The sequence below is a fragment of the Haliotis rufescens genome, unplaced genomic scaffold (genome assembly GCF_023055435.1).
Source record: "Haliotis rufescens isolate VD_foot unplaced genomic scaffold, xgHalRufe1.0.p SCAF_8, whole genome shotgun sequence".
Taxonomy (NCBI): domain Eukaryota; kingdom Metazoa; phylum Mollusca; class Gastropoda; order Lepetellida; family Haliotidae; genus Haliotis; species Haliotis rufescens.
The window spans coordinates 31,018,410-31,090,498 of record NW_025964372.1 but is presented as its reverse complement, the minus strand read 5'-3'; the positions used below and the strand labels follow the sequence as shown (position 1 = coordinate 31,090,498).

The window sequence follows — 72,089 nt, the reverse complement described above, 5'->3', positions numbered from 1 at the left end:
ACATCATGTTTTGATGTTTTTGACCATTCGAGCCATATCACTGTGGGGGACACCAATAATGGTCTTAAAGAACTGTACGATGTCAATGTCTTGAATCCTCGGCTAGTTCGAGCTACTGGGAATTCGTCTGCCCCGGAATGCCAACGGAAGTCATTTGTGACATGACCAGCAACTGCCCAGAGCACCAGATAACCTAATTCCTATGGAACCTATTTCAAGGGTTTACTCTGTACTTACGGGTAGTAGTTGTTGGTGTAGTCGTTGTTGGTACAGCTGTTGTGGTAGTCGGTGCTGGTGTCGTCGTTGGTGTAGGTGTTGTAGTCGGAGCTGGTGTTGTAGTTGGGACGGATGTTGTAGTTGGTGCAGGTGTTGTAGTTGTTGGTGCTGCTGTTGTAGTTGGTACAGATGTCGTGGTAGTCGGTGCTGGTGTGGTCTCTGGTGTAGGTGTTGTAGTCGGAGCCGGAGTTGTAGTTGGGACGGGTGTTGTAGTAGTGGGTGATGCTGTTGTAGTTGGTGCAGGTGTTGTAGTAGATGGTGCTGCCGTTGTAGTTGGTAAGGGTGTTGTTGTCGGTGCAAGTGTCGAAGTCGGTGTGGATGTTGTTTGTGTAGGTGTCGTCGTTGGTGTCAGTGTTGTTGTCAACGCCGGTGTTGTATCCTGTACAGAAGTTGTTGCAGCAGTAGGTGCAGTACCGGTCGTTATTCCAGTCGCAGGTGCTTGGTTTGTGTGTGTGTCGACGTGTACACATACATAGTTGGTAGATTTGGTGACAGGGACACACACGTGGTCATCTCCACAGGGTTCATCTGCGCATGGGTGAGTCTAGGAAGATTTTCAACAACAAAAATAAGATTAAAATGTTTCGTTTCTATCGTGAACTAAAACAACTGACATTACCATACTAAATAAACCTTGTCTGGAATAAAAGAATAAAGTTCATAGAGCAACTGAAATAAATAATTAGATGTTAGCAAAAACTTAGAAAAGCTCGAGTAATCTGTTTAAATAAATTTATGAACAGAAATCCTGAAACGAGCACGAGGACCATTTAGACAATATTTGTGAGACGTCTAGGTCTCCAAACACTTCGTGATATTTCAAACAAAAGGGAGAGAGGGCCGGAGTAACGAGAGCAGTCAAATTCTTGAAAACACAACATGACTTTTTGACAAACTGCAAGGCCGCATGTTGGGGTTTTAGATAAGTGATTTTTTCGTATTATTTCAGGTCACCCTAAGAATACAAGCCAACCATATAGGATAATACAAGGCAAATACAGACAAAGCAAATACAAACGGTTTGGTCCCGTGAAGATTCCGTGTTAGAATTGGTCTTTAGCAACCCATGCTAGTCGTAAGAGGCGACTAACGTGATCGGGTGGTCCGCGGTCATATGGATGGAATATTGTGCGGCGTCAAACAACAAACAAACAAAACAAAACACAAACGTCTTAATAATGTCGGCCACATAGAAATGCTGCAGAAAATATGAATCTGCAGTTAATTATTCACAACGAGACTGCTACTGCATTTCTGACCCTACGTAAGTAGTGCCGCCATCACAGTGTGATGGACATTCTACTTCTCTGAAATCTTGTATGAACTCCTTTATATTTTTCACAATTATGATCTGGAAATATGTCTGTTGACAAGTAAAGTACAAAAGCGTTTTCCTGTGACCTTCTCGTTACATTTAACTATGACTATTAATCAGTACGGTTCAATTTAGCTATACTCCTAACATCAACAATGTGTGTCTACACTTTTATTATAATTATCAAGTACCAACTGTCCTATGTTGAGTTAATGTCTTGGAGCAAGTCACTTGTAACTATGGACCTGTTAGTGTTTATACCTAACATGTAAACAGTTAGATTTGGCACAGATCGATCATTATTTGTTTGAAATAACCTGATCTTAATGAAGTCATTTAGTGTGGCTATTGATCTGAATGCTCACTGGTTATTGAAATTGTCTTGCATTCCCTCGTCTAAATGAATCAATATATGTTGAAAGTAATGCTGAGAAGACATTCCATGTAATTTTTTTTTGTTATTATCAATTATTCGTTTACTAAACTTGAAATGACTTCACAACTTGCTACTTCTCCATAAAACACCACTTGTGGTATAAGAGAATAGTACATATTTCATATATAATAGTGATAACAAGATGGCAACACTTCGTAGATCGTATTTTCGAGTTTATAATTCATATTAACGAACATAAAGATTTCATTTGTCCATTGCTCTTTTGTACTTTTCCAAAGCTCAAAAGAAATCCGTACGAAGAGAGATATGTTGCTGGGTCTAGCAAATGTACCACCAAATCCCTGTCTCAAAAAGTAACCATAATCCTTAATACAATCAAGGTAGGACTTTCTTTATATTAACAGAAAGTATTTGAGACAAGTTGAATTAAACTTTTGCAATCTCAGAAAAAATACCAAGTTCAATTCTGTCAAAACATTTGATTTTTCAACTCTCTACAACACTATCCCAATATGACAAACTTAAGGGAAACTTCATCCCTTTATCCATTGGGCTTTTCTTAAAAAATGTGGTGAACACAGTTACGTATCTATATTCAGAGGTTCAGGACAATTTGTGAAAAATGAACGCAAATGTCGTCTGAGAAAACAATATGTGAAATGCTGGACTTCCTCATTGATAACTACGTACCATTTGGCACCAATTGTGGCCCCCGTCCTGCGGATCTGTTTCTTGATGCATATGAATCTTAATTTTTTTTGGATTGGCAGTGAAAACAAAGTTATTTGGCCCAGAAGTTTAACTTAAGTTATAAGGGTATATCGATGATCTTATATCGTTCAATAACAATCCAATAGCCAATTCCCTTCCACTGATTCACCCACCTGAACTCGAAATAAAGGAGACCAGTGAGACCGTCTAATATTGCTGAGTGAGGCGTTAAACAACAAACAAATAAACATCTGTTTCACATTCAGATCTATGCATAAAGATTCAGAGTGACAAAACACTCTCCACAAGACGAGGGACGACTTCAACTTTCCAATAGTCAACTTACCATTCATGTCGAGCAGCTCCAGCCTTTGGTGTTCACATTTCACCACTTTTGGGATTCAATCGAGCATGCTCTTTCTAACAAGATTTCAAAGAGCGTCCTACAACTCTTGCTCAGAAGTTGTTTCATCAAGGTTACAACATTCAAGGTCTCAGTAAAGCTTTCAAAACCTTTTATGGTAGACATGTGGAGGACATTTCCAAATTTGACGCATCAGTGACAAAAATTATGTTCGATGTTATTCCTTATTTTGACTTGTACCATATGTTCCCGTGCTGTTGTTTTTAGGAGAACACCTGACTTTCCTTTTTCATGTGTTTGTAACGTGTGCCACCAGTGCGGCAGGATATGCTCACCTTTCGCGAACACCTTGTAATATTTGATAGTGATTCATAAACACATGCTCATAATATAGTCGGAATCGTACAATGAACTCTGCTTTATGTAGGGATTTCTATTGGATATGGAAGGGGTTTTGTCCCTTATTTCAAATTGCATACAAAATATGCGTTGGAAAGGGAACAAATTTTGCCAACATAAGTACTTCTTAGATATGTGCAAATTTCTGTCTTCTTTGAATACCTCACAGCGAAATATCCTGGAATTGTCGGCAAAAACTAGTGATTCACATAATGTACAAGTTCTATGTTCTCAGGAGATACCATGCCAACGGCTTGTTTCAACAGGAAGATTTAAATATGTAGTTATGTATCTTAAAGAAATCGCTCTTGGGGACAGATATATTTGCTGAGAGAAGGAAGTTATTTAACAAATTGATAGTGATTACCAGTCGAACAAGTTAAAATATCGCTTCTCCATTTTGATAAAATATATGACCTGACATGTTTTTTTAAGAAAAACACTTTGCAACAATGTAATGTTTGTTTTAACTGTCTGAAGCAGAATATATATTTTGCGATAAAATCCCAGCCCAGCCCCAGCTCCAAGAAGATCAAATAGTCAGACCAATACCAAAGGTTGATTTTTGATTATTTGACAAGCTCGGATAATTGCGTCCGGTGGGGTTGAACAATGGCTACAGCGTTTGTATGCTACATGTAATATCGATTATATTCCTACGTGTGTAGAAAGCATGACATATAAAAAATAGCTTAATCAATCACTGCTTAATCCTAAACAACGCCTGGTGTTAAAGAAGTTCAAGCGTGTATGTATTTGCCACACACCTTTGCAGTGCGCACATATTATCATCTCTCGGTCATTCTAGGTTTGATTGGCTGATAGGAACTACTTCATTATACGTATTAACTTCACGGTATGTTTTCAAGAATAAATCTATAAAATAGCAAACATCCGCTGTTGGTATATTATTAATCTATAACAAGGTTAGGAGCACTATTGTTGAAAAGTACAACCGTTATGCTTCATACACATTTTAAATCTTTTGGCCGTGGTGAAACCTTCACAGAACATATTTGTGAACTATATTTAAGTAGTTTTCTTTTCTAGTTAAAAATCATTTGGCATAATATACCAAACACATGTTTTCGCGGGCACCTGGTACCACAACTATTTGTTTCATGAACACATGATTATGATTTTTTCGGAATTGCAAAATGGAAGCTACTTCAAGCAGAGATATCTTATGACTATGGAATGATTTTGTCCTTTCTATTTTACATATAGCAAATATCTCTTGTGCGAGGGAAGTCAATTATCCATTGATGGTGAGATCATCCAAGGTGTGTGCGATGGCATCAAGAAAGACATTGATCCAAATCAAAATAAGACGGTGCACCTGAAATCTGCAATGGGCAAAACGACCAGTGACAGAGGCAAGCAGATGAAGAGATGGGTTGAGCACTATTCATCTACACTCCTGGGAAAACATTTTTAAACTGCACTGGAAGCCACTTGGCGCCTACTAGCAATGGAGGAGGACGTGAAATCCTATTAGTTAGGGCTCGGAATGGATGGGATACCTCAGTTGCGATCCTGCAGCTGTGTACTTGCCCATCCCTGCTTGGAATCTTCTTTACAGTCATGTTTACACTTGAACCACACATCGAACCTTCGACAGACTGAGTCTAACGCCGCACAAAATCGGATGGGAAGCTGTTTAATTAGTCAAGTACGTAAAGCCCTCTGCTTTTGCAGACGACCCAGCTCTGACACACTTAACAAAGACCAAGAGAAGAGAAGCCAAACATGCTGGGCCACGGCATCGAGCAGACGACATCGCGTTAACCTACCCCGGCTCAGTCATCACAGACAATCTGTCCTTGAATGCTGAGATCAAAGGCGGATCGGCATTGCGTACACCATCCCCGCCAGTTTGACGAGAACATCAAGCTGAAAACCCATACCGAGGTTGTTGTGTACAGAGTCTGCGTCTTGAGCGCATTGATGTACGGCAGCGAGTCTTTGACCATCTGCTCTCGACAAGAAAAAAATCTCAAGAGAAAATCAAATCGTCGCTCCCTTATTGCAAAATTACCATAGATAATACCTGAAGCGCACATTTAGCCAGATTTGTGTGTGGACTTGAGCTATGTCTTTTCCAACGATTTGAGTCGACTTAATGCCATGTGCCATCGCGAGATGTCCTTTAATCAATTCAAGTTCTCTCAATCAAGTATTGGTATAAAGTATTGGTTAAAATCTTGAAAACAGTGTTTGTCAAAGAAGGATTATCACATATTACGCTCAATAGAGATACATGTGCTTCCACTATTAGACAGCTTATGCCCTCTCGCTTTTTGAATTTTTATATTGTTAGATCAATATAAGTACTAAAGTTCATGGTCCTTAAAAGTTTCGTGATTGTTTATTCAATATGTTCTGTCTGGAATGGAGTATATATTGATTCAATAATGTCAGCGAAAAGCGCTCAATGCAACCTAATGATTTGAATGTTCAGGTTCGATGATTTGGACGATTGGGTATCGTACCTATCAACCTTCATTCTCATAAAAGTGAGTGAGTGAGCTGGGTTCAATGATGCTTTGAACAGTATCCCAGTTCTATTACAGCGTGTAAGCTTAATGTAGGAGGAAAGCCCGAAGTGATGCAGATCTCATATGTTTACCTGATTGGTAAAACCCTCGAGCACGGGTATGGTGCTAACAAACCTAGAATCCTAATCGAGGTTGACCGGGATTCGAACCCACAATCTTGGGTTCCAGGCTTGCATAGCGAATTGCGACGGCTTTGACGACTGGGCAACCAGTGCCCCCTATTCTCACAAGGACAATGTGGAACTATTTTGTGCTCACAGTATCAAATATCAGTTTATAAACATAGACGTATGACGTTGTAGAACGAAAGATACAGATCGACTGATTCTTGCCTTAATGGTTTGTTTGTTTTAAATAATGAACACCAACATGCTGGATTTCCTTCAAAAAAACAAAACAAACCCCACTCCTCCTTTCCCAGTTGTGTTTATTGTCTCTTACAACACTCCTGAGAATACCAAAGGGTTGGTCCTAATAGTAACATTTTGACATAGTGTGATCCCACAGTATAGATACAAAAACCTACGAACTTCCATACAGCAACTCAGGTTGGGGCCTTTTCCCCAAATTAAAAGATGGATTCGACCGAATATTTGCCTTGTTTAATGTTGTCGCTGGGTGTACGTCTGACTCTGCTCTTCGTAACGTCATGGCAGGCCAGGCAGACTCTAAACAAACGTGACGTCTGAAAGATTAGGTTAAAGTAGCCACCCTTGGATAAAGGGCAGTTACGGCCAGTTTTTCGACCGATGGATTGCCGCGAAAGGCAATAAGAAACAATATGTGTAGGCAATTTTTATGTTGCCTATATGTAGTTACCCCAATGTAGCTTCAGTTGTAACTATTCTGACTGTTGCCACTGCCCGACTGACAAATCACTGACCTTCTGACATCATGTATATTAAAGCACACATTCCAGGAATACTAGCAATGTTTAGGCAATGCTTGTGAGAGATGGGAACTAGTTTTCGATGACTGAATTTAACAATGATCACGCTTGTGTGTTTTGGGGTGGTGAATATCCTATATTACCACACCAAGGCTTTCTAAATAGAATATTCATACCTAATACAGGATATTTACAATCCCAAAACACACAAGCGTGATCATTGTTAAATTTACTCTAGTTTTAACCTCCATATCTCACCCAAGTGATATATCCTGTTTAAGCCAGTATTGGATGATAATAGTTAAACATTGAAGATACACGCACCTAATATCTTCCATTAATATATTCGTATTCTTTATCACATAAAATTTATAACTCTTGTTCTCTTTGTCAAAACTAGTCCTACCGAGTCCATGATGCTTAGAAACCAATTGCAAGCTACCAGCAAACCTTGCAGTCAATCAAGCTGTTAAATATATTCTCTCCTTGAAACCGGCACTGGTTGATAGATGCCAATTTATAAATCAACCCTAAAGTTCATACACACATCACAACTACACTGATCTGTCTATCGGTGCGGCTGAAGAGACTCTAAGATCAGTTTGAATGAGCATAGAGGATTACATAGTGTGCCAGACTGAGGCCCAATTGAATTTGAGATGTTGTAGATATTGTATTGTTCAGAGTAGGTTGACCATTTCGAACTGTGATAAAATGAAATAGTGAATGAGTGAGTGAGTGAGTGGGTATGGTTTTAGGCCGCTTTTAGCAATATTCCAGCAATATCGAACGGGGGACACCAAAAATGGGCTTCACACATTGTACCCAAGTCGGGAATCGAACCCGGGTCTTCGGCGTGACGAGCGAACGCTTTAACCCCTAGGCTACCCGACCGCCCCAAATAGTGAAATGCCGCTCTGAACAGTATGTCGGTTACACCACAACGTGTAATATGGTTGGTTTGTTGATTTACGCCGCACTCAGTAATATTCCAGCTATATGACGGCGGTCTGTAAATAATCGAGTCTGGACCAGACAATCCAGTGATTGATATCATGAGCATATAGTACTGACATACCAGTGATCATCATCAGGGCAAATGTGGGATTCACACCCACCTTCAAATAATTATACGCGGGATTCGGGGGTGCATTCAGAGGATACTCTGCAGTGTGATACACGGAACGCAATAAAATCGAATTTGGTAACTATGCAGATTCAACATTTAAAAAAAATAATTCTATACCTTATATATATTTAATTTCAAATGTCGTCCTTCTATGACCAAGGAACGTGTTCTATAGGTTTTGGTCTGTGGCTGACATTCTGCCTTTGTTCATTCAATTCTTACATATGATTTTGGGGTTGTGTTAAGTAGTATTCGGAATTCATGGCTTAGGGTGAGCAAATGAGATGAAAACATGGATAATATTCGGAATTCAGGAGAGTTCACAGCCTCATTAGTCAACTAGGGTATCTGTTACCCTATTGAACTGTCATGATTCAACATTTACGCATTCATATGGAAACTGCCTACCTGTGGAGGAAATTGATGAACCGGAAGGTACACGTTGTTCGCGGACACTTGCAAACTACCGCCACCTACAGCACTAGTACTAAGTTGACATTCACTAGTTGACAAGATCCAGTTGGCCGAAACGCACCTTCCTGAATACCCACAGAGTCGGTGACACTGTCGAACTGTTGCTGTCTGAAATACCTGATACACATGTCCGGGTAAAACTCTGTCCTGCTCTCCACCTATCTCTGACAGCCAATCTGATGACACACATGAAAACATCAACATCAACATGATGGTCTTCATTTTGATTTTATCCCACACCATTTTGTACCGAGAATAGAAAACCATTCTGCACTCGCTAAGATCTGTTGAACACCTGTGCTTAACGTGTCAACGGTGCTGGAGACTGGTGTGCACTGATGCTCTGATTCCTCGTGGCGCTCCCGTATGGTTACCATAGCGAGTGGTCAATATGTTACATGCACTAAGGGGGTAGTTTGTTTTGTTATAAAATTAATAAAATTACCACTTTTATAATCAGTATATGGAAACCTATTGATTCATCGCTCAATGCATATAATACAGATCAATGACTTAAGTTTGATGTTACTTATAAATCAATCATAAATTGACTTTGCGATTATGGTATAGTTCTACGGAATCAATCGTTCGTCATTCCGTGACGATGACATACTATAAGGGTACACAAGGATGTTTGCAGGCGTATTCCTGTAATCAGAGGGCGATGAGCTTATATCACCGTGTGTTAGTTTGATGTAGGAGGAAATCTCAATGTAATGTGGGTCGTAGAAGCCGACGGGCATCGCCAACAATAGAACATCATCTCAGGTACAGTTTCATTTGGGAGGAATTGAGCTTGGTTGCTGTGAGATCGAACATTGAGTGATATACATGTATGTCTACCGATGAATCGATCTTTGCAATTATGGTCGGCGGAATTAGTGATCGATATACACGATTTCCTCATCTTCATTGTAGAGGCTACAGAGAGTTGCTGCCAGAATAGGGTAGCGTCATTCGTCCTTAGAAAAGAACAGTGACAATGCATCAACCGTTCTACTTGAACAATGCTAAGGAGAACATTGAGTGACCATCGATCCGTAAAAAAGACTCGTCGTGCCCCATAATTCTTTTCACCCACCAACAGGTACGAGTATGTTTATATTTTTAACACATCCCTACCTATATCTTATAAGAAACCTTTTCTTAAATCAGAGTCCATTGCACGATTCCGAATGAATCATGAGCATGTATTTACGAATCACTATTTAATAGTGATGATACCAGATGTTCGCGAAAAGGTAAGCGTATCCTTCCCCACCGGTGGCACCCGTCACAAACACATGCATAGGCAAGTCAATTGTTTACCAGGTAAATACACGGGAACATATAGTACATCCCAACTACTAGACTTTGACATAACATTCTTATGTACAGTTGTAAGTAGTTTAAACAGACGTCTTCGTGACTATGTGTTTAAACGTGTGTGATGCACGTTAAATATCTTGTCTGCTACTGAAGCACGTGTCCAAAGTTTCGTCAAGAGTTATTTTTTATAATGCATAGTCATGGGATCCAAACATGTCAAAACAAAATAATTGCTCTGTCATGTCCAAGTTTACATGAATTGAAATGTGGGTTGAAGGTTATATGACCATGGCTAATTGACTATTCATTCGTAAGACATAATAATCAAAGACTGGAGTGACGTCACTGGGCCCACTTGCACAAAGCGATCTTAGCGCTTAGATAATCGTAACTCCCATTCTTTAACATAGGCTTACAATAGTCGTAGCGCTAAGATTTCTTTGTGCAAGTGGGCCCTGGTGTGTTTCAATGGGAACTGAACTCATATGAGTGAGTAAGTGAGTATGGTTTTACGCCGCTTTTAGCAATATTCTAGCAATATCACGGCGGGGGACACCAGAAATGGGCTTCACACATTGTACCCATGTCCGGAATCGAACCCGGGTTTTCGGCGTGACGAGCGAACGCTTTAATCACTAGGCTACCCGACCACCCCTAAACTCATATGATTGTATTATGAAACGCCAGAGAATAACCAGTCTCGATTATCTGCCGCAACAGACTCCACTGGTCGTAACAGGCAAAACACTGGCGAAAACCATATGAATCGATCACGGAAAATAACTGTTCAACCCAGGTAAAACCTCGCTTGTAATTAATATAGAGTGAGTGAGAGAGTTTGATTTTACGCCACTTATAACAGTATCCTTGTCCTAGATTTTATAGACGAATCACAGACTCTGATCTGTGATCAACGTAAATTGGACATGGGATAGAAATGGATAACCATCGTACATCTGAGGGGTGACCTACGCAGGCTCAAAAGTGAATCGCCGAATATAGGACATTTGATGCACATGGGTTTAAAGGTGAATAAGCGTAATCAATTGTGTGATCTAAAGGAGTTTCAAAGTGAATTACCGTAAATCAATTGTGTGATCTAAAGGAGTTTCTAGGTGAATTACCGTAAATCAATTGTGTGATCTAAAGGGGTTTCAAAGTGAATCAGCGTAAATCAATTGTGTGATCTAAAGGGGTTCCAAGGTGAATCGCCGTAAATCAATTGTGTGATCTAAAGAGGTTTCAAAGTGATTCGGCGTAAATCAATTGTGCGATCTAAAGGAGTTTCAAGGTGAATTACCGTAAATCAATTGTGTGATCTAAAGGAGTTTCAAGGTGAATCAGCGTAAATCAATTGTGTGATCTAAAGCGGTTTCAAGGTGAATCGCCGTAAATCAATTGTGTGATCTAAAGGGGTTTCAAAGTGATTCGGCGTAAATCAATTGTGCGATCTAAAGGAGTTTCAAGGTGAATTACCGTAAAGCAATTGTGTGATCTAAAGCGGTTTCAAGGTGAATTACCGTTAATCAATTGTGTGATCTAAAGGGGTTTGTTTCAAGATGAATCACCGTAAATCTGATAATTGATCTTTACGGAAAAGATGCAAGCGTGAAAGAACTTCAGTAAATGTATCACAGGTTTGTTTGTCAAACAAAACATCTATTTTGATACCAAATATATCAATAACAATCGACTGAGGTAGAACATTTCCTTGATTTGACAAGGAGATTTCGACTTTTGACGAATGTGACATTTTGTTTATTATCAAATATCATTCTTAATCATAAGGTCCGAAAATATGGATTCAAATTGATACCAATTGCGACGCTTGAGACAATCTTGAAATAAGAAAGATACATCATCTCGCAAACAAAATATCAAAACGCGGCCTACTTCATGTGACGGTCAATATCTATGAGAAAGAACTTCCCATATGTCGTTTTACCTGTGTTCGTCAAAGTAAGAATACAAACTTGAGTGAAACATCTTTTATTTGTACAAAATAGTAATATGGTTTAGAAATACTGCTTGTCTGCAGATGTGGTATCATTCGCTTATGACATCACATTGGAGGCGAGAGATCCAATTGATAATGCTTCAATGCTATAACGTAACCGTAAAATGCTATAATGTAACCGTAAAATGTTATAACGTAACCATAAAATGCTATAATGTAACCGTAAAATGTTATAACGTAATCGTAAAATGCTATCATGTAACCGTAAAATGTTATAACATAACCATAAAATGCTATAATGTAACCGTAAAATGTTATAACGTCACCGTAAAATGCTATAATGTAACCGTAAAATGTTATAACGTAACCGTAAAATGCTATAATGTAACCGTAAAATGTTATAACGTAATCGTAAAATGCTATAACGTAACCGTTAAATGTTATAACGTAATCGTAAAATGCTATAATGTAACCGTAAAATGTTATAACGTAACCATAAAATGCTATAATGTAACCGTAAAATGCTATAACGTAATCGTAAAATGCTATAACGTAACCGCTAGGGAATAATGTGTGTATCAACTACATACATCTGTTTTGGAAACCCGTGGGGATTGTTCACGACGGACACCTGAGAAACAGTCCACGACATAAATTTACTCGATTTCCGTCAGATGTGCTAAAATATGAGTGAGTGACCTGGGTTCAGCGCCGCTTTTAACAGTATCCCAGTTCTATTACAGAGTGTCAGCTTAATGTGGGAGGAAAGCCCGAAGTGATGCAGATCTCGGTTACCGCTTCGGTGAAACCCATGAGCACGGGTGTGGTGCTGACAAACCTAGAAACATAATCGGGGCGAACCGGGATTCGAACCCACAGTCATAGATTTCTGGCGTGCCCAAGGGACGCAACAATGCACAGCGAATCGCGGCGTCTTAGACGACTGGGCCACCCGTGCCCCCGCTAAAATATGAAATACGAGCGAATGCACTGGTATTTTGGGCCCGAATATTAATTGTGATTTTGGACAAAAGTGTTTACACCTGTGTCAAAAATGCGGAAATCAGACAATAATCATTCTTGTTGAGTTACGATAAACATAGTTTTTTTTCCTTCTGAAGAGGTAAGGAATCAAATTTGCTTCCTTAATTATAGAGATGACATGCACAATCAGCTACCGAAACACATTCTGGCTAAAAAAAAGTGTTCTGTCTTGTTGTAGTCATAGCAAAACTACTCATATCCTTTTTGTTTCAACTTACATGAACAAAAATACATTATCGAGCCATATTCAGTAGTCTTGTTTGTGTGGTATTTTTTACACAATGCTCGGAAAAAATAGTAATCGCCTTCAAAAGCCCCTAAATGTCTACAGCAAAGTGTCTCACATAAACCACTGGGTATATTTTTTAAAACTTTATTTTACGTAACCAATGTGGCTACTTTCGTTTCATTCGAAAAAGAAGAAAATGGAAAGTAAACAATACAAGACTCATATTTGTACAATTGGTAAATCATAATAATACAAACGATAAAACCCTTTCCATATTTACAAGAAATCACTGCAGAGCATAGTCCAATGTACGATTTTGTATGTCTCATTATCAAAAGAAGTTACGATACCAGGTGCTCGCGAAAAGGTGAGATTATCCTGCACTGCCAGTAACCTCCGTCACAAACACATGCACATGCAAGCAAATAGTTCACCTGAAACAAACATGGAAACATATGATACAAGTGAAAAAAGGGAATTGAATTGGACATCATTTTTGTCACTGTTATATCAAACAAAAACACTTTGAAGAAGTACTGGCTATAAGGACAGAGCTATGATTTTGATAAGGAAGCTGCATATTGATTAAAGACACAACCATCGAAATCACAGACATAACCGTGATGTATGGAACAATGTGATCCTGAGATTTCACTGGAACTATAACGCGAGTGTTTTATCTATGCTAAGGGATCCAGTCGACACAATGGAACAGTGATAGTTTCAAATATCGAAAAAGCAAGGTGTTTGTCATGGGGAATAATACATAAATGTCCTTAAAATGTTTGCATTAGCCTCACATTTAGCCTAATGCGGCTTTATTGATCACGAACCTCCTGCTTGTATATATCAAAAGAAGACGCTGATTGCAAATTGTAACGTTTGAAGTGGAGACAAACAATCGATGTGTCGAAATATGATCCTATCATGTAAAGGCCACTAAATCATTTCTAATATCATAATAAATCCATTGTACAATTACTTCTATATCATAAACAGAGGCCCGTAGTTCAACACAATCACAAGGTACGCGTGTTTCATGAACAATGCAGGATTGAACACATCAGTATGTTGTTAAACGTAAGGAGGTTGACGTGAGTATGCGCTACAAATTGATATTTGGATATCACATATGATTCGTTCCTTAATTGAAGATGGAGTTTGCAAACGAGAATAAAGTGATACTCATTTCCCACAATATTAAGGTTACAAGATCTAGAGATATTGATCGACGTTTGAAATATGTCTTTATAGACCTTCAGATCAAAATAACCTGCGCTGAATTGAGCTGGCGAGACTCGAATCTCTCACTGATATTCTTCACGTACAAGTTATTTTCTTGTAAAGAAAATTTGATATATGTACATTTATTTTGCTATTTCTTAGTTTTTGTATCCACATTGCTGAAAACACTATTTAGCTCTTTGAAGTGATAATGGCATGCAAAATAACAAATATATATGTGCCACTCGCGAAAATATCTCCTTTTCGACGTTACGAAATGAAAGATGAAAGATACATCATATTTCCCTAGACCATAAAATATCCTTTTTATTATATACTTCATTTGTTGTTGACACTTTGTTTTAAAACAAATTACCCAAAACACTTCATACGCAAAATTTAAATTCTCCCTACTATACACATTGACCTTTTTACACATTGCTTCCTGCACGCATACATGATATAGTGGTAAAAAAAAACAACACTTTTATATTAACACAACAAATGCTTGAGTTAAACATTTTAATTTACGAAATGCGAAGATTTTATCTCATACCTTCTGAATTAAAAATGAATACTCATTTTCTGTTAGAGGTATTTAATTTAACTTACAATTGCATTGAAATATCACATTTTAGACAACAACCATGGCGCAGGGAACCAGGAGGCGCGATTGCTTTGCAATGCATTTTAAGCATAGCTGTTAGAATAAGAAGGGTTTCAAACAAATAACGCTTCAGGAGATATATTGTCCAGTAAATATTTTACTGGATTTAAAATATTGTTATAGCCAACCCAAGAGATGAAAGTGTTCCGAAGCCCGGCTACCGCCGCATGAGATAATTCACTTTTACACCCTTCAGGAATCTCAGTCTTTCACACTTTTAATACATTTATCACAGAACACGGGTGGAACAACATAACTATAATAGTTTTTCACGGCGTTTAGAAAATGGTATTCTCACGCACTTGCCTACACAGCTGGCAGTCAGACGTTGGGCCAACGTTATTTTGACAGTCGGCCCAACGTTGACTAGAATCGTTGGCCCAACATTGGGCCAATACAAGGATTACGTAGGATATCAGCCCAGACAATGAGGAACCAATACATATAAATATTTATTATATTCAAATATATATGTGACCCCTAACTTTGTCATTTGCAGTACAACTTCACCTTATGCCTCCAGCTACACGTTTAACAAGCGAAAAGCACTTATCTGGGAAAACACATACCCAGTGCCGTACAGTTTTCAAACAGAAAGTTCCATTCACAAGCTAAGTCAGTAACAAAGTCACAGTTACTTCCGGGTTAATATCATCACTTCCGCTAAAGGAACATATATGCCATATAACCCACTTCAGTGACATCTCGTCCGGTTTGGACAAAGTCATGTCTAATGCCATACATTTTGGAAAGTTAAAGTTCAGTTAAACTTTACCTACATTAATAAGAAATGTTATGCGCTTCAGATTGAATTACCCTGACCCTCAAAGGGCATTTGAGTGAAAATGGCCAAAGCACTTAACCGTGACCTTGACCACTATAAGGTATGTTTGTTATTTAACACCGCACTCAGCATTATTACAACTACATGACTGCGGTATGTAAATGATGGAATCTGGACCAGACAAACCAGTGATTGATATTGTGAGCAACGCTCCACGTCGTCGGGATACGATGAACGCCATCAGCCAAGTCACCGACCCTGACCACCAAATCCATTAAGTCGCATCTAAAGATCAGCTTAGGCTGGTGATCATGACGACCATTTCTAATCCGAAGGTCCCACGGATATTGACCTTACTCTTAGGTTTGTCTTAAACCTTTCAGATCGTACCCCGACCCCAAAATGCACCACGTCTCCTTGACATACAGTACATGTTACAATGATGACCTTGACAAAACTGGTCAATCTGTTCAACAAAATTCCCGGTCCACAAAGGAAACACACATTGATGATATCCCCGCGGCGTCGAGCGCCTCGTGGTTCAAAAACAAGGTGCGACGGCGGTCTAATTCAGACCTAGCAATAAACCATCTTCATATACATGGGGCTGATAATATTATGATGAACGATCCCCACCGTCGGGGTATGCTCTCTACCAAATCACTGAGACTGACACCCGACCCATTCGGATGCTTTGTACGACCAACATGTTTTGTTTGGGGTCAATTCTATCAAAGAATCCCAATGGGGAAAGTGTGGGTGCATGAAGTTAGCAGGTATGAAACACGTCACCAAGGAAACTGTCACATCACATCAATATATGCACATGTACCCATGAAAGAAAACTACTCATACATAAACTAGAAGATCAATATCTGTATTCGGTTGTTATTCGATCGAGTTATTCAAACCTAAGCTTATATCACGTGACGTACTAGCCTTGCAAGATTTAGGATCGATCTCTGACGAGAATCATCAATATCTCGAATAATACATTTATCTAAAAAAAGTATCATCTACGTAGATGATACTAACATGTACGTAGATGGTACTATAATCTACGAAGATGACACTAACATTTACGTAGATGGTACTATAATCCACGTAGATGATACTTACATTTACGTAGATTGTGCTATTATCTACGAAGATGACACTTACATTACGTAGACGGTACTATAATCTACGAAGATGACACAAACATTTACGTAGATGGTACTATAATCTACGTAGATGACACTAACATTTACGTAGATGGTACTATAATCCACGTAGATGATAGTTACATTTACGCAGATGGTACTATTATCTACGAAGATGACACTTACATTACGTAGACGGTACTATAATCTACGAAGATGACACAAACATTTACGTAGATGGTACTATAATCTACGTAGATGACACTAACATTTACGTAGATGGTACTATAATCCACGTAGATGATAGTTACATTTACGCAGATGGTACTATTATCTACGAAGATGATAGTTACATTTACGAAGATGGTACTATAATCTTCGAAGATGACACTAACATTTACGTAGATGGTACTATAATCCACGTAGATGATAGTTACATTTACGTAGATGGTACTATAATCCACGTAGATGATAGTTACATTTACGTAGATGGTACTATTATCTACGAAGATGATAGTTACATTTACGTAGATGGTACTATTATCTACGTAAATGCCACTTACATTTACGTAGATGGTACTATAATCCACGTAGATGATAGTTACATTTACGTAGATGGTACTATAATCCACGTAGATGATAGTTACATTTACGTAGATGGTACTATAATCCACGTAGATGATAGTTACATTTACGTAGATGGTACTATAATCCACGTAGATGATAGTTACATTTACGTAGATGGTACTATAATCCACGTAGATGATAGTTACATTTACGTAGATGGTACTATTATCTACGAAGATGACACTTACATTTACGTAGATGGTACTATAATCCACGTAGATGATAGTTACTTTTACGTAGATGGTAATATAATCTACGTAGATGATGCTTTCATCTACGTATATGATACTACTCACATCTACTATGAGGATACTTTCATCTACGTACATAATATGATAGTCTACTGGGAAGAATGTATCATCTACTATCAAATTATCGACTAAGGTAACAAAATTTTCTCGAGTAATCGACACTAGTTCCGGGTCAGTTTAAGCCAATGGTTTAATCAATGTTTGACTTTCTACCTTGACATGTGAGGTGAGGTGAGGTGAAATTGGGTTTAACGTCGCGTCCAAGATTATTGCACTTATATAGCGACGTGTGTGTGTGTGTGTGTGTCGTTGCTTGTACTAGACCGGACTGATGCTGGTTAATAGTGCTAGCTCACTGAGATACCATGCCGCAGTTTAACATGAATGCCCCACTCAGACACAGTATACTGACTCCGAGCCGACCAGTCCTTGTTTTAGCCCCTTAATGTCGAGCGCCAGACAGGGTAACAACAAGTACAATCTTTTAACGTCTTTTTGTATGACGCGGCCCGGGATCGAACCCTGGACCTTCCGCTCTCCGGGCGGACGCTCTACCACAAGACCACGGAGGCGGTCACCTTGACATGTTGTTATTGAGGTACTATAGACACATTAAATACAGCATATCATCATTTCAATGTGTCGACACACGCCGCATTCTCTTATAACCGTAATAAAGAGAAGCACAAAATGTTCTCCAGACTACAAACAAACAACAAACAACTGTAGGTCATTATTCAAACTTTTAGCGAAATAATATATATCAACCATAACATGGTTAAAGCCGAACATGTTGATTCTGAGAATTATCCATAACGGAAATAAGGTTTAAGGGATAAAATATGAATATGAAGGGTTGAGAATCACTAAAACTATATCAAACCAACACCAATACGACCCGTGAAGATCCGGGGTAGAAAAGGTTTTCAGCAACCCATGCTTGCCGTAAAAGGCGACAAACGGGATCGGGTGGTCAGGTTCGCTGACATGGTTGATGCACGTCATCGACCCCAATTGCGTGGATCGATGTTCCTAATGTCAATCACTGGATTGTCTGGTCCAGACTCGATTATTTACAGACCGCCGTCATATAGCTGTGCAGCGTTAAACAACAAACCAACCAACCAATCAAATCAAAACTCAGTGTGTTGAAATGATCTCAGTATGTTGTAACAATACGGAAAAGGCTAAATGAAAATATACGACCATTTTATAGTTAATTAAATGAACAGTAATAAAGTTATCACATTTATTTATGATATAAGTGTTTGTATAAACTACTATCCAACCAACTTCACAAGACAATATCTCTGACTGAGTGACGATACATACAATTATATTATCACATACGTAGATGTAAATATCATCTACATAGATGTTAGTATCATCTACGTGGATGAAAGTATTATCTACGTAGATGATAAAAAAAACATTTAGACCGTGGCACTAATACGCTTCCATATAAATCATATTATGGTTCCATACATAAATGATTGCTGACGAGCCAACATGATTGCATTGGTGTTTACACGTTGGCGTTCGTTATCATTCGCATCTTCCGGTAACCCGAAAGGAGGCTCGTCAGCCTCTCGAAAGCCGCCATGTATTTAACTAGTCACGATTTCAAAACCAATTATTCATGTACATATTGAACTCTCATTATGTGATATTGTATTGCGGACAAGTAAATCCATTTGCGATATTTACGCATTTGATTGTGAGAGACCAAGACAGCTAAGGCTCCAATATTAGTAAGTGAGTGAGTGAGTATGGTTTTACGCCGCTTTTAGCAATATTCCAGCAATATCACGGCGGGGGACACCAGAATTGGGCTTCACACATTGTGCCCATGTCGGAAATCGAGCCCGGGTCATCGGCGCGACGAGCGAACGCTTTAACCACTAGCCCCGGCTCCAGTATTAGAATTTGCAAAGTGGACATGTAACGGTAGAGATGGATGAATTTGCTCAGGCCATTCATTGTTTTCATGGCTTTCATGGATAATGTCAAAAGTACTCAATTAAAGCCACTATCAGCTCAGCTGAGTTTAGACATATGTACCAAATGATAGCTTCTATAGAAATGAATTTGTCAGACATTGCTCTGGGATATAAATTTAATGTATACCAGCTAGCACTGGCATAAACAGAGACAAGCCACTCCCATAACTAATTATGTAACAATGATGTTTAATTTGCTTTATTAACATATTATAGGGTTTTTATTGTTATAAAAATATATTTGGGTGATCATCTGGTTCGCTAAGATACCCATACATACACCCACCACTGCGTTATGTCAGATGCGTGTCACATTACTTTATTACTTTAACAAACTGTTTGTTTGTTTGTTTAACGCCGCACTCAGCAATATTCCCACTATATGACGGCGGTCTGTAAATAATCGAGTCTGGACCAGACAATCCAGTGATGAATACAATGAACATCGATTCACGCTCAACCGAGCCTGCTTTAACAAACTGAGGCACCCGAAAAACACAACACAGGTTGCAAGTAAAAATAGATTCCTTAATGAACATTAAACTCTATGATGATTGGTATATCACAAATCATAAACGCAAAGATATACACATGTATAAGATTCGTGGGAATTATTTCGAAATGTGTAAATGAAAACTCTCGCATAAAGGAAAACTATCGTAAAAAGGATCAGCAATAAGTACTCACTGAAATTGTTGATGGAAACTTTATTTACTAAATAGTATGTGTATTAAATTATCTCAATGGATGGCATTAATCGTATATATTCTGGAATATTAAACCTGTTAGATGCGTTTTACTCTCACACCATATATTCACTTGAATACAAACTATATCAAAGGTCTATATTTTGCATCCAGCAGTTTGATAGAGCTTTGAATATTAAATTTGTTGTTTAACGGTTGCTCGTACATCATCGAGACATCACAAGACAAACTAACATTCCACGCTGTCGAGGTACTATGGTACGCAATCAACCAGGTTGCTGAGTCTGATTACCCCATCCATTGAGCCGCCTCTTACGACTAAAAAGGCTACTTGGGAATCCCCACGCATGTTGTTGGTATATGTTAACATAGAGTCACGGTGTCCATGGAAGGACAAATTCAAGCATTGAAAAGACATTATCAAAATTGCCACTCTTAACTGATTATGACTGAGAAATTCATTGTTGAAATTACTTAAAACCAAAAAACACCTTTGTTTTGTCAGTTTTCTTCATTTTATATATCTTTTTAAAAAATTAATTATTAAATAAAAAAGTGAATGTCTTACCAAATATACATTTGAACAAAATAAATATATCAAAGATGTTCATTACAACATGAATATGCGAGCGCTGCTGTAACGTCGACATTAATTTTACGGTAAAGACGCAGATAGAAGAGTAATGGTTCTTGTTGGAAGTAGTTGTGTCCATACGCTAAAGTGGAAGCCTTCGAGAGGGACACGTGCCCACATTCGGCTTGTCCCGGAATGACACGAGATGGTCACGGATGACAGGTTTGGTGACACAAGCGACAGATTGTAAATGTCTGTATCATTGTACAACATCTGGAAATGATCATCTTGAATCAGCAAATGTACATTACATGTATGGAAAAACATTCTTCAAAATGCACGTAACCAACCCATGGTGGTTCTGGGCTAGAATAGATACTTAGCAACCTTGGTTGGTCGCAAGGGGTGACTTAAAAGATCGGGTGATCACGTTCGGTGACGTGTCGGTGACGGTTGATGGCGTGTCAACGTACCTCGACGTCTTGGGTCGTTGCTCATAATACAACTCGTTGCTATATGTCTGAGATTGCCGTTGCGAAGTCACATATTAACTCACACACTTATAATATCAATCACTGAATTGCATGGCCCAGACTTAATACTCAATGCCGTCATATAGCTCGACTAATCCCTCGAGAGCGGCGTTGAACAAAAACACACACACATAAACCAAGTGACAACAAAAGTGGTAACCTGTTCCGATGGCACTTGGTCATGTACAAATACTGATGAGATTAGGCGAGACTATATAAATATCAACGCATAAATTCAATTATTGTCGTGAAACTGATTCGACGACTTTCATGAGTGTTTCACTGTGATGGCGGAATATTTACTTAAAACAGGTGATGCGGACGGATTCGATAAAACTGAAATACCCATGTAAGACACCACAGAAGAATACTCGGTTGTGTGTATTCCATGATTAAAGGATACAGCTACGTGTGCTGTTCTTCGGATCCTGTCAAACACTGGGAGAAATTAAATCTTTTAACATTTAGGAAGAACCTGGACGTGACGCATAACGTAATAGGTTAATCTCGATAAGATAAAATGGGATTAAAGTTAAGTATCCAGGGTGATATTTGTTGTCCATCATTGAAACATCAGCAATTTACATGACGAATGTGAACCTTGAGTGAGTGCCAGTGATCGAGTGACTCATGTCAACAGTATTGTAATTGGAGGATATTTTACATTAATATAACAAATATATAGAACCAGGGCACTGCAGCTCACCGTTAGAAATGGTCAACATATCAAAATGTCACAAGGATTTCACAGCGTTTGCTGCCACATTACAGAACATTTAATACCCTCAATGTGGCTTCCCTTGTGGGTGAGAAAATGTCACCGAATATTCGCAGTATATCGTGTTTGACCATCGTGTTTCAACAACATACATCCGTACTTTCGTTTTCTTTAAAATAATGAACAATTCATAAAATGGTGTCGCATTTGTCCAATTTCATATTTAACATTTCCATTTACATAGATCACAGTCCAACTAGATGTGGCAAAAAGCAAGTGCCGATCCCTCTTAGGTGTGGGAATAAATTGTAAATCAACCTTTGCAACAGTGGAATACTGGCTGTGATTAGTTTTATAAACCAAATCGTACTAAATGATTAAGATATTCACTCACTCATATATTGCTATATATTATAAAAGTTTTGACTCAGTACAGTGTATGTGAATACAGTTCACCAATTAGTTGTGTCGTTATATTTTGGGAGTTATTCACCAATTAGTTGTGTTATATGTGTTACCTTTACGCCGCTTTTAGCAATATTCCAGCTATATCACGGCGGGGTACACCAGAAATGGGCTTCACACATTGTATCCATGTCGGGAATCGAACCCGGGTCTTCGGCGTGACGAGCGAACGCTTTAACCACTAGGCTACCCGACCGCCCCTTGCTGGACAAGAAGGCACCCACCATTATTATGGTGAACAAAGACAGTGACACTTCAGTTACGGTGTAAAATATTTTATTAGCGCTTTCGCACATCATGATGTTTTGCTCAGGTCAATCATCAGGGGATTGCCTAAAAGTCGGGCCAAGAAAAGTCGGGCCGGGCCGGGCCAGCGGGTAATACTAAAAATGGATTGCAGAATAATAAAACGAAACGCGCATATCTAGGTAGATCTCAAATGTCCACAAACGTATAGTTTTGCTCATTTAATTGAGTTTGAATAAAAATGCACCTTCAACAATGTAATTAACTGATGATTATGACTACATACCGTGAGTCTCGTAGAAAAGTCAGCGTCTTGACTGTGTGTTTTCTTTGATTAGAATGCTTCTCACCGACCTTAGCGTGTAGGGGTGTGATGTCCTGGGCAGGCAACGACAGTGTTTTGACTACTCTTCTTTCATTAATTAACGTGTTAAGGTAATAAACCTTTACTAATTCGTGTTAAACCAACACAGGATGTTTTCTGGAAGTGGATATTCGCGAATGTCAAAAGACTGACACGACACGTGTTAATAACTGTCCAAGCACTTCTAAAGTTCCTAACATTATTTATATCTAAAGACTAGTATTATATCTAATTATTTACCACTTTATTGTCTCATATTTCAGTAGTTAAAGAAAACACAGAGCTCAAAGTGAAGCCTTTTTCACTCTACATTCTCAACATAGTCTCTATCAGAAGTGTTTCGCTTGTGTTGGGTCCGACTTGGCCCGGGCGGTCATAATCAACTTTAAACGCACAGATGTATCTTCAAATGTGATTAAATCTATAGATTAGTGTTATATCTACCTATACACCAATTTATAATGTCACAGATCGCAGTATTTATAGAAAACAAGGGGCTAAAAGTGAAGCCCTTTTCCCTCTACATTCTCAACATAGTCTCTATCAGAAGTGTTTGGCTTGTGTTGGGTCCGACTTGGCCCGGGCGGTCAAAATCAACTTTAAACACACAGATGTATCTTCAAATGTGTTTACATCTATAGATTAGTGTTATATCGACCTATATACCACTTTATAATGTCACAGTGTATGGCATTTAAAGAAAACTGGGCCGTTAAAGTCAAGCTCTTTTACTGTATTTTCTTAAGAAATATTATCAAATAAGAATATGTGATTGATCTCTTACAGACTTTAATGGTTTCACAAAAGGAACGACATTTCTCTTCTGACATGCTTGATTGTATTGCAGTCATTACATTTCCCCAAGACTCTGCACCAGTTTGATATAACGATTGTTACAACAGTGGAATTGCTATAAACGCATTGACGCGCGAAAGGGACGCGGTAACTAAAGAATTAAAACATTAACATAAATACAATTTTTTTTTGGATTCTTTTAGATTTTGGGATATTGAGATCCCGCCTTGTGTTATATGGCATAACGTGTTTAGTCAAAACACACACAGCCTCTGTTCCTTTTGGGACTTAAATCTAAATCCTGAGAACCTGTTGTGTTTACCTTGACACACTTTTTCTCTGGAATGAGTAAGATACACATTTGAAATGGAACTCGAGTCTGCGGCGTGCTTAGCGATCAATATTACTGTAAGGCCACAATAGCACCCGAATAGGCCTCTGAAAAGCAACGCCACTGATTACGTTACTGATTGTTGTTTGAGACAACCAAACCGGAAATGACAACGTGACAGCAGAGATCACATCAGCAATAGGTATGGGTTTCATATGATTTATTTTGTAAAAATGTACTGAAGTGTAGCGTAATTCACTGTGGTTTGAATTCCAATATCTTCCAGATGAATAAATTATATCGCCAACTTGAACAAGGGGATATTATGTTGTGACAACGATAGTCTGCCGTCTGTTTATGTTTGTCACTGTGAATAGCCATGAACACAACTACGGAAATTATCATGAATAATTTGTTGCACGTTATTCTACTGCTTTACTGTCCAGATCATATTACACTGCATCATGAATAACACACCCCAAGTCAAATTAATGACACTTAGCATAATTGACACGATCGTCGAGTTTTGCCATAGTTGACGGTTGGTGTGAAATTTGATTCCATCATCTCCAGGACACGATGTTTGCCCATTGCCCATTGTCTTGCGAACTAAATTATTACGATCACAATTAATGTTCCCTTTGAATTCGTTATAACCGTAGTTTGCTGTATAAACTTACTTTGATATTTCCAATGGTGCGTGAATGTTACTGAGTCTCTTGTGTGTCGGGGGCACGGGTGGCCCAGTCGTCTAAGGCGCCGCGATTCGCTGTGCAGAGTTGAAGATACAAGCCAAACACTTCTGATAGAGACTATGTTGAGAATGTAGAGGAGAAAGGGCTTCACCTTGAGCACCTTGTTTTCTTTAAATACGATGTACCGTGACATTATAAAGTGGTACATAGGTAGATTTAATACTAATCTATAGATGTAAACCCATTTGAAGATACATCTGTGTGTTTAAAGTCGATTTTGACAGCCCGGGCCAAGTCGGACCCAAAACAAGCCAAACACTTCTGATCGAGACTATGTTGAGAATGTAAAGGGGAAAGGGCTTCACTTTGAGCCCCTTGATTTCTTTAAATACCATGTACCGTGACATTATAAAGTGGTTTATCGGTAGATATAATACTTAGCTATAGATGTGAATCCATTTGATGATACATCTGTGAGGTTTAAGTTGATTTTGACATTTTGTATTAAGAAAATACAGTAAAAGTGCTTGACTTTAACGGCTCAGATTTCTTTAAATGCGATACTCTGGGACATTATAAAGTAGTGTATAGGTAGGTATAATACTAATCTAACGTTTGAAGATACATCTGTGTGTTTAAAGTCGATTTGGACCGCCCGGGCCAAGTCGGACCCAACACAAGCCAAACACTTTTCTTTAAGTACAGCAATCTGAGACACGATAAAGTGGTATTTAGGTAGATATAATACTAATCTATAGATGTAAATCCATTTGATGACATATCTGTGAGGTTTAATTTGATTTTGACAGCACGGGCCAAGTCGGACCGAACACTTCTGACTTGGATTTTCTTAAGTAAGTACGATAAAAGTGCTGAACTTTGAGCTCCTTGTTTTCTTTAAATACGATGTACCGTGACATTATAAAGTGGTATATAGGTAGATATGATACTAATCTATAGATATAACACATTTGAAGATACATCCGTGCGGTTTAAAGTCGATTGTGTCACAATATTCACTCACGTTTTCCTCAATCGCATTGAAACAAAATTCCCACTGGTCAGTTCGCCACCGCATGTAATTAAATAATTATTTCGAGATTTCGTTAGAATGTAAGATATTCAGCCAAACGTTATGCAATAAAAGACGAATAGTTTTTTTCATTAAAATAAGCGCACGCGTACCTGTATATTTCATATCTACCCCATTAAACGATGATACACATCTTGATGAATATCTCAAGGCACTAATTCATCTTTCATAAACATTTGTTTGTCTTTGTGCTTAATATATCCACATATCAACGAAAATTTTACAAAACATGTATCCACAAAAAAATAAACATTTTCAGCTAGGTGTTTGCCCACAGCAACACCTGCATAACTGTTTATTTTATGCGTGATGTGGTAGATCGTAATTGACCGACAGCAGGTATATCTTTAAATAGTAATGTAATGATATAATATAAAGTATATTTAACACGATACAATATACTTTGCACACGGTTAGTTGATGCTTTAAAGGGACTGACGAAAACATGGGCGAAATATTTTAATAACGCCGTAAAAAAGTTGAATCATGTGTCATGCTTGTAGACACACCTTTATGTATTTGCGAAACTAAAACTTTTGAGCAAAGGAAAATATTCTCGCCCATGGGCCAATCTTTCTCGTCCAGAGCGAAATATTTCAATAACGCCGTAAAATAGTTGAATTAAGTTAAAATTTGTTAAATTATGTGACATGTAACTTCTAAGAATACCTTCATGTATATACGACACTAAAACATGAGTTTTGAGCAAAGGGAAATATTCTCGCCCATGGGCCAAACCTTTTCTCGCCCATGGGCTAAATATTTCAATAACGCTATAAAATAGCTGAATTAAGTAAAATTGAGTTACATTATGTGCCATGAAGATGGTAAGAACACCCGCATGTATTTGCGAAACAAAAACATGAGTTTTGAGTAAAGGAAAATATTCTCGCCCATGGGCCAAACCTTTTTCTCGCCCATGGGCGAAATATTTCAATATCGCTATAAAATAGTTGAATTAAGTTAAAATGAGTTAAATTTTGTGTCATGATACTTGAATAAATACATTTAATGTATTTGCGAAACAAAAACATGAGTTTTGACTAAAGGAACATATTCTCGCCCATGGGCCTGCCCATTGGCCAAACCTTTTTCTCGCCCATGGGCGAAATATTTCAATATCGCTATAAAATCGTTGGATTAAGTTAAAATGAGTTAAATTTTGTGTCATGATACTTGAATAAATACATTTAATGTATTTCCGAAACAAAAACATGAGTTTTGGGTAAAGGAACATATTCTCGCCCATGGGCCACACTGTAATGTAAATTGTAGTGTAAATATTGGGTTTTTGAACAATTTTTTTTTCATTTTTTCTTCCTTGGTTTGTTCCCATGAAAACAGCATGTTTAATTTTGTAAATACCTTTAACCGAGACTGGGCAAAGACCGTAGAGTTTCTGGACTTTTGGGTTTCCAGAATTAAAATGGGACGTGTTTAACTCAAAATCAGTCAAGGAAAAGAGTAATACAATATATTGTACCGTATATTTAGCACAACTGTCACAAGATAGCGTGACTATTCCGTCTCGAAAGTGTCGCGATGGTTACAGGCCGGCAAAGCCACATTTCGAAAATAGATAGCCCAAATTGATGTGGCTCTCGCGGTAATGGTTATGGTTGCGTGATTGTATAATGTGGCTCTCGCGGGTATGCTGTCAAAACATGCTTTGTGATTCTAACAGGTTACCGTATATAACAAAACAAGTCTTGTTTTCTCATGTTTTATTCAACAAGGATAACATATTCATCAAAACTTTACATTGATGAATATGAATAGCATAATGGATTTCGTGTCATTACTGCAGATGAAGGAGGTCGCCCACGTGGTCAACATATTCTCACTCAGGTGTTGGTTCAGGAGCTGGATTTTGGGGGGACGCAAAACGTGCATCGATTGCCTTGTACTTCTTTCTTCGTGAAGGTTCTGACCACTGGTGAGAGAGTCTCAGGACTGTAACCTCTTTGAGTGACTGCTCTCGCTGAAATAGCTTCACTACCTCCTTGAACACAACTGGTTGTCACGTAGTCCATGAAGGCAGTCACTTTAGGGCCGGCAGGAGAGTCAGCAATGGCATCAAGCGACACATTATCCACTTTGTCACGAGGTACCAGAGGGAGCGCAGCAGCTCTTCTCACCAGCTTCTTCACCTCCTCATCTTCCTTATAGTCCATCACCAGACCTTCTTTCTGCACCCTCCTCCAGATACATTGGGTGAAGTGAAAGAAACACCCTCTAACTAATGTCCCAGGAAAAACATCAGTCACGGCATTGTGAGCTGCAGGTTCAAAGTCCAACTGAATTGTAAGTGGGGCAAACTCTGGACCTCCTCTATTAGCAAAATCGCATAGGTACTGAAACTCACCCAGAGTTTTGATCCTTGCAGTGCAGTTTGAAATCCAAGATGGCTGCCACAAAAGGTATGGCAAATACTGGCAACATCATTTTCTTTAATCGGTGATATATTTTGATGTTTTTATACCTTTTTGCCAAGATTCTACCCAAAAACATTTTTCTTACATTACCCCTTATACTTGTCAGTAGAACGTTTATAATGACGCATAATGTTCTTTATGTATTACCAAATTACCTTCGATAAGCTATCACTAAACAAGTACTTAATGCCCGGTGTTAATGATATTTGTTCAAATACAAAAGCTGTCCATTAATACTACATTAATGCATCCAAACAAAGTACAGTGACGTTGTCTTACACTTTGCAGCACGTTTGTTCCAGTATTTATATTTTATTATTTTCTTTCTTTCCGAGTCCCAATCAAACCCTCTAATCGAAAACTTAATAAAAAACAATATAAGCCCTAGAAACCAAGCCCTCGCCCGGAAACATCCACTACTTACTCCAATTTCCCAAAGAATAACCAATTACCTAAATGAACACAAAATAAATAATCTTAAACAAAACAATAAATCATCTAATATCTTCACTCCAAAACTTAAAATACCAAAATAGACACAACACTAGCCGATACACTAAATAAACAGACAGATCCTAACATCGCTAAAACCACCACACTAGCATACATACATGAAAATTGGCCAAATTGGTGTCACATATACACAGACGGATCCTCAGATCCGTTCTCAAAACACACAGGTTTCGGAGTCCACATCGCACAACCAGCCAAAAACACACAATCTTACCGACTCCCAAACAACCAATCCATATTCACGGCCGAACTAATGCACTATCAGCACTACACAATCAGCAATCTAAAAAACACCAAAAAATCCTCATCCTAACCGACTCCCTCAGTGGACTACAAGCTCTCAAAAATAAAAACACTAAAAACCACCCCAAACTAATAAATCAAATACTCAATAGCTCAAACAACTTAACTAAGGCAGGTAAACAAATAGAGTTCATTTGGATCCCCGCCCACGTAGGAATCTTTGGAAATGAAAAGGCAGATAAAGCAGCAAAATTATCCCTTAAACTCCTAGAAATAAGCTTAAACTTACCCAGCTCAAAATCGGAAATCAAAAGTGTCACTAAACAAAAAATCAACAAAAAATGGCAAAATATATACCAAAACTCAAATAGCAAAATCAGGAAAGTACTCAAAAAAAACCTAAATAAACCAAAAATACTACACCCATCCAAAAAAATCGACAGAATAATTACTAAACTACAAACAGGCCACACCAAACTAAATTATCACCGTAAAATAACTAATCTACACACAACAGGAAACTGCCCGCATTGCAAACAACAAGAAACACCAGAACACGTACTCATTCACTGCACACACTACCAGACACACCGAACAACACTACAGACCACCCTAAATCTAAAAACGGGACTTACACTAGAATCAATCCTAAATCCACAAAATAAATTAGAAAAATTCAAAGCCTTAGGCATATACCTAATTAGAACAGGACTAATTAGTCGCATTTAAACCCCAATTAAAATATTAAAACCAAAAGTACCTTATCTAACAACCACCCAACACACACAGCTCCCTTAGTTCGTCCCCTACCCACTTTTGGCATTCTTTCCAAATTTCAAAATTACTATATAAGCAACCCCTAAAGCCCCCCTCCTGGGTTGCACAAACTCACTTTCCCCTTTTTGGAAACACATTAAATGGCCTGGCCGGGCCCGTGTGCGACATACGCTTGCAGTCGGAAAGCGCACGTTAAATCTCCAATATAAGTAAGTAAGTAAGTAACACCACGCTTAGTAATTTAAATGTGGGACACTCATTTAGAGGTATCGGTAATCGGATTAATTAATTACCCGCTAGAATAGGTGAAATGCACTCAGCTGAAAATGTGGCTCTACCGGCAATAGCCATTTCTGAAATGTGGCTCTCCCGGCTAGACACCGTCGCGATAGTGGCGTGAAAGTGGCGTGAAAGTGGCGTGAAAGTGTCGCGATAATGGCGTCTAAGTGGCGCGATAGTGCCGTGAAAGTGTTGCGATAGTGGCGTGAAAGTGCCGTGAAAGTGTCGCGAAAGTGCCGCGATCTTAATAATGACCGAAATACAAAACAAAATCATCCGTACTAATGGGGTTTGCCTATTGAAAAGTTTCAGTTGAGGTTCGTCGTACCGATCAGGTGATCTCTGGAAAGTATCACCGTCGGGTATTATAATCATTAAACCGTACCAACGGCTACCTCCCTTAATTAGTTTGATTTTTTGCCATAAATGAAATCCGTGTGACTCGGTGGGAAAAAGTATTACTAAATAAATGTAGGTTGTGTGCAGCTTCCCGAGGCAAGGGAGCTTACGCCCTTGCCTTGGGAAGATGAGTTGTGTGATGAGTTGTGACATCCTGTTGACTCCAAATGTATCTGTATGTTATGTGTTCACAGCCATGATATGACACTGCATACATCAGCGCGCAATATGACTCACGTACCGGCTCATTTAACATAACAGACGCCTTGCCGATTCCGACGGAGCATATAGGTCAGCAACAAAATATGCTTGTGGTTAGAGCGACTTAAATGGAAAAAGTTATCAGGGCAATGCTTGATTTATTGTGTGTTATCAAACCCATCGTGCTCATAATATCACTCACTGGTTTGTCAGGGCCAGTCTCGATGTACCGTCACAGAGTTTGGATAGTGATGAATGCGGCGTTAACCAACAAACAAATCAAACAAATCAAACAAATCAACGGATGTTGAGTTGCATCCCTTAGGTATGCCAAGACTCGAATGTCCCATTTAGGCCAACTATGTTATTTGGTTTGTCAGTATCGTACTGGTGTTCGTGTATTTCGCCACATCAGTTTGACCTCTGCTCCCACTTTAAGCTGAAGCGCTGTAGATAAGTGAGATAACATTTTCAAAGCGCCGTTTATTCCAATTTACTGACTGTGACCCTGGTTCTTTTACCCAATGGTATAAAATAGACATATTAGGCATATCCTGTTGTTGATAATGGTGTAATTAGAACCTAAATGTAGCCGCTTGATCGGTGCTGTGAGTATGGCTTCCACAGTGTTGGCGCTGCAGCAAGCTCTACTTCTGCCATTCGTACACGGGATAAGTGTTAGTTTCTTATGTTCTGTAGAAGTGCATCTGTACAATGATGATAAGATACGATAGAAGTCCTTTATGAAAGAATATTTGTTTCCACTGACCCAAACTATTCGGGATCATGAATATTTTGGGGATATGTTTTCGTTGTGAAAACTGAACATACAATTTAATTAAAGATGTCCACCACATTATTAATGATCATAACTTCTTTGTTCAGTATATACACACACATCAGCTGGGAATATAATCGTGTACCTGCACTGTAAATGAGTGGTTTAACGCCGCTTTTAACAGTATTCCAGTTATATCGCAGCGTGTCAGCTTAATGTGGGAGGAAAGCCCGAAGTGATGCAGGTCACGAGAACGGGCATGGTACTGACAAACCTAGAAACATAATCGAGGGGAACCGGGATTCAAACCCACAATCATATGTTCCTGGTGTGTCCAAGGGACACAACTCTGCACAGCGAATCGCGGCGCCTTAGACGACTCGGCCACCAGTGCCCACACACTGTAAATGAATGCGATAAGATGTGACATCGCATTAACATCAAATCTAAAATTGTAATCTATCAAGTCAAATAGGTTATTGTTATGTATCAAATCAAATATGTGATTGTCAGAGGTCCAGTCAAATTTGTGACCGTCTTGCATTCATTCAAACATGATTGTGATGTTTCAAGTCAAATAGGTGCCTGTAGGCCATGGGCAGAGATTCCTAAAGGCTGTCAAAATAGCAACTTTTATACAAATAATTCTAGTTAAATATACTGAACAACAAAAGTTCCTGTGACATTGAATAAGATTTAATGCAAAATTATGTTTTTTACCAAATCTGAAACAATTTCGGTTTGCAACAGATAAATGACTCCTGTAAGTGTTCAAATGGTTAAATTTGCCATACTGTCTTCAGAAAATGCGTGATTTCATAAAAAACGTGAACATACCAAAATGTCAATTTACTAATTAATAGCGTATGTGTCCACCTCTGGTTGCGATGCAAGCAACACATCTTCGTCTCATGTGGGATATCTGTCCATAGCTGTTGGAGCATGTTTCGAAGATCCTGGAGTGTCTGTGGAACACGTGGTTGACGTCGAAGGCGCCGATCCATCTCATCCTACATGTGCTCGATTGGTGAGAGATCAGGGGAGCGATCCGGCCAGGGGATAACATTCACGTTGTTTTGTTGAAGGGAATCCTGAACAAGTCGAGCAATATGAGGCCGGGCGTTGTCATGTTGAAAGGTAATGCCTCGGCCATGACGACGCAAAAACGGTAGAACAAAAGGGCCGATGATCTGGTCGCTATCCATTGAGATTTCCCTCTACCACTATCAAACGGGTCCTCTGTCTTGCTGTAATCCCACCTCATACCATAACGCTGCCGCCCCCGAACCGATCTTCTTCCATGACACAGTGATTGACGTAACGTTCATCTCGACGTCGGTACACTCGAATCCGTCCATCGCCGTGGCTGAGGTGAAAACGAGACTCGTCAGTGAATAGAACTTGTCCCCACTGCATGGCCGTCCAACGTAGACGCTGTCTGCACCACTGTGGACGTGCTTGACGGTGGTTTCCTGTGAATATGGGACGTCTTGCGGGTCTTCTGGCGACAATCCATGCACATCTGAGGCGGCGACGTACGGTTTGTGAAGATATTCGTCGAAGGCCAGGGATGCTTCTTGCAGTCACTGTTGCTGGCTGGAATCGATTTCGTAAGTGTGTTGTTCGAATCCAGTTGTCTTGTCGATTATTGGTTACGCGTGGCCTGCCACTCCGAGAATGGTCTCTGACTACATTCGTCTGTTGCCAACGTTGCCATTAACACCAAATGGTGTTTCTGTGGACGTTAAATTGTCTTGCAACATCACTTGGACTCAATTGCAATCCTGCTTCAAGCTTACCAATGGCTCGCAGACGCTCATTTTCGGACAGGCGTGGCATTTCGTAATGTTGAAATTTTTTGTTGTTTTTCTGAGTGGTTGTTGTCAGCACGATGCTAAACAATGCATATGGAATCACGTTAACGCACATATTTTTATACCCATTCTTGGGTAGTGAAATGCATGGGGCTTGCATAAAAGTAAACTTTTGTATTGAATGTATGCTTTTCGGTAGCAGTTGCGTTTTTGTGATTTGATTCCATACATGTACTACAATATTGAAAACCGAACTTTACTTGTTTGAAAAATACACTAAAATATTGGTGTCCCAGGAACTTTTGTTGTTGAGTATAGTTAAGGATTCCCAACAGATATCAAGCCTGGACTTGTGTCATTTTTGTTGGTGGTTGTTACAGCTTTATGCTGGGAACTGATGATTGACCTGAGCAAAACGTCATGATGTGCGAAAGCGCTCATAAAATATTTTACACCGTAACTGAAGTGTCACTGTCTTTGTTCACCATAATAATGTTGGGTTCCTTCTTGTCCAGCAAAGGGCGGTCGGCACTTTGACTCGATCCTGTTTCAAGCATACCAGAAGCTCGCAGACGCTCATTTTCGGACAGGTGTGTCATTTCGTAATATTGAATAATTGCGTAATTTTGTTGTTTTCCTGAGTGGTTGTTGTCAGCACGATACTAAACAATGCATATGGAATCCCGTTAACGCACATGTTTTATACCCATTCTTGGGTAGTGAAATACATGGGGCTTGCATAAAAGTCAACTTTTGCATTCTTTTCTGTAGCAGTTGCGTTTTTGTGACTTCATTCCATATATGTACAACAATATTGAAAACCAAACTTAACTTGTTTGAAAAAAACACTAACATATTGGTGTTACAGGAACTTACAGAAACTACTCCTGAAAATATAAAATGTCAATGCCAGAAAATAACGCGCAGGGGACAGATACGGGAGGGTACGTCTGTATGAATACTAATAGACGTCACGTAACGATGATTCATGTACGTTATAATTGCGTTATAATGTACGTTATATTTTAGCGTTCCGCTGTTTGTAAAATTTGAACAGAAACTGGACTGTCGAGTATATGTTTATGCGTGAAAAGCAAACAGATACAAAGATTGCATTAAAAGATTTCTATTTTATTGTCATCAACTAAAACACTGCACTTTACTATGCAAGTGTTGCTATAGACATAAAATCAATTTCTTTATTACCAGATAGTGATGAACGGACGCGAATTACATGTATTACGCAACGTAACACAATTGTGCGTGACGCCACTTTAAGACAGCGCCAATACGGATACAATCAGCCTTCAATGCCGAATCACTTCAGCTCAAATTCGAAGGCAAATCAATCGGCGTCACCATCGTCTTCAACATGGTCAAATTAGCATCTGGGAAGTCACTACTGGTAAGCGTGTGTGTGTGTGAGTGTGTGTGTGTGTGTGTGTGTGTGAGAGAGAGAGAGAGAGAGAGAGAGAGAGAGAGAGAGAGAGAGAGAGAGAGAGAGAGAGAGAGAGAGAGAGAGAGAGAGTTTGTGGGGTTTAAGGAATGTTGTAACATAATTTCAGTTCTGACGCACCGTGTTTCTTAACGAACGAAGGTCGTAGACGTTAACCACTTTGGAAAAACCCACGACAGCGGAATGACTGAAGACGCCTTCAACGACTGGGTCACCCGTACCCCTTTAACACTTTGGTGAAACCCAAGAGTGTGAGTCTATGCTGACAGACCAAGGATAATAATCAAGACGATTTCTGAATTCTCCCCCATAAATACCGGATCCTGGCACTCACATTATTATATTTCATTACTCACCCGTGAGAAGATCACACATAACGAAACGTCTTCATTAAACAGTGTTTAATATCCTCACAACATTCATGTTTTCAGTCCCTCGCTAATGTCCCGGGATTGACGCCATTGATTTACTCGTGACAGATTATCCGTAATTCCGAGTTTCGAGTTAGTTATTCTTTATATTACTCATTTAAGTTTTTACATTACCCACAAGCGAAAGTATATGATATAGGTGACGTTATTTATCAGTAATTCTCTCTGAGCCTTATATTAACTGTACCATTGTTGTCGACCCGGGAAGATTTCGGGGTAGAATAGGTCTTCAGCAACCCATGCTTGCCGTAAAGGGCGACTATGCTTGTCGTAAAAGGCGACTAACGGAATCGGGTGGTCAGGCTTGCTGTTTTGGTTGATGCATGTCATCCATCCGAATTTTGTGGATCAATGTTCATGATATTAATCACTGGATTGTCTGGTCCAGACTCGATTATTTTCATACAGCTGGACTATTGCTGAGTGCGGCGTTAAACAACAAACCATCCAACCATTGTTGTCAATGTTTTGCGAAGACAGCACATTTATGTTATGACCACAGGAACGTAAGGAGATATGAGCGCATTGTCGCAAATAATTGAAGATGACGATTTTATTGACGTCGTTTCCAACAATAGGTTAACTGAGTCCCACATTTGTCTACATTTTCTCACAAAAAAATACTATTGGTAACATAAAGATTATGGGTGATTATCTGCTCCAAATCAATTAATTTATAAGTTCCTATCCTTGACGAGGAACGCTCAACATAAATTCCCGAGGGACAGATAATCCGTTTATCCTTGTTGTTCGTAGGTTACTCTCTAAATATCAGTCAACTTGCTTACAGGCCAATTTCTCTGTTTTAATATAAACCAAAGAGGTTGACTCTCGACTTTGGGAAGGGTTTTGTCGCTTTTATTCTCTTATGTTTGATTGGTATAGGAAACAACGAAAATATCCTAGTTCAGTATTATAGCAGTTTCCAAACTGCCGGGCAAAATAAAGTATACACTTCAAATTTGGATTTGACCAACACATTAGAAATATTACCAAAACGTGGCCGAGACACTGCAAACTTAAGGTCGAAAACAGATCCATGTTAGTATCATTTTTAGCCACCATCAAACATAGGTGTATACTTTCTTTCCCCGGCAGTTTACATTTAGTAGTAGTATCATAACGAAACAAAACAACAGTTTGAAGGTTGTATGAGTTTTATTGACATCACTTTGTGTTAGTAATGAAGTATAACGGCGTGTTCAACTATAGAAGAAATGTATAAGCAATTTGACACATATTGAAATGTAAATATTAACAGTGTGTGTTCAACCATAGAAAATATTAGCAGCTTGACACACATTTCACATGTAATAGTAAAAAAGTAAGGTAAACAATATGTAGGTACAAATAAGTACTGTCAAAGATGATATCAATATTCATAAAGAATCTAGTAGACGTAAGTGAGTAAGTTGGTTGAGCACAGCTGTGAACACAGATTTGCATGATTACCTACATCATGGCATCACAGCTTGGTGTGTTGGAACGCCCGAAGTGATTCGGGTCTAATACGTTTACCGCAATGCTGAAACCCCGAGCATCGGCATATTGCTGCCAAACCTAGAAACTTAATCAGGGCGAAGCTGGCCATATGTTTCAGGCATGTCTAAGGGACGCAACTCTGCACAGTGAATTGCAGCGCCCCCGACAACAGTCTGATATTTGAAACAACACCGACAGTACGCAGGACATTAGGAAATCAAAACAGGAATAATGACATACATCAATTAACCATATTCAAAAAATATTTGTGGTACATACTTACATGTAGTATAAAATTCAAACGTGTTATACAGTGCACACTAAATCATTGAAGGGGCTACACAAGAGATGAAACCCACTGTATTATATTGATAAGTGATTCGAACTGACAGTCAGCGGATCGACAAAGTAAAACGATGGTTAAACCAGGTGTTAACCAAAATATCTATGTAAGGATTCCGAGGCCGATGCTTATCAAACTCCTTTAGTTCAACGTTTCAATGTTACCTGCTGTTACAAGAAGAGACGCAGACCACTACTGAATGACTTAATCTCGCTTCTTTATGTATGTGATGTGTAAGTGAAATTGTTTATGCTGCTCAAGGGACCAAGGATGTAATACTTTTTAGACAAAACCCACGAACTAAACAATTTTCAAAGATTTGTATTCACAGGTATATTAACACAGGACATCCAATATGGCCTGCAAATAGATTTTTGGGGCTGTGGTTAAACTTGAGGATGCATTAATTTCTTCCCTGTTATATCTGGACCAAATTATTTACTTCGGAAAATTCCAAGTAAAATGGTTTATAATTATTATAATACCAGCACCAAACTATGAACACAATAAATTGAAATCATAAGGCCTTACACTACTTCTGTGTGCTGGACAAGCACCGATATATAGACAAGCTGTTGCGCTTTGGGATTGTTACTCCTGTAGCATAGAATGGCCCTCAAATTCATACCGTAGCTCACCAATTACATCTGCGTTGGCTGTGATTGACATATTTCTTATATCCACGTTCACTTCCTGTAACATCATACCATGAGACTTCCTGCAAGAAACAGGTATTGAAAAACATTTCAAACGATTTACATACGAATGAGGCGTCTAGACACAATTGTTCACATTGTGCTGACGTCTTCGATGAATGGATCTCAAGATTATGATCGGTGATGGCATTATCCGTGATGCTGGTGAAGGTAGATCCAAAGGACGAGCACTCTGTAATGATTACAAATTATGAAAACAACACAGTTGTATTAATCCATCGTGCAAATGAACTACACATGAAAACACTGAACCACAATCTGTTCATCAAACGTCACCCACTGCACCTGGAGGGCGTGGATGTTGTTTCCTGCGATCAGACTTCACATTCAGTGGCATTATACTACTCAAAAGAAGTTAGAGAGCACCCGATTCTGTCATGTCATGGTATGACAGATTAACTACAGTAGTATGGAAAAATCGGGTATTCTATTACTTCTTTGGGTAGTATTTCTGCATATTTCTAGATTGCAACAATTTCGTTTCTGACACAAAAGTATATGTTTTTCGATATCTCCTTTTTGGTTTAGCCCCGTGAAGATCCGGGTTAGAATAGGTCTTCAGCAACCTGTGCTTGCCGTAGAAGGCGACTATGCTTGTCGTAAAAGGCGACTAACGGGATCGGGTGGTCTGGCTCGCTGACTTGGTTGATGCATGTCATGGATCCCGATTGCGTGGATCGATGCTCATGATATTAATGACTTGATTGTCTGGTCCAGACTCGATTATTTACAGACCGCCGTCATATAACTGGAATATTACTGAGTGCGGCGTAAAATAACCAACCAACCGACCAACCTTTTTGGTTTACAGTATTTGGCCTCATTCTCAAGATACATACAAAGATAAATGCATCAATTCTGTCTTTGAAAGTAAATTGATTATTAATGTTCTCTGTGTTATCGTTTTTATTGAACTGATGCAAGTGGACGTGTGGTCGCTGTGTGAGATTGTACGTGCGCATCCGTTGTTATTGGCTTAGGTCCAGTGTCACTGGCGGATCGGGGTATGAGGTGGTAACCGGTGGAGACGACTGGTGCTGTGAGTACCAGCTGATCAGTAAAACATGTTCATCTTCACCTTTCAAATCCAATGTTACGTTTTTCACATTTTACACCAATAAGAAAACTTGTTGCCAGTGATGTATCAAAGCAACAAGCTCTAAAAATCTCAGGGGCAGCTAACTTTCATATGCGGAATATAGGGAAAATTCGAAAGTATCTTGTCCCAGAGACCGCTAACCTATTGATCCACTCGTATGTCTCATCAAGACTGGACTACTGTAATTCATTGCCAAATAGTTCCTGTTCAATCAACCATCTCAAAAGAGTACAAAACAGAGCAGCAAGAATAACAAGGACCAACTTACAAAATTACATTTCACCGTTACTTAAGAAACTGGCTACCAATTCCACAAGGGACAAAGGGTAAACCTCTAGTCTTCACGTAAGGGACAGTTCGAGAGAGAGACAAGCTACCTAACTGATTCCTATATACAAACATGAAGCTCAACTGCCAATGCTTTCAAAGCGCCACTGAACAGCTGAGCTAGGCGCAACATATATAAAAAGGCAGAAACGCTTCAAGGAGGACCTCAAATAGGTTCAAATGCTTTCTGTTCGGTTCTCCGTCATTTATATTTTTAAGTTTGTTTCATCTTAGGACCCATTTTAGTTTGATGAGAGAAATCTTATGAAATAGTCAAATACACTGAACCGCAAAAGAAACGTCACCCCAAGTAGCATTGCATGAAAAGTTTTCCTTTTTAAATATCTGGGTAATTTTTGTCAAAGTTTCTAAAATTTAACATTACCTTGTCCGGAAAAATGAAATTTGATGATAAAGAAATATGATGACAATAAAACCGATCGCCCAAACGCATCACGGCAACGGCCATGGTAACCCGATGCACGTGAATTCCGTGAGTTCCTTGCAAATTGAAACATGCGTTCCCCCATTTCTTGCCCTCTAAAAATCCACCCAGATCGGATGACATTGATTCGTTATTGAATTGCTACCACATGCCAAGATTTAAAAGAAATGAGCGGCACCAGACCCTTTGACGATTGCAAGCTGGACAAACCACCCGACAATTAGCCAACGCATTTAATGTCCAATGCATTTCAAGGACAATATACAGGCAATACAGATGACCGACCACGTAGTGGAATACCAAGGGTCACCACCCGACGTCAGGATCGTCAGGTTGTGCGACAGCATCTTCAAGATCGCTTTGCTACTGCTGCAGAAACTGCTCGCCAGACAATGGGGACACACCAGCGACACATTAGTGCGGACATCGTGAGTCGACGATTGACGAGCAGACACCTCCACTGTCACAGGCCACACCGAGGACCCATTCTGACACCACGTCATCGCCGGGACCGTCTTCAGTGGGCAACACAGCACCCATCTTGGCACCACTAGCAGTGGATAAGAGTTCTCTTCTCAGACGAGAGCCGTTACTGTATCTCAACAGCTGATGGCAGAGAGAGAGAGAGAGTCTGGCGACGCAGTGGGGAACGTTATTCGGATGCTTGTGTTTTTGTCAGAGACTCGTGGGGTGGTCCGAGCATCATGGTGTAGGGTGGAATTGGTCTTGCACAGAGGGTCGACCCTGTGGTCTTCTAGAACATCGGTCCAGAGAGAGGCAATGGTGTCACAGCAGCTCGGTACATTGATCAAGTCTTGAGACCACACGCCATACCTCATTTGGCACGTCGCCGCAACCACGAGTTTCAGGATGATAACGCCCGTGCCCACACTGCGAGAGCAAGGAGGGATGTCCCCCAGCAGAATGGCATCAGAGCCATGCAGTGGTCTGCCCTCAGTCCCGATTTAAATCCCATTGAACACCTGTGGGACGAGATTCAAAGACGACTGAATGACGCTGCAGCTGAACTGCGTCGGGCGTTCCTCATAGTGTTGGCTCAAGTGCCCATGGCCTTCATCAACCGCCTCATCCATTCCACGTATCGACGTTGCACGGCAGTCATCAATGCACATGGCGGACACACGATGCCATTTTCTCAGGGACTAGTGTTGTGTTTCACAAGAACATTTGACACTTTAATTTCAACCTTGATGATCAGTTTTTTCCAAGTTTCATCTTTTTAATATGTCTCAAAGTATGTTTACATCGTTTGGACAAATAAGGTTCCTCATATATCTATCCATGGTGACGTTTCTTTTGCAGTTCAGTATAGTTTCGACAGCAATCCGTGTCATATTATCTTTAGAATGTCAAAGTGTTCAATATTTACCTAATTATTTCAATATATGTACTACTGAAGCGATATTCACATTGATTGTGCTCTCTTACTATCAAAAGATATGTCAATATACCTGCTAATGATCTGCATATGCCAGTGGATTCATCCATGTCACTTCCCACGGTGCATGCGCAGAGGCTGTTTGAACACTCTGTGAAGGGAAGGGAACTGCAGTCACTGTTATCAACGCACGTGCCATCATCTGGGTGAAAAGAACAGTTATTAAGCCAAGGGTTTCGTACGTCCTGCTTAACAGCCGCACTTCATTGCCTGGAACAATTTAAATGAAAATATCAGAGAACGTTTCTTTACGACATAATTGCTGTAGATACCAAAGCCAAAGGTTAAAGAACATGAGGTAATAATGTTGCAGTTTAATTAGGCAGGTAGGACCAATTCATCGGCTGAGAAACCTGAAACAAAGTTGGTAAGTGACAAACTGAATGGGTAGTCGGGCTAACTGATAACATCACATCATGTTTTGATGTTTTTGACCATTCGAGCCATATCACTGTGGGGGACACCAATAATGGTCTTAAAGAACTGTACGATGTCAATGTCTTGAATCCTCGGCTAGTTCGAGCTACTGGGAATTCGTCTGCCCCGGAATGCCAACGGAAGTCATTTGTGACATGACCAGCAACTGCCCAGAGCACCAGATAACCTAATTCCTATGGAACCTATTTCAAGGGTTTACTCTGTACTTACGGGTAGTAGTTGTTGGTGTAGTCGTTGTTGGTACAGCTGTTGTGGTAGTCGGTGCTGGTGTCGTCGTTGGTGTAGGTGTTGTAGTCGGAGCTGGTGTTGTAGTTGGGACGGATGTTGTAGTTGGTGCAGGTGTTGTAGTTGTTGGTGCTGCTGTTGTAGTTGGTACAGATGTCGTGGTAGTCGGTGCTGGTGTGGTCTCTGGTGTAGGTGTTGTAGTCGGAGCCGGAGTTGTAGTTGGGACGGGTGTTGTAGTAGTGGGTGATGCTGTTGTAGTTGGTGCAGGTGTTGTAGTAGATGGTGCTGCCGTTGTAGTTGGTAAGGGTGTTGTTGTCGGTGCAAGTGTCGAAGTCGGTGTGGATGTTGTTTGTGTAGGTGTCGTCGTTGGTGTCAGTGTTGTTGTCAACGCCGGTGTTGTATCCTGTACAGAAGTTGTTGCAGCAGTAGGTGCAGTACCGGTCGTTATTCCAGTCGCAGGTGCTTGGTTTGTGTGTGTGTCGACGTGTACACATACATAGTTGGTAGATTTGGTGACAGGGACACACACGTGGTCATCTCCACAGGGTTCATCTGCGCATGGGTGAGTCTAGGAAGATTTTCAACAACAAAAATAAGATTAAAATGTTTCGTTTCTATCGTGAACTAAAACAACTGACATTACCATACTAAATAAACCTTGTCTGGAATAAAAGAATAAAGTTCATAGAGCAACTGAAATAAATAATTAGATGTTAGCAAAAACTTAGAAAAGCTCGAGTAATCTGTTAAAATAAATTTATGAACAGAAATCCTGAAACGAGCACGAGGACCATTTAGACAATATTTGTGAGACGTCTAGGTCTCCAAACACTTCGTGATGTTTCAAACAAAAGGGAGAGAGGGCCGGAGTAACGAGAGCAGTCAAATTCTTGAAAACACAACATGACTTTTGGACAAACTGCAAGGCCGCATGTTGGGGTTTTAGATAAGTGATTTTTTCGTATTATTTCAGGTCACCCTAAGAATACAAGCCAACCATATAGGATAATACAAGGCAAATACAGACAAAGCAAATACAAACGGTTTGGTCCCGTGAAGATTCCGTGTTAGAATTGGTCTTTAGCAACCCATGCTAGTCGTAAGAGGCGACTAACGTGATCGGGTGGTCCGCGGTCATATGGATGGAATATTGTGCGGCGTCAAACAACAAACAAACAAAACAAAACACAAACGTCTTAATAATGTCGGCCACATAGAAATGCTGCAGAAAATATGAATCTGCAGTTAATTATTCACAACGAGACTGCTACTGCATTTCTGACCCTACGTAAGTAGTGCCGCCATCACAGTGTGATGGACATTCTACTTCTCTGAAATCTTGTATGAACTCCTTTATATTTTTCACAATTATGATCTGGAAATATGTCTGTTGACAAGTAAAGTACAAAAGCGTTTTCCTGTGACCTTCTCGTTACATTTAACTATGACTATTAATCAGTACGGTTCAATTTAGCTATACTCCTAACATCAACAATGTGTGTCTACACTTTTATTATAATTATCAAGTACCAACTGTCCTATGTTGAGTTAATGTCTTGGAGCAAGTCACTTGTAACTATGGACCTGTTAGTGTTTATACCTAACATGTAAACAGTTAGATTTGGCACAGATCGATCATAATTTGTTTGAAATAACCTGATCTTAATGAAGTCATTTAGTGTGGCTATTGATCTGAATGCTCACTGGTTATTGAAATTGTCTTGCATTCTTTCGTCTAAATGAATCAATATATGTTGAAAGTAATGCTGAGAAGACATTCCAGGTAATTCTTTTTTGTTATTATCAATTATTCGTTTACTAAACTTGAAATGACTTCACAACTTGCTACTTCTCCATAAAACACCACTTGTGGTATAAGAGAATAGTACATATTTCATATATAATAGTGATAACAAGATGGCAACACTTCGTAGATCGTATTTTCGAGTTTATAATTCATATTAACGAACATAAAGATTTCATTTGTCCATTGCTCTTTTGTACTTTTCCAAAGCTCAAAAGAAATCCGTACGAAGAGAGATATGTTGCTGGGTCTAGCAAATGTACCACCAAATCCCTGTCTCAAAAAGTAACCATAATCCTTAATACAATCAAGGTAGGACTTTCTTTATATTAACAGAAAGTATTTGAGACAAGTTGAATTAAACTTTTGCAATCTCAGAAAAAAATACCAAGTTCAATTCTGTCAAAACATTTGATTTTTCAACTCTCTACAACACTATCCCAATATGACAAACTTAAGGGAAACTTCATCCCTTTATCCATTGGGCTTTTCTTAAAAAATGTGGTGAACACAGTTACGTATCTATATTCAGAGGTTCAGGACAATTTGTGAAAAATGAACGCAAATGTCGTCTGAGAAAACAATATGTGAAATGCTGGACTTCCTCATTGATAACTACGTACCATTTGGCACCAAGTGTGGCCCCCTTCCTGCGGATTTGTTTCTTGATGCATATGAGTCCTATTTTTTTTTGGATTGGCAGTGAAAACAAAGTTATTTGGCCCAGAAGTTTAACTTAAGTTATAAGGGTATATCGATGATCTTATATCGTTCAATAACAATCCAATAGCCAATTCCCTTCCACTGATTCACCCACCTGAACTAGAAATAAAGGAGACCAGTGAGACCGTCTAATATTGCTGAGTGAGGCGTTAAACAACAAACAAATAAACATCTGTTTCACATTCAGATCTATGCATAAAGATTCAGAGTGACAAAACACTCTCCACAAGACGAGGGACGACTTCAACTTTCCAATAGTCAACTTACCATTCATGTCGAGCAGCTCCAGCCTTTGGTGTTCACATTTCACCACTTTTGGGATTCAATCGAGCATGCTCTTTCTAACAAGATTTCAAAGAGCGTCCTACAACTCTTGCTCAGAAGTTGTTTCATCAAGGTTACAACATTCAAGGTCTCAGTAAAGCTTTCAAAACCTTTTATGGTAGACATGTGGAGGACATTTCCAAATTTGACGCATCAGTGACAAAAATTATGTTCGATGTTATTCCTTATTTTGACTTGTACCATATGTTCCCGTGCTGTTGTTTTTAGGAGAACACCTGACTTTCCTTTTTCATGTGTTTGTAACGTGTGCCACCAGTGCGGCAGGATATGCTCACCTTTCGCGAACACCTTGTAATATTTGATAGTGATTCATAAACACATGCTCATAATATAGTCGGAATCGTACAATGAACTCTGCTTTATGTAGGGATTTCTATTGGATATGGAAGGGGTTTTGTCCCTTATTTCAAATTGCATACAAAATATGCGTTGGAAAGGGAACAAATTTTGCCAACATAAGTACTTCTTAGATATGTGCAAATTTCTGTCTTCTTTGAATACCTCACAGCGAAATATCCTGGAATTGTCGGCAAAAACTAGTGATTCACATAATGTACAAGTTCTATGTTCTCAGGAGATACCATGCCAACGGCTTGTTTCAACAGGAAGATTTAAATATGTAGTTATGTATCTTAAAGAAATCGCTCTTGGGGACAGATATATTTGCTGAGAGAAGGAAGTTATTTAACAAATTGATAGTGATTACCAGTCGAACAAGTTAAAATATCGCTTCTCCATTTTGATAAAATATATGACCTGACATGTTTTTTTAAGAAAAACACTTTGCAACAATGTAATGTTTGTTTTAACTGTCTGAAGCAGAATATATATTTTGCGATAAAATCCCAGTCCAGCCCCAGCTCCAAGAAGATCAAATAGTCAGACCAATACCAAAGGTTGATTTTTGATTATTTGACAAGCTCGGATAATTGCGTCCGGTGGGGTTGAACAATGGCTACAGCGTTTGTATGCTACATGTAATATCGATTATATTCCTACGTGTGTAGAAAGCATGACATATAAAAAATAGCTTAATCAATCACTGCTTAATCCTAAACAACGCCTGGTGTTAAAGAAGTTCAAGCGTGTATGTATTTGCCACACACCTTTGCAGTGCGCACATATTATCATCTCTCGGTCATTCTAGGTTTGATTGGCTGATAGGAACTACTTCATTATACGTATTAACTTCACGGTATGTTTTCAAGAATAAATCTATAAAATAGCAAACATCCGCTGTTGGTATATTATTAATCTATAACAAGGTTAGGAGCACTATTGTTGAAAAGTACAACCGTTATGCTTCATACACATTTTAAATCTTTTGGCCGTGGTGAAACCTTCACAGAACATATTTGTGAACTATATTTAAGTAGTTTTCTTTTCTAGTTAAAAATCATTTGGCATAATATACCAAACACATGTTTTCGCGGGCACCTGGTACCACAACTATTTGTTTCATGAACACATGATTATGATTTTTTCGGAATTGCAAAATGGAAGCTACTTCAAGCAGAGATATCTTATGACTATGGAATGATTTTGTCCTTTCTATTTTACATATAGCAAATATCTCTTGTGCGAGGGAAGTCAATTATCCATTGATGGTGAGATCATCCAAGGTGTGTGCGATGGCATCAAGAAAGACATTGATCCAAATCAAAATAAGACGGTGCACCTGAAATCTGCAATGGGCAAAACGACCAGTGACAGAGGCAAGCAGATGAAGAGATGGGTTGAGCACTATTCATCTACACTCCTGGGAAAACATTTTTAAACTGCACTGGAAGCCACTTGGCGCCTACTAGCAATGGAGGAGGACGTGAAATCCTATTAGTTAGGGCTCGGAATGGATGGGATACCTCAGTTGCGATCCTGCAGCTGTGTACTTGCCCATCCCTGCTTGGAATCTTCTTTACAGTCATGTTTACACTTGAACCACACATCGAACCTTCGACAGACTGAGTCTAACGCCGCACAAAATCGGATGGGAAGCTGTTTAATTAGTCAAGTACGTAAAGCCCTCTGCTTTTGCAGACGACCCAGCTCTGACACACTTAACAAAGACCAAGAGAAGAGAAGCCAAACATGTTGGGCCACGGCATCGAGCAGACGACATCGCGTTAACCTACCTCGGCTCAGTCATCACAGACAATCTGTCCTTGAATGCTGAGATCAAAGGCGGATCGGCATTGCGTACACCATCCCCGCCAGTTTGACGAGAACATCAAGCTGAAAACCCATACCGAGGTTGTTGTGTACAGAGTCTGCGTCTTGAGCGCATTGATGTACGGCAGCGAGTCTTTGACCATCTGCTCTCGACAAGAAAAAAATCTCAAGAGAAAATCAAATCGTCGCTCCCTTATTGCAAAATTACCATAGATAATACCTGAAGCGCACATTTAGCCAGATTTGTGTGTGGACTTGAGCTATGTCTTTTCCAACGATTTGAGTCGACTTAATGCCATGTGCCATCGCGAGATGTCCTTTAATCAATTCAAGTTCTCTCAATCAAGTATTGGTATAAAGTATTGGTTAAAATCTTGAAAACAGTGTTTGTCAAAGAAGGATTATCACATATTACGCTCAATAGAGATACATGTGCTTCCACTATTAGACAGCTTATGCCCTCTCGCTTTTTGAATTTTTATATTGTTAGATCAATATAAGTACTAAAGTTCATGGTCCTTAAAAGTTTCGTGATTGTTTATTCAATATGTTCTGTCTGGAATGGAGTATATATTGATTCAATAATGTCAGCGAAAAGCGCTCAATGCAACCTAATGATTTGAATGTTCAGGTTCGATGATTTGGACGATTGGGTATCGTACCTATCAACCTTCATTCTCATAAAAGTGAGTGAGTGAGCTGGGTTCAATGATGCTTTGAACAGTATCCCAGTTCTATTACAGCGTGTAAGCTTAATGTAGGAGGAAAGCCCGAAGTGATGCAGATCTCATATGTTTACCTGATTGGTAAAACCCTCGAGCACGGGTATGGTGCTAACAAACTTAGAATCCTAATCGAGGTTGACCGGGATTCGAACCCACAATCTTGGGTTCCAGGCTTGCATAGCGAATTGCGACGGCTTTGACGACTGGGCAACCAGTGCCCCCTATTCTCACAAGGACAATGTGGAACTATTTTGTGCTCACAGTATCAAATATCAGTTTATAAACATAGACGTATGACGTTGTAGAACGAAAGATACAGATCGAATTATTCTTGCCTTAATGGTTTGTTTGTTTTAAATAATGAACACCAACATGCTGGATTTCCTTCAAAAAAAATGTTTAACAAACCCCACTCCTCCTTTCCCAGTTGTGTTTATTGTCTCTTACAACACTCCTGAGAATACCAAAGGGTTGGTCCTAATAGTAACATTTTGACATAGTGTGATCCCACAGTATAGATACAAAAACCTACGAACTTCCATACAGCAACTCAGGTTGGGGCCTTTTCCCCAAATTAAAAGATGGATTCGACCGAATATTTGCCTTGTTTAATGTTGTCGCTGTGTGTACGTCTGACTCTGCTCTTCGTAACGTCATGGCAGGCCAGGCAGACTCTAAACAAACGTGACGTCTGAAAGATTAGGTTAAAGTAGCCACCCTTGGATAAAGGGCAGTTACGGCCAGTTTTTCGACCGATGGATTGCCGCGAAAGGCAATAAGAAACAATATGTGTAGGCAATTTTTATGTTGCCTATATGTAGTTACCCCAATGTAGCTTCAGTTGTAACTATTCTGACTGTTGCCACTGCCCGACTGACAAATCACTGACCTTCTGACATCATGTATATTAAAGCACACATTCCAGGAATACTAGCAATGTTTAGGCAATGCTTGTGAGAGATGGGAACTAGTTTTCGATGACTGAATTTAACAATGATCACGCTTGTGTGTTTTGGGGTGGTGAATATCCTATATTACCACACCAAGGCTTTCTAAATAGAATATTCATACCTAATACAGGATATTTACAATCCCAAAACACACAAGCGTGATCATTGTTAAATTTACTCTAGTTGTAACCTCCATATCTCACCCAAGTGATATATCCTGTTTAAGCCAGTATTGGATGATAAAAGTTAAACATTGAAGATACACGCACCTAATATCTTCCATTAATATATTCGTATTCTTTATCACATAAAATTTATAACTCTTGTTCTCTTTGTCAAAACTAGTCCTACCGAGTCCATGATGCTTAGAAACCAATTGCAAGCTACCAGCAAACCTTGCAGTCAATCAAGCTGTTAAATATATTCTCTCCTTGAAACCGGCACTGGTTGATAGATGCCAATTTATAAATCAACCCTAAAGTTCATACACACATCACAACTACACTGATCTGTCTATCGGTGCGGCTGAAGAGACTCTAAGATCAGTTTGAATGAGCATAGAGGATTACATAGTGTGCCAGACTGAGGCCCAATTGAATTTGAGATGTTGTAGATATTGTATTGTTCAGAGTAGGTTGACCATTTCGAACTGTGATAAAATGAAATAGTGAATGAGTGAGTGAGTGAGTGGGTATGGTTTTAGGCCGCTTTTAGCAATATTCCAGCAATATCGAACGGGGGACACCAAAAATGGGCTTCACACATTGTACCCAAGTCGGGAATCGAACCCGGGTCTTCGGCGTGACGAGCGAACGCTTTAACCCCTAGGCTACCCGACCGCCCCAAATAGTGAAATGCCGCTCTGAACAGTATGTCGGTTACACCACAACGTGTAATATGGTTGGTTTGTTGATTTACGCCGCACTCAGTAATATTCCAGCTATATGACGGCGGTCTGTAAATAATCGAGTCTGGACCAGACAATCCAGTGATTGATATCATGAGCATATAGTACTGACATACCAGTGATCATCATCAGGGCAAATGTGGGATTCACACCCACCTTCAAATAATTATACGCGGGATTCGGGGGTGCATTCAGAGGATACTCTGCAGTGTGATACACGGAACGCAATAAAATCGAATTTGGTAACTATGCAGATTCAACATTTAAAAAAAATAATTCTATACCTTATATATATTTAATTTCAAATGTCGTCCTTCTATGACCAAGGAACGTGTTCTATAGGTTTTGGTCTGTGGCTGACATTCTGCCTTTGTTCATTCAATTCTTACATATGATTTTGGGGTTGTGTTAAGTAGTATTCGGAATTCATGGCTTAGGGTGAGCAAATGAGATGAAAACATGGATAATATTCGGAATTCAGGAGAGTTCACAGCCTCATTAGTCAACTAGGGTATCTGTTACCCTATTGAACTGTCATGATTCAACATTTACGCATTCATATGGAAACTGCCTACCTGTGGAGGAAATTGATGAACCGGAAGGTACACGTTGTTCGCGGACACTTGCAAACTACCGCCACCTACAGCACTAGTACTAAGTTGACATTCACTAGTTGACAAGATCCAGTTGGCCGAAACGCACCTTCCTGAATACCCACAGAGTCGGTGACACTGTCGAACTGTTGCTGTCTGAAATACCTGATACACATGTCCGGGTAAAACTCTGTCCTGCTCTCCACCTATCTCTGACAGCCAATCTGATGACACACATGAAAACATCAACATCAACATGATGGTCTTCATTTTGATTTTATCCCACACCATTTTGTACCGAGAATAGAAAGCCATTCTGCACTCGCTAAGATCTGTTGAACACCTGTGCTTAACGTGTCAACGGTGCTGGAGACTGGTGTGCACTGATGCTCTGATTCCTCGTGGCGCTCCCGTATGGTTACCATAGCGAGTGGTCAATATGTTACATGCACTAAGGGGGTAGTTTGTTTTGTTATAAAATTAATAAAATTACCACTTTTATAATCAGTATATGGAAACCTATTGATTCATCGCTCAATGCATATAATACAGATCAATGACTTAAGTTTGATGTTACTTATAAATCAATCATAAATTGACTTTGCGATTATGGTATAGTTCTACGGAATCAATCGTTCGTCATTCCGTGACGATGACATACTATAAGGGTACACAAGGATGTTTGCAGGCGTATTCCTGTAATCAGAGGGCGATGAGCTTATATCACCGTGTGTTAGTTTGATGTAGGAGGAAATCTCAATGTAATGTGGGTCGTAGAAGCCGACGGGCATCGCCAACAATAGAACATCATCTCAGGTACAGTTTCATTTGGGAGGAATTGAGCTTGGTTGCTGTGAGATCGAACATTGAGTGATATACATGTATGTCTACCGATGAATCGATCTTTGCAATTATGGTCGGCGGAATTAGTGATCGATATACACGATTTCCTCATCTTCAGAGTTGCTGCCAGAATAGGGTAGCGTCATTCGTCCTTAGAAAAGAACAGTGACAATGCATCAACCGTTCTACTTGAACAATGCTAAGGAGAACATTGAGTGACCATCGATCCGTAAAAAAGACTCGCCGTGCCCCACAATTCTTTTCACCCACCAACAGGTTCGAGTATGTTTATATTTTTTAACACATCCCTACTTATATTTTATAAGAAACCTTTGCTTAAATCAGAGTCCGTTGCACGATTCCGAATGTATCATGAGCATGTATTTACGAATCACTATTTAATAGTGATGATACCAGGTGTTCGCGAAAAGGTGAGCGTATCCTTCCCTACCGGTGGCACCCGTCACAAACACATGCAAGGGCAAGTCAAGTGTTTACCAGGTAAATACACGGGAACATATAGTACATCCAAACTACTAGACTTTGACATAACATTCTTATGTACAGTTGTAAGTAATTAAAACAGACGTCTACGTGGCCATGTGTTTATACGTGTGTGATGCACGTTAAATATCTTGTCTGCTGCTGAAGCACGTGTCCAAAGTTTCGTCAAGAGTTATTTTTTATAATGCATAGTCCTGGGATCCAAACATGTCAAAACAAAATAATAGCTCTGTCATGTCCAAGTTTACATCAATTGAAATGTGGGGTCAAGGTTATATGACAATGAATAATTTACTATTCATTCAAACACATAGTAATAAACACTGGAGTGACGTCACTGGTGTGTTTTAATGGGAACTGAACTCATATGAATGAGTAAGTATGGTTTTACGCCACTTTTAGCAATATTCCAGCAATATCACGGCGGGGGACACCAGAAATGGGCTTCACACATTGTACCCATGTCGGGAATCGAACCCGGGTCTTCGGCGTGACGAGCGAACGCTTTAACCACTAGGCTACCCGGCCGCCCCTGAACTCATATGATTATATTATGAAACGTCAATGCAAGAGAATAACCAGTCTCGATTATCTGCCACAACAGACTCCATTGGGCGTAACAGGCAAAACAGTGGCGAAAACCATATGGATCGATCACGGCAAATCACTGTTCAACCCAGGTAAAACCTCGCTGTAATAAATATGGAGTGAGTCAGAGAGTTTGGTTTTACGCCACTTGTAACATTATCCTTGTCCTAGTTTTTATAGACGAATCACAGACTCTGATCTGTGATCAACATGAATTGGACATGTGATATACATGTACATGGGTTTCAATATAGCCATCGTACATCTGAGGGGTGACCTACGCAGGCTCAAAAGTGAATCGCCATATATCGGACATTTGATCCACGTGGGTTTAAAGGTGAATTACCGTAAATCAATTGTGTGATCGAAAGGAGTTTCAAGGTGAATTACCGTAAATCGATTGTGTGATCTAATCGCCGTAAATCGATTGTGTGATCTAATCGCCGTAAATCAATTGTGTGATCTAAAGGGGTTTCAAGGTGAATTTCCATAAACCAGGTGTGTGATGTGAAGGAGTTTCAAGGTGAATTACCGTTAATCAATTGTGTGATCTAAAGGAGCTTCAAGGTGAATTACCGTAAACCAATTGTGTGATCTAAAGGAGTTTCAAGGTGAATCAGCGCAAATCAATTGTGCGATCTAAAGAGGTTTCAAGATGAATCACCGTAAATCTGATAATTGATCGATACGGAAATGATGCAAGCGTGAAAGAACTTCAGTAAATGTATCACATGTTTGTTTGTCAAACAAACATCTATTTTGATTCCAAATATATCAATAACAATCGACTGAGGTAGAACATTTCCTTGATTTGACAAGGAGATTTCGACTTTTGACGAATGTGACATTTTGTTTATTATCACAAATCATTCTCAATCAAAAGGTCCGAAAATATGGATTCAAATTGATACCAATTGCGACGCTTGAGACAATCTTGAAATAACAAAGATACATCATCTCGCAAAAAAATATCAAAACGCGGCCTACTTTATGTGACGGTCAATATCTATGAGAAAGAACTTCCCATATGTCGTTTTACCTGTATTCGTCAAAGTAAGAATACAAACTTGAGTGAAACATCTTTTATTTGTACAAAATAGTAATATGGTTTGGAAAAACTGCTTGTCTGCAGATGTGGTATCATTCGCTTATGACATCACATTGGAGGCGAGAGATCCCATTGATAAAGCTTCAATGCTATAACGTAACCGTAAAATGCTATAATGTAACCGTAAAATGTTAAAACGTAATCGTAAAATGCTATAACGTAACCGCTAGGGAATAATGTGTGTATCAACAACTACATACATCTGTTTTGGAAACCCGTGGGGATTGTTCACGACGGACACCTGAGAAACAGTCCACGACATAAATTTACTCGATTTCCGTCAGATGTGCTAAATTATGAGTGAGTGACCTGGGTTCAGCTCCGCTTTTAACAGTATCCCAGTTCTATTACAGAGTGTCAGCTTAATGTGGGAGGAAAGCCCGAAGTGATGCAGATCTCGGTTACCACTTCGGTGAAACCCATGAGCACGGGTATGGTGCTGACAAACCTAGAAACATAATCGCGGCGACCCTCAGTCATACTAGATTTCTGGCGTGCCTAAGGGACGCAACAATGCACAGCGAATCGCGGCGTCTTAGACGACTGGGCCACCCGGACCCCGCTAAAATATGAAATACGAGCGAATGCACTGGTATTTTGGGTCCGAATATTGATTGTGATTTTGGACAAAAGTGTTTGAACCTGTGTCAAAAATGCGGAAATCAGACAAGAATCATTCTTTTTGAGTTACGATAAACATAGTTTTTTTTTCCTTCTGAAGAGGTAAGGAATCAAATTTTCCTCCTTAATTATAGAGATGACATGCACAATCAGCTACCGAAACACATTCTGGCACAAAAAAGTGTTCTGTCTTGTTGTAGTCATTGCAAAACTACTCATATCTTTTTTGTTTCAACTTACATGAACAAAAATACATTATCGAGCCATATTCAGTAGTCTTGTTTGTGTGGTATTTTTTAGACCATGCTCGGAAATAATTGTAATCGCCTTCAAAAGCCCCTAAATGTCTACAGCAAAGTGTCTCACATAAATCACTGGGTATATTTTTTAAAACTTTATTTTACGTAACCAATATGGCTACTTTCGTCTCATTCGAAAAAGAAGAAAAGGGAAAGTAAACAATACAAGACTCATATTTGTACAATTGGTAAATCATAATAATACAAACGATAAAACCCTTTCAATATTTACAAGAAATCACTGCAGAGCATAGTCCAATGTACGATTTTGTATGTCTCATTATCAAAAGAAGCTACGATACCAGGTGCTCGCGAAAAGGTGAGATTATCCTGCACTGCCAGTAACCTCCGTCACAAACACATGCACATGCAAGCAAATAGTTCACCTGAAACAAACATGGAAACATATGATACAAGTGAAAAAAGGGAATTGCATTGGACATAATTTTTGTCACTGTTATATCAAACAAAAACACTTTGAAGAAGTACTGGCTATAAGGACAGAGCTATGATTTTGATAAGGAAGCTGCATATTGATTAAAGGCACAACCATCGAAATCACAGACATAACCGTGATGTATGGAACAATGTGATCCTGAGATTTCACTGGAACTATAACGCGAGTGTTTTATCTATGCTAAGGGATCCAGTCGACACAATGGAACAGTGATAGTTTCAAATATCGAAAAAGCAAGGTGTTTGTCATTGGGAATAATACATAAATGTCCTTAAAATGTTTGCATTAGCCTCACATTTAGCCTAATGCGGCTTTATTGATCACGAACCTCCTGCTTGTATATATCAAAAGAAGACGCTGATTGCAAATTGTAACGTTTGAAGTGGAGACAAACAATCGATGTGTCGAAATATGATCCTATCATGTAAAGGCCACTAAATCATTTCTAATATCATAATAAATCCATTGTACAATTACTTCTATATCATAAACAGAGGCCCGTAGTTCAACACAATCACAAGGTACGCGTGTTTCATGAACAATGCAGGATTGAACACATCAGTATGTTGTTAAACGTAAGGAGGTTGACGTGAGTATGCGCTACAAATTGATATTTGGATATCACATATGATTCGTTCCTTAATTGAAGATGGAGTTTGCAAACGAGAATAAAGTGATACTCATTTCCCACAATATTAAGGTTACAAGATCTATAGATATTGTTCGACGTTTGAAATATGTCTTTATAGACCTTCAGATCGAAATAACCTGCGCTGAATTGAGCTGGCGAGACTCGAATCTCTCACTGATATTCTTCACGTACAAGTTATTTTCTTGTAAAGAAAATTTGATATATGTACATTTATTTTGCTATTTCTTAGTTTTTGTATCCACATTGCTGAAAACACTATTTAGCTCTTTGAAGTGATAATGGCATGCAAAATAACAAATATATATGTGCCACTCGCGAAAATATCTCCTTTTCGACGTTACGAAATGAAAGATGAAAGATACATCATATTTCCCTAGACCATAAAATATCCTTTTTATTATATACTTCATTTGTTGTTGACACTTTGTTTTAAAACAAATTACCCAAAACACTTCATACGCAAAATTTAAATTCTCCCTACTATACACATTGACCTTTTTACACATTGCTTCCTGCACGCATACATGATATAGTGGTAAAAAACAACAAGACTTTTATATTAACACAACAAATGCTTGAGTTAAACATTTTAATTTACGAAATGCGAAGATTTTATCTCATACCTTCTGAATTAAAAATGAATACTCATTTTCTGTTAGAGGTATTTAATTTAACTTACAATTGCATTGAAATATCACATTTTAGACAACAACCATGGCGCAGGGAACCAGGAGGCGCGATTGCTTTGCAATGCATTTTAAGCATAGCTGTTAGAATAAGAAGGGTTTCAAACAAATAACGCTTCAGGAGATATATTGTCCAGTAAATATTTTACTGGATTTAAAATATTGTTATAGCCAACCCAAGAGATGAAAGTGTTCCGAAGCCCGGCTACCGCCGCATGAGATAATTCACTTTTACACCCTTCAGGAATCTCAGTCTTTCACACTTTTAATACATTTATCACAGAACACGGGTGGAACAACATAACTATAATAGTTTTTCACGGCGTTTAGAAAATGGTATTCTCACGCACTTGCCTACACAGCTGGCAGTCAGACGTTGGGCCAACGTTATTTTGACAGTCGGCCCAACGTTGACTAGAATCGTTGGCCCAACATTGGGCCAATACAAGGATTACGTAGGATATCAGCCCAGACAATGAGGAACCAATACATATAAATATTTATTATATTCAAATATATATGTGACCCCTAACTTTGTCATTTGCAGTACAACTTCACCTTATGCCTCCAGCTACACGTTTAACAAGCGAAAAGCACTTATCTGGGAAAACACATACCCAGTGCCGTACAGTTTTCAAACAGAAAGTTCCATTCACAAGCTAAGTCAGTAACAAAGTCACAGTTACTTCCGGGTTAATATCATCACTTCCGCTAAAGGAACATATATGCCATATAACCCACTTCAGTGACATCTCGTCCGGTTTGGACAAAGTCATGTCTAATGCCATACATTTTGGAAAGTTAAAGTTCAGTTAAACTCTACCTGCATTAATAAGAAATGTTATGCGCTTCAGATTGAATTACCCTGACCCTCAAAGGGCATTTGAGTGAAAATGGCCAAAGCACTTAACCGTGACCTTGACCACTATAAGGTATGTTTGTTATTTAACACCGCACTCAGCATTATTACAACTACATGACTGCGGTATGTAAATGATGGAATCTGGACCAGACAAACCAGTGATTGATATTGTGAGCAACGCTCCACGTCGTCGGGATACGATGAACGCCATCAGCCAAGTCACCGACCCTGACCACCAAATCCATTAAGTCGCATCTAAAGATCAGCTTAGGCTGGTGATCATGACGACCATTTCTAATCCGAAGGTCCCACGGATATTGACCTTACTCTTAGGTTTGTCTTAAACCTTTCAGATCGTACCCCGACCCCAAAATGCACCACGTCTCCTTGACATACAGTACATGTTACAATGATGACCTTGACAAAACTGGTCAATCTGTTCAACAAAATTCCCGGTCCACAAAGGAAACACACATTGATGATATCCCCGCGGCGTCGAGCGCCTCGTGGTTCAAAAACAAGGTGCGACGGCGGTCTAATTCAGACCTAGCAATAAACCATCTTCATATACATGGGGCTGATAATATTATGATGAACGATCCCCACCGTCGGGGTATGCTCTCTACCAAATCACTGAGACTGACACCCGACCCATTCGGATGCTTTGTACGACCAACATGTTTTGTTTGGGGTCAATTCTATCAAAGAATCCCAATGGGGAAAGTGTGGGTGCATGAAGTTAGCAGGTATGAAACACGTCACCAAGGAAACTGTCACATCACATCAATATATGCACATGTACCCATGAAAGAAAACTACTCATACATAAACTAGAAGATCAATATCTGTATTCGGTTGTTATTCGATCGAGTTATTCAAACCTAAGCTTATATCACGTGACGTACTAGCCTTGCAAGATTTAGGATCGATCTCTGACGAGAATCATCAATATCTCGAATAATACATTTATCTAAAAAAAGTATCATCTACGTAGATGATACTAACATGTACGTAGATGGTACTATAATCTACGAAGATGACACTAACATTTACGTAGATGGTACTATAATCCACGTAGATGATACTTACATTTACGTAGATTGTGCTATTATCTACGAAGATGACACAAACATTTACGTAGATGGTACTATAATCTACGAAGATGACACTAACATTTACGTAGATGGTACTATAATCCACGTAGATGATACTTACATTTACGTAGATTGTGCTATTATCTACGAAGATGACACTGACATTACGTAGACGGTACTATAATCTACGAAGATGACACAAACATTTACGTAGATGGTACTATAATCTACGAAGATGACACAAACATTTACGTAGATGGTACTATAATCTACGAAGATGACACTAACATTTACGTAGATGGTACTATAATCCACGTAGATGATACTTACATTTACGTAGATTGTGCTATTATCTACGAAGATGACACTTACATTACGTAGACGGTACTATAATCTACGAAGATGACACAAACATTTACGTAGATGGTACTATAATCTACGTAGATGACACTAACATTTACGTAGATGGTACTATAATCCACGTAGATGATAGTTACATTTACGCAGATGGTACTATTATCTACGAAGATGACACTTACATTACGTAGACGGTACTATAATCTACGAAGATGACACAAACATTTACGTAGATGGTACTATAATCCACGTAGATGACACTAACATTTACGTAGATGGTACTATAATCCACGTAGATGATAGTTACTGGTTGAAATGACATTTGAATCTAAAATAACTAATAATTAATTTCATTTATGCCAAGAAAGACATATTTTAGTTTGCCGGTTTGATCAAGCCGTTTTGGTATATGTACTGTGCTCCAAAATAATGATGACTCCCTGTTGTGTATTGCGAGCTCCAGCGATGAGCGTGAGTGACCCGCGATGGTCAAATGTGTGAGAATTTCTGTGTGTTGCAGAGAGTTAGCGGCTGAGCACTAATCTTCAGGTATGAAATACTGTTTTTTGTTTAATATATTATCATGTCGTAAATGCAAGTTTTGGAAATACGTCAACTTTATTGATAATTCATTTTGCATTTTTCAAAGAGCGTGTTGTTCGATTTTCAATCATCTTTGAGTGCTCAAAATATATGCTGGAAGTATTTGTAATGTTTAGAAGTATTGTTATATTACCTAAATGGTATAACTATTCTTTGTTGCGTAAATATCAGTCAAAGAAAATGTTTATTTACCGTAAATGTGAATTTTGTAGGGAGTTAAATTTAAGGAGAAATCCTTGTTTCAAAATGAAATGTAACCTTTATTCGGGATGATTTGGGTGAACATTATGAATGTTTGAATACTTTTCAAGAACTTTAATTGATTTATTTGCTTTATTATCACTAAAGAGTGTATTTATTTTACTCTTCAGAACATATTTAATGTTACGAAGGACTCAGCCAATAACGAGTGGTGAACACTATCTTCTCTTTATCATTTGTACCAAAACTTTCTGAAGATTATTTGAAGAGTTGGTACAGAGAAGAAATGAGTGATTCAGATGAATTAGCGTGGGAACTTGATGGAGTTGGACAGTTGGGGAATGGAAGTTCACAAGTGGCTGAAGGTGCAGGTGTTACCAATGTAAAAGAGAGAATGCAGATTGTGAAAGCAAAGAGAAAGGTGATTAAAGGGAGAATTACCAGAACTATAAATAGACTTAAAGACAACATGCAAACTAAAATAGTGAAAAAAAGAAGAATTTTAAAGGAGTTAGAAGAACTCAGAGCTGATTATACAAAGGCATGTGAATTACATGGAGAACTGTATGAGTATACAGAAGAGGCAAAATTTCTAGGTTTAGATAAATGGGAGTCAGATCTAACCAATGATATCTATGGAATAGAAGAATTAGCAGAGGATTATCTAGCATCACTTGACATCACAGAACATGAAACAGAGACTGTGTCAAAGGGAAAGGGTAAATCTGTCAAGGTTCAAAGTGGTCCTTCAACATCATTTCAAGCTGCTGAAGATGATGACAGTGCATCTTATAAAGATAATGCATCTCAGGATGACAATACATCTCTTGCTGGATCAAATGAAGTATTTGATGGGTGGATAACTTCACTGAAGGAGTATCAGGAGACTAAACACTGTCTAAGCAACACCCCGAACATGAGTTTAGCGGAGGCATTGATCAAGATTGAAGCCAGTAGGGACATACCTAATATCACTCTTCCTAAATATTCAGGGGATCCTTTGGAATATGTGAATTTCATGGAAAGATTCAAAATTCATATCCATGATAAAGCACATTTAACAGATGCCATGAGACTGGTACAATTAAAGATGCATCTGACTGGTGAGGCTGAGAGGGCCATTGCAGGACTTGGATCTAGTGGCACCATGTACGCTACTGCCTTAAAAATGTTAAAGGAACAGTTCGGCCAGGAAAGTTATATTGCAAGAGCATATGTGAACAAGCTGACTAAGGGGAACAGAATACAGGGACGAGAGGCGCTGCGAGATTTCTCCTTAGATCTGATTAATTGCATAGCAACTTTAACACGGATGGGTTCCTTTGCAGATATAAACGCAAATGATAATTTGCGGCAGATAGTAATGCGTATGCCAGGGTACCTTATTGATAGATGGAAAGTGAAGGCATCAGATATCAGAGAAAGAGGTGAACGGCCGTCAATTCGCCATATCAGTGATTTTATCAGAAAACGGGTAAAAGCAGAGTTCGACCCAGACTTTGGGGATTTGGAAAGAAGAAGTGATTCCAGAAGGATAAAGGGGTTATATTCTCATCAGCAGATGAAGAGGGGGCCCATATGTTATCTTTGTTCTGAAGAACATAGAATCTCAGATTGCCCAACATTCACAGATTGTACTGTTCCAGAGAGGACTCAGAAGGTTCGAGACCTACGTCTGTGTTTTGGCTGTCTTGTCAGAGGCCATATTACGAGAGACTGTAAGACCAAGAAGGCCTGTGGTATCAACGGATGTTCACGTACACACAACAAGATGTTGCATTTTGACCCACAGGTGGCCAGTTCTATCATTGATACACGCAGATGGTACTATTATCTACGAAGATGATAGTTACATTTACGAAGATGGTACTATAATCTTCGAAGATGACACTAACATTTACGTAGATGGTACTATAATCCACGTAGATGATAGTTACATTTACGCAGATGGTACTATTATCTACGAAGATGACACTTACATTACGTAGACGGTACTATAATCTACGAAGATGACACAAACATTTACGTAGATGGTACTATAATCCACGTAGATGACACTAACATTTACGTAGATGGTACTATAATCCACGTAGATGATAGTTACATTTACGCAGATGGTACTATTATCTACGAAGATGATAGTTACATTTACGAAGATGGTACTATAATCTTCGAAGATGACACTAACATTTACGTAGATGGTACTATAATCCACGTAGATGATAGTTACATTTACGTAGATGGTACTATAATCCACGTAGATGATAGTTACATTTACGTAGATGGTACTATTATCTACGAAGATGATAGTTACATTTACGTAGATGGTACTCTTCTCTACGTAAATGCCACTTACATTTACGTAGATGGTACTATAATCCACGTAGATGATACTTACATTTACGTAGATGGTACTATAATCCACGTAGATGATAGTTACATTTACGTAGATGGTACTATAATCCACGTAAATGCCACTTACATTTACGTAGATGGTACTATAATCCACGTAGATGATACTTACATTTACGTAGATGGTACTATAATCCACGTAGATGATACTTACATTTACGTAGATGGTACTATGATCCACGTAGATGATAGTTACATTTACGTAGATGGTACTATAATCCACGTAGATGATAGTTATATTTACGTAGATGGTACTATTATCTACGAAGATGACACTTACATTTACGTAGATGGTACTATAATCCACGTAGATGATAGTTACATTTACGTAGATGGTAATATAATCTACGTAGATGATGCTTTCATCTACGTATATGATACTACTCACATCTACTATGAGGATACTTTCATCTACGTACATAATATGATAGTCTACGGGGAAGAATGTATCATCTACTATCAAATTATCGACTAAGGTAACAAAATTTTCTCGAGTAATCGACACTAGTTCCGGGTCAGTTTAAGCCAATGGTTTAATCAATGTTTGACTTTCTACCTTGACATGTGAGGTGAGGTGAGGTGAAATTGGGTTTAACGTCGCGTCCAAGATTATTGCACTTATATAGCGACGTGTGTGTGTGTGTGTGTGTCGTTGCTTGTACTAGACCGGACTGATGCTGATTAATAGTGCTAGCTCACTGAGATACCATGCCGCAGTTTAACATGAATGCCCCACTCAGACACAGTATACTGACTCCGAGCCGACCAGTCCTTGTTTTAGCCCCTTAATGTCGAGCGCCAGACAGGGTAACAACAAGTACAATCTTTTAACGTCTTTTTGTATGACGCGGCCCGGGATCGAACCCTGGACCTTCCGCTCTCCGGGCGGACGCTCTACCACAAGACCACGGAGGCGGCCACCTTGACATGTCGTTATTGAGGTACTATAGACACATTAAATACAGCATATCGTCATTTCAATGTGTCGACACACGTCGCATTCTCTTATAACTGTAATAAAGAGAAGAGAGCACAAAATGTTCTCCAGACTACAAACAAACAACAAACAACTGTAGGTCATTATTCAAACTTTTAGCGAAATTATATATCAACCATAACATGGTTAAAGCCGAACATGTTGATTCTTAGAATTATCCATAACGGAAATTAGGTTTAAGAGATAAAATATGAATATGAAGGGTTGAGAATCACTAAAACTATATCAAACCAATACCAATACGACCCGTGAAGATCCGGAGTAGAATAGGTCTTCAGCAACCCATGCTTGCCGTAAAAGGCGACTAACGGGATCGGATGGTCAGGTTCGCTGACATGGTTGATGCACGTCATCGACCCCAATTGCGTGGATCGATGTTCCTAATGTCAATCACTGGATTATTTACAGACCGCCGTCATATAGCTGTGCAGCGTTAAACAACAAACCAACCAACCAATCAAATCAAAACTCAGTATGTTGAAATGATCTCAGTATGTTGTAATAATACGGAAAAGGCTAAATGAAAATATACGACCATTTTATAGTTAATTAAATGAACAGTAATAAAGTTATCACATTGATTTATTATATAAGTGTTTGTATAAACTACTATCCAACCAACTTCACAAGACAATATCTCTGACTGAGTGACGATACATACAATTATAATATCACATACGTAGATGTAAATATCATCTACATAGATGTTAGTATCATCTACGTAGATGAAAGTATTATCTACGTAGATGATAAAAAAACATTTAGACCGTGGCACTAATACGCTTCCATATAAATCATATTATGGTTCCATACATAAATGATTGCTGACGAGCCAACATGATTGCATTGGTGTTTACACGTTGGCGTTCGTTATCATTCGCATCTTCCGGTAACCCGAAAGGAGGCTCGTCAGCCTCTCGAAAGCCGCCATGTATTTAACTAGTCACGATTTCAAAATCAATTATTCATGTACATATTGAACTCTCATTATGTGATATTGTATTGCGGACAAGTAAATCCATTTGCGATATTTACGCATTTGATTGTGAGAGACCAAGACAGCTAAGGCTCCAATATTAGTAAGTGAGTGAGTGAGTATGGTTTTACGCCGCTTTTAGCAATATTCCAGCAATATCACGGCGGGGGACACCAGAATTGGGCTTCACACATTGTGCCCATGTCGGAAATCGAGCCCGGGTCATCGGCGCGACGAGCGAACGCTTTAACCACTAGCCCCGGCTCCAGTATTAGAATTTGCAAAGTGGACATGTAACGTTAGAGATGGATGAATTTGCTCAGGCCATTCATTGTTTTCATGGCTTTCATGGATAATGTCAAAAGTACTCAATTAAAGCCACTATCAGCTCAGCTGAGTTTAGACATATGTACCAAATGATAGCTTCTATAGAAATGAATTTGTCAGACATTGCTCTGGGATATAAATTTAATGTATACCAGCTAGCACTGACATAAACAGAGACAAGCCACTCCCATAACTAATCATGTAACAATGAATTTAAATTTGCTTTATAAACTGATTATAGGGTTTTTATTGTTATAAAAATATATTTGGGTGATCATCTGGTTCGCTAAGATTCCCATACATACACCCACCACTGCGTTATGTCAGATGCGTGTCACATTACTTTATTACTTTAACAAACTGTTTATTTGTTTGTTTGTTTGTTTGTTTAACGCTATATGACGGCGGTCTGTAAATAATCGTATCTGGACCAGACAATCCAGTGATTAATATTATGAGCATCGATTCACGCAATTGGAATCGATGACATGCATCAACCGAGCCTGCTTTAAAAAACTGAGACACCTGAAAAACACAACACAGGTTGCAAATAAAAATCGATTCCTTAATGAGTGAGTGAGTGAGTATGGTTTTACGCCGCTTTTAGCATTATTCCAGCAATATCACGGCGGGGGACACCACAAATGGGCTTCACACATTGTACCCATGTCGGGAAACGAACCCGGGTCTTCGGCGTGACGAGCGAACGCTTTAACTACTAGGCTACCCGACCGCCCCCCTTAATAAACATTAAACTCTTAGATGGTTGGTATATCACAAATCATAAACGCAAAGATATACACATGTATTAGATTCGTGGGAATTATTTCGAAATGTGTAAATGAAAACTCTCGCATAAAGGAAAACTATCGTAAAAAGGGTCAGCAATAAGTACTCACTGAAATTGTTAATGGAAACTTTATTTACTAAATAGTATGTGTATTAAATTATCTCAATGGATGGCATTAATCGTATATATTCTGGAATATTAAACCTGTTAGATGCGTTTTACTCTCACACCATATATTCACTTGAATACAAACTATATCAAAGTTATATATTTTGCATCCAGCAGTTTGATAGAGCTTTGAATATTAAATTTGTTGTTTAACGGTTGCTCGCACATCATCGAGACATCACAAGACAAACTAACATTCCACGCTGTCGAGGTACTATGGTACGCAATCAACCAGGTTGCTGAGTCTGATTACCCCATCCATTGAGCCGCCTCTTACGACTAAAAAGGCTACTTGGGAATCCCCACGCATGTTGTTGGTATATGTTAACATAGAGTCACGGTGTCCATGGAAGGACAAATTCAAGCATTGAAAAGACATTATCAAAATTGCCACTCTTAACTGATTATGACTGAGAAATTCATTGTTGAAATTACTTAAAACCAAAAAACACCTTTGTTTTGTCAGTTTTCTTCATTTTATTTTAATATCTTTTTAAAAAATTAATTATTAAATAAAAAAGTGAATGTCTTACCAAATATACATTTGAACAAAATATATATATCAAAGATGTTCATTACAACATGAATATGCGAGCGCTGCTGTAACGTCGACATTAATTTTACGGTAAAGACGCAGATAGAAGAGTAATGGTTCTTGTTGGAAGTAGTTGTGTCCATACGCTAAAGTGGAAGCCTTCGAGAGGGACACGTGCCCACATTCGGCTTGTCCCGGAATGACACGAGATGGTCACGGATGACAGGTTTGGTGACACAAGCGGCAGATTGTAAATGTCTGTATCATTGTACAACATCTGGAAATGATCATCTTGAATCAGCAAATGTAGATTACATGTATGGAAAAACATTCTTCAAAATGCACGTAACCAACCCATGGTGGTTCTGGGCTAGAATAGATACTTAGCAACCTTGGTTGGTCGCAAGGGGTGACTTAAAAGATCGGGTGATCACGTTCGGTGACGTGTCGGTGACGGTTGATGGCGTGTCAACGTACCTCGACGTCTTGGGTCGTTGCTCATAATACAACTCGTTGCTATATGTCTGAGATTGCCGTTGCGAAGTCACATATTAACTCACACACTTATAATATCAATCACTGAATTGCATGGCCCAGACTTAATACTCAATGCCGTCATATAGCTCGACTAATCCCTCGAGAGCGGCGTTGAACAAAAACACACACACATAAACCAAGTGACAACAAAAGTGGTAACCTGTTCCGATGGCACTTGGTCATGTACAAATACTGATGAGATTAGGCGAGACTATATAAATATCAACGCATAAATTCAATTATTGTCGTGAAACTGATTCGACGACTTTCATGAGTGTTTCACTGTGATGGCGGAATATTTACTTAAAACAGGTGATGCGGACGGATTCGATAAAACTGAAATACCCATGTAAGACACCACAGAAGAATACTCGGTTGTGTGTATTCCATGATTAAAGGATACAGCTACGTGTGCTGTTCTTCGGATCCTGTCAAACACTGGGAGAAATTAAATCTTTTAACATTTAGGAAGAACCTGGACGTGACGCATAACGTAATAGGTTAATCTCGATAAGATAAAATGGGATTAAAGTTAAGTATCCAGGGTGATATTTGTTGTCCATCATTGAAACATCAGCAATTTACATGACGAATGTGAACCTTGAGTGAGTGCCAGTGATCGAGTGACTCATGTCAACAGTATTGTAATTGGAGGATATTTTACATTAATATAACAAATATATAGAACCAGGGCACTGCAGCTCACCGTTAGAAATGGTCAACATATCAAAATGTCACAAGGATTTCACAGCGTTTGCTGCCACATTACAGAACATTTAATACCCTCAATGTGGCTTCCCTTGTGGGTGAGAAAATGTCACCGAATATTCGCAGTATATCGTGTTTGACCATCGTGTTTCAACAACATACATCCGTACTTTCGTTTTCTTTAAAATAATGAACAATTCATAAAATGGTGTCGCATTTGTCCAATTTCATATTTAACATTTCCATTTACATAGATCACAGTCCAATTAGATGTGGCAAAAAGCAAGTGCCGATCCCTCTTAGGTGTGGGAATAAATTGTAAATCAACCTTTGCAACAGTGGAATACTGGCTGTGATTAGTTTTATAAACCAAATCGTACTAAATGATTAAGATATTCACTCACTCATATATTGCTATATATTATAAAAGTTTTGACTCATTACAGTGTATGTGAATACAGTTCACCAATTAGTTGTGTCGTTATATTTTGGGAGTTATTCACCAATTAGTTGTGTTATATGTGGGATGCCCACCTTTACGCCGCTTTTAGCAATATTCCAGCTATATCACGGCGGGGGACACCAGAAATGGGCTTCACACATTGTATCCATGTCGGGAATCGAACCCGGGTCTTCGGCGTGACGAGCGAACGCTTTAACTACTAGGCTACCCGACCGCCCCTTGCTGGACAAGAAGGCACCCACCATTATTATGGTGAACAAAGACAGTGCGATTCAGTTACGGTGTAAAATATTTTATGAGCGCTTTCGCACATCATGATGTTTTGCTCAGGTCAATCATCAGGGGATTGCCTAAAAGTCGGGCCAAGAAAAGTCGGGCCGGGCCGGGCCAGCGGGTAATACTAAAAATGGATTGCAGAAAAATGAAACGAAACGCGCATATCTAGGTAGATCTCAAATGTCCACAAACGTATAGTTTTGCTCATTTAATTGAGTTTGAATAAAAATGCACCTTCAACAATGTAATTAACTGATGATTATGACTACATACCGTGAGTCTCGTAGAAAAGTCAGCGTCTTGACTGTGTGTTTTCTTTGATTAGAATGCTTCTCACCGACCTTAGCGTGTAGGGGTGTGATTTCCTGGGCAGGCAACGACAGTGTTTTGACTACTCTTCTTTCATTAATTAACGTGTTAAGGTAATTAACCTTTACTAATTCGTGTTAAACCAACACAGGATGTTTTCTGGAAGTGGATATTCGCGAATGTCAAAAGACTGACACGACACGTGTTAATAACTGTCCAAGCACTTCTAAAGTTCCTAACATTATTTATATCTAAAGACTAGTATTATATCTAATTATTTACCACTTTATTGTCTCATATTTCAGTAGTTAAAGAAAACACAGAGCTCAAAGTGAAGCCTTTTTCACTCTACATTCTCAACATAGTCTCTATCAGAAGTGTTCCGCTTGTGTTGGGTCCGACTTGGCCCGGGCGGTCATAATCAACTTTAAACCTCACAGATGTATCTTCAAATGTGATTAAATCTATAGATTAGTGTTATATCTACCTATACACCAATTTATAATGTCACAGATCGCAGTATTTATAAAAACAAGGGGCTCAAAGTGAAGCCCTTTTCCCTCTACATTCTCAACATAGTCTCTATCAGAAGTGTTTGGCTTGTGTTGGGTCCGACTTGGCCCGGGCGGTCAAAATCAACTTTAAACACACAGATGTATCTTCACATGTGTTTACATCTATAGATTAGTGTTATATCTACCTATATACCACTTTATAATGTCACAGTGTATGGCATTTAAAGAAAACTGGGCCGTTAAAGTCAAGCTCTTTTACTGTATTTTCTTAAGAAATATTATCAAATAAGAATATGTGATTGATCTCTTACAGACTTTAATGGTTTCACAAAAGGAACGACATTTCTCTTCTGACATGCTTGATTGTATTGCAGTCATTACATTTCCCCAAGACTCTGCACCAGTTTGATATAACGATTGTTACAACAGTGGAATTGCTATAAACGCATTGACGCGCGAAAGGGACGCGGTAACTAAAGAATTAAAACATTAACATAAATACAATTTTTTTTGGGATTCATTTACATTTTGGGATATTGAGATCCCGCCTTGTGTTATATGGCATAACGTGTTTAGTCAAAACACACACAGCCTCTGTTCCTCTTGGGACTTAAATCTAAATCCTGAGAACCTGTTGTGTTTACCTTGACACACTTTTTCTCTGGAATGAGTAAGATACACATTTGAAATGGAACTCGAGTCTGCGGCGTGCTTAGCGATCAATATTACTGTAAGGCCACAATAGCACCCGAATAGGCCTCTGAAAAGCAACGCCACTGATTACGTTACTGATTGTTGTTTGAGACAACCAAACCGGAAATGACAACGTGACAGCAGAGATCACATCAGCAATAGGTATGGGTTTCATATGATTTATTTTGTAAAAATGCACTGAAGTGTAGCGTAATTCACTGTGGTTTGAATTCCAATATCTTCCAGATGAATAAATTATATCGCCAACTTGAACAAGGGAAATTATGTTGTGACAACGATAGTCTGCCGTCTGTTTATGTTTGTCACTGTGAATAGCCATGAACACAACTACGGAAATTATCATGAATAATTTGTTGCACGTTATTCTACTGCTTTACTGTCCAGATCATATTACACTGCATCATGAATAACACACCCCAAGTCAAATTAATGACACTTAGCATAATTGACACGATCGTCGAGTTTTGCCATAGTTGACGGTTGGTGTGAAATTTGATTCCATGATCATCTCCAGGACACGATGTTTGCCCATTGCCCATTGTCTTGCGAACTAAATTATTACGATCACAATAAATGTTCCCTTTGAATTCGTTATAACCGTAGTTTGCTGTATAAACTTACTTTGATATTCCCAATGGTGCGTGAATGTTACTGAGTCTCTTGTGTGTCGGGGGCACGGGTGGCCCAGTCGTCTAAGGCGCCGCGATTCGCTGTGCAGAGTTGAAGATACAAGCCAAACACTTCTGATAGAGACTATGTTGAGAATGTAGAGGGGAAAGGGCTTCACCTTGAGCACCTTGTTTTCTTTAAATACGATGTACCGTGACATTATAAAGTGGTACATAGGTAGATTTAATACTAATCTATAGATGTAAACCCATTTGAAGATACATCTGTGTGTTTAAAGTCGATTTTGACAGCCCGGGCCAAGTCGGACCCAAAACAAACCAAACACTTCTGATCGAGACTATGTTGAGAATGTAGAGGGGAAAGGGCTTCACTTTGAGCCCCTTATTTTCTTTAAATACGATGTACCGTGACATTATAAAGTGGTTTATCGGTAGATATAATACTTAGCTATAGATGTGAATCCATTTGATGATACATCTGTGAGGTTTAAGTTGATTTTGACATTTTGTATTAAGAAAATACAGTAAAAGTGCTTGACTTTAACGGCTCAGATTTCTTTAAATGCGATACTCTGGGACATTATAAAGTAGTGTATAGGTGGGTATAATACTAATCTATAGATGTAATCACGTTTGAAGATACATCTGTGTGTTTAAAGTCGATTTGGACTGCCCGGGCCAAGTCGGACCCAACACAAGCCAAACACTTCTGATAGAGACTATGTTGAGAATATAGAGGGAAAAGGGCTTCACTTTGAGCCCCTGGTTTTCTTTAAGTACAGCAATCTGAGACACGATAAAGTGGTATTTAGGTAGATATAATACTAATCTATAGATGTAAATCCATTTGATGACACATCTGTGAGGTTTAATTTGATTTTGACAGCACGGGCCAAGTCGGACCGAACACTTCTGACTTGGATTTTCTTAAGTAAGTACGATAAAAGTGCTTAACTTTGAGCCCCTTGTTTTCTTTAAATACGATGTACCGTGACATTATAAAGTGGTATATAGGTAGATATGATACTAATCTATAGATATAACACATTTGAAGATACATCTGTGCGGTTTAAAGTCGATTGTGTCACAATATTCACTCACGTTTTCCTCAATCGCATTGAAACAAAATTCCCACTGGTCAGTTCGCCACCGCATGTAATTAAATAATTATTTCGAGATTTCGTTAGAATGTAAGATATTCAGCCAAACGTTATGCAATAAAAGACGAATAGTTTTTTTCATTAAAATACGCGCACGCGTACCTGTATATTTCATACCTACCCCATTAAACGATGATACACATCTTGATGAATATCTCAAGGCACTAATTCATCTTTCATAAACATTTGTTTGTCTTTGTGCTTAATATATCCACATATCAACGAAAATTTTACAAAACATGTATCCACAAAAAAATAAACATTTTCAGGCTAGGTGTTTGCCCACAGCAACACCTTCATAACTGTTTATTCATGCGTGGTGTGGTAGATCGTAATTGACCGACAGCAGGTATATCTTTAAATAGTAATGTAATGATATAATATAAAGTATATTTAACACGATACAATATACTTTGCACACGGTTAGTTGATGCTTTAAAGGGACTGACGAAAACATGGGCGAAATATTTTAATAACGCCGTAAAAAAGTTGAATCATGTGTCATGCTTGTAGACACACCTTTATGTATTTGCGAAACTAAAACTTTTGAGCAAAGGAAAATATTCTCGCCCATGGGCCAATCTTTCTCGTCCAGAGCGAAATATTTCAATAACGCCGTAAAATAGTTGAATTAAGTTAAAATTTGTTAAATTATGTGACATGAAACTTCTAAGAACACCTTCATGTATATGCGACACTAAAACGTTTTTGAACAAAGGGAAATATTCTCGCCCATGGGCCAAACCTTTTCTCGCCCATGGGCTAAATATTTCAATAACGCTATAAAATAGCTGAATTAAGTAAAATTGAGTTACATTATGTGCCATGAAAATGGTAAGAACACCCGCATGTATTTGCGAAACAAAAACATGAGTTTTGGGTAAAGGAAAATATTCTCGCCCATGGGCCAAACCTTATTCTCGCCCATGGGCGAAATATTTCAATATCGCTATAAAATAGTTGAATTAAGTTAAAATGAGTTAAATTTTGTGTCATGATACTTGAATAAATACATTTAATGTATTTGCGAAACAAAAACATGAGTTTTGACTAAAGGAACCTATTCTCGCCCATGGGCCTGCCCATTGGCCAAACCTTTTTCTCGCCCATGGGCGAAATATTTCAATATCGCTATAAAATCGTTGGATTAAGTTAAAATGAGTTAAATTTTGTGTCATGATACTTGAATAAATACATTTAATGTATTTGCGAAACAAAAACATGAGTTTTGGGTAAAGGAACATATTCTCGCCCATGGGCCTACCCATGGGCAGGCCCATGGGCCACACTGTAATGTAAACTGTAGTGTAAATATTGGGTTTTTGAACAATTTTTTTTTCATTTTTTCTTCCTTGG

The 72,089-nt window shown here is 38.9% G+C and overlaps 2 protein-coding genes across 2 annotated transcripts in view; both read right to left on the bottom strand.

The window, feature by feature from the left end:
- The window catches only part of LOC125376808 (probable serine/threonine-protein kinase clkA), a 13,342-nt gene extending 4,507 nt beyond the window's left edge, over positions 1 to 8,835 (bottom strand). Inside the window, exons 1-2 of the mRNA XM_048388815.1 lie at positions 8,447 to 8,835; positions 238 to 820 (exon numbers count right to left, since the gene is read on the bottom strand). Coding sequence (XP_048244772.1) covers positions 238 to 746 — 509 coding nt within the window. The 5' untranslated portion in view covers positions 747 to 820; positions 8,447 to 8,835. The remainder of the gene's footprint in view (positions 1 to 237; positions 821 to 8,446) is intronic.
- A 29,084-nt stretch (positions 8,836 to 37,919) lies between these two features.
- Positions 37,920 to 50,703, bottom strand: LOC124145530 (probable serine/threonine-protein kinase clkA). Its single transcript, XM_046515314.2, has 4 exons — positions 50,325 to 50,703; positions 42,112 to 42,694; positions 41,477 to 41,605; positions 37,920 to 38,305 (listed from the first exon to the last, which is right to left on the bottom strand). Exons 2-3 carry the CDS (start codon positions 42,618 to 42,620, stop codon positions 41,602 to 41,604), a joined length of 513 nt encoding a protein of 170 aa, XP_046371270.2. The 5' UTR covers positions 42,621 to 42,694; positions 50,325 to 50,703; the 3' UTR covers positions 37,920 to 38,305; positions 41,477 to 41,601.
- Between the last annotated feature and the right edge of the window lie 21,386 nt (positions 50,704 to 72,089).

Coding starts and splice junctions, on each gene's coding strand:
- LOC124145530 (XM_046515314.2), bottom strand. CDS start 42,620: ATGTGTACACGTCGACACACACACAAACCAAGCACCTGCGACTGGAAT.